Source organism: Rhododendron vialii, chromosome 4a (genome assembly GCF_030253575.1).
Source record: "Rhododendron vialii isolate Sample 1 chromosome 4a, ASM3025357v1".
Classification (NCBI taxonomy): Eukaryota; Viridiplantae; Streptophyta; class Magnoliopsida; order Ericales; family Ericaceae; genus Rhododendron; species Rhododendron vialii.
In genome coordinates this window covers 3,875,998-3,936,945 of record NC_080560.1, presented here as the reverse complement: position 1 = coordinate 3,936,945, position 60,948 = coordinate 3,875,998, and the positions used below count along the sequence as shown (strand labels likewise).

The window sequence follows — 60,948 nt, the reverse complement described above, 5'->3', positions numbered from 1 at the left end:
GCGGGAAACGAAGCGTCGTGCATTGAGCCGTTAGATCATCGACATGTGTTATCATCGAACGGCTAGTATCAAGGACTCTGCACCGAGGACAGGCGCCGGATATTCGGACCTTAGGCATGTTGACGCGTGTCACCGAAGCGACGTTTCGTACCAATCAACTGGCATGGCACGTGCCGAGGCAGCTTTTTGATTCTGAGATCTCGGCAACAGTTGACACGTGGCTTTTCTCTGGCGCGGGTTGAACGAAATCTACCGAAGCAACTTCACCCTTCGGTTATTCTCTAAAAAGAAAGATCAAGGCCTGATGTCTCATACGATAGGATCAAGACCCTGAAGCAGAGGTGCAACGCTCCAGGGACTTGAGGGGCTATTGTGGAGGCTTCGGTAATCGTCTCGGTAATATAAACCGGACCACCATCAACCGAGGCCTCATATTGACATGGGCCTGTGTATATCTTTCTATTTACTCGCTCGGAGTCAAGTCTCCTGTTTACACTTCGGCTAGTTACCGAGGTGTACATTCCGCTTGGGACTTTTGGCAGAATGCAGCATAGCAGGAGGGGACCATGAGCGATACGTGGCGAAAAGGATCATCTGCCCATGTGCTTCGTAACCGTCTTATCCCGTGGCGTCATCTATGATGTCACCAAGGGCGGTTACCTAAGCGTGACCTCCACGCACTGGCTTGGAGCCCAAGTTAACCTAGGTCTATAAATACAAAGGGATATTCATCTTTGAGAGGTATGCCATCTTTCCTAACCCTAGACCTAAAAGCAACTCTCCTTACATTTAACTTGATCGTCGGAGGGTCACTAGGCTATTCCAGCCTTAGTGACTTGTTGCAGGTTCAGCGGCGGAGGAACAGAGCAGCGGAAGAGAAGTACTAGTTCAGGCCAAGGTCCCTCCTCCTAAATCGAACCCCTACAGGAAGCGTGCGTAAGCAGGCCCAGGACACCATGCTTTACCAAAAAGACGAACATGTGAATAGTAAGTATGTACTCTAACATCATTTAGTCATATGATATGGTTGATGTAGAGAGCATCCACCAGGGTAACTTTGGTCCTACCCTTCCGAAGTCTTAATTACCGCATGCATTATACTCGATATTTTGCGCCAACAGCAACAGAAAGGGATAGGCCTTGTTCTGGGGAAGCACGCAAGGACATCCTCAACATGGGCACTTTCTATTGTGAAATAACATCGATCACTGAGCATTTTCTACAAAAACGCAGGAGAGAGAGAGAGAGAGAGAGAGAGAGAGAGGAATATCACATGGCCTGATTAGAGAGCTCCTGTACACTTTCTGAGCCTTTCCATTGGAACCCACCACCAGCTTTGAACTGCTGAAAACCCAGAATCCAGATTTTCATCAGCTAAACCCGAAGGGAAAAAAGAAAAAGAAATCTGGTGACGGTCATTATCAACGGTATAGAGTTTAGCCTGCAAGAAAGTAGGAGATTTTGACCCTAAAACAGCAATCTGTACGTACACTGTTCCATAAATTGTACATAAAACGTCTGATGATTAGTTCGGACTGTGGAAATAAGTAAAATGCTGATCGAAGTTTCATTTCGGCTATAAACTTTAAAGCTAAATAGTAATGCAAATTGAAATCCGAATGGTAAGAGAACCTTTTCTCTCGCACGCCTGCCAAATTTCAACACATTCATTTCTCCTACGTTCTTTTTCTTGTGGTATGTATTTTGTTTTTTCACACAGTAACTTGGAACTCTCTTTTCAAGTTTCGATTCTCCTTGCCAGCAACTCTTGGAGCCTCATCACCCAACGCATAAGCTCGTGAACTTCCTTTTGAAGATCGAGGTGCGCGGAAGCTGGTCAAGACACCTGCATTACTAACAAAAAAAGAAAAGAACAAGACAGCAAAATCCTGCTGCTATGCAGTAATCCTGGATATCTAGAGACAGGTATTTTCCAAAATATGATATCATTTTGTACTATCTTGTAACACGTGGGCTTTCTCCGATTGTTCAATAGAAGAAAGTATTCTCTCATCGGACATAACCATAGATTCTATATTACAAACCATTTCAAGTGGGTGTCCCTCTACCGTTGAAGCTGGCTCTTCACATGACAAATTCAAAAAACGCTTTTGCAAAATGCCCTCGTGTTCATGCTCTACTTGCTTGTTAATGCAATCAGAAAGTCCGATTCCTGTTGGTGAACTTCCGTCCAATTGTTTTCGAGATTCAACAATGGGCTCGCCCTCAGAGCAAACAGCTGTTCCATTTGGCTCCTCTGCAGTGAAGGGTGAAGCATGACCTGAATGTATATTGAACAAGAAAAATCCGAATTCGGTTAAGGGGAATTGAAAAAGGAAAACTGCCATACATTAAGACCATGTTCGGATTTTGGATTTATGGTGGGCATGATAGTGTTTAAAGGAAAATGATACGAAACCAAAGAACTAGTTTTGCTTCTTCACTTTAGTATCGTCTTAACTTTTCCCTTTGTTCTTGGTAGATCACTCCACCAATCCTTAATCCAAACACAGCCTAAGAACATAACATGTTGTGGGCACCACCTTGTTGATTTGTTTCTTGATTTCTGTAAATGGTCTTCTTCAACCATACTGTTCCGGGAAACACCATCAAGTTGATATCACTCAGGCTGTTTCTCTCCTTGTCTTCCATGGGTTCGAAGCCAAAACAAGCTGTCCATGTCTCGACTAGATTAGGAAGGGCTGATATCACAAGCTTTTCAACCTTGAAAGTTCTCAGCATCTACCACCACAATTGATAGAAAATTTTAAGTGTAAAATAACCTTGTATAAATGAAAGAAAAATCTACTTATAATATCAAAAATATATCTGAAACACCATTGCTAATAACCTGCTTATCCTTTTGGACACTGGACTTTGCACAATTACTTAAAATATGTAAGGATTAATAACTCGCTGTTCATTCAACTAAAATATCTCCAGATGCGCACAAGAAATCCAAACATTTAAAGGACTATGTTGCTACCACAATTTTTCTTCAAAGTTCCGTGTTTCATAAGATAAGTTATCATGGAAGAGACGAAGTAGAAGGACTGCAGCACAAGAAACGAGCGTTTCTTTGTACTAAGAACTCATGCATGTTTTATCAAGGGTACAAAGTACCTCTTCAATGGAATTCATGAGTCGCCGACACATTCCCTGGCGACGATACTTACTGCAAGTTGCAATTAGGGGCATCTCCGCCACTTGAACTCCATGGATCCTGCAGGAAAATTGAGGATTGAATAACTTGGATTATTCCGCAAATTAAAAGGCCAAGACGAGCAAGAAATTTAGTGAAGAGAAGCTACAATGAGAAAGAAAAACTACTAGTAAATTAAAGCATGAGTCATGAGTAAGAGCATAACCATATAGTATGAAACCTGCACACATAGGGGGAAGAAAAATCCCAGAGAGAGAGAGAGAGAGAGAGATCTACTACATGATGGCTGATGCACTAAAATACATGTCTTTAACAGAACATGGAACAAACAAATTTCAAACTCAAAATAGTGGATAATTAACCGTAAATAGGATGAAGTCTACTTGATGTAGCTAAATAGCATAATTGAGGATACAAAAGCTATAGGAGTTTTCCATGTCACTAATACTACTTTTTACGGCACTCTCATCATATCGAATGGGCTGCCATTTTAGCAGCCATTTGGAAGAATATCTAAGTACTGACATATGTTCCAAAACAGAAGCATTGTCAGCAACAGACGGGCAATGTTTAAAGATAGCTTCACCACTCTCTCTCAAATGTGAAAGCATCCAATTATCATGAGACAGCATTAGGTTGCCTACTGATATAATAGGGGAGATGGCTGACCAAAGCTACCTGACTGATGCAACAGACATAAGCACATCATCTTTCTCCAAAAGCACTGTGTAAAATCCATTGTAGTTTAAACGAGGAAACTGTGATCTGCTCAAAAAGAAAAGTTAGTTAACAAGAAAATCCAACTGCAGCCACAATAAAATAGTTTTCAAAGTAAAGAAAGGAGAAAAAAAATTCCAAGGTCCAGGCCTCGATCAGTTAAGATCAAACTTCAAAATTTGTAAGGCAAATGCAAAGGTCTTTCATTAGAATGAAAATAAGCAAATAGCAAGGAATTAAGTTACATATCTTTCAACAAACTTTCACTGCTGGAGATGCAAATTAGGAATATGGCTAATATATTTGCTAAGCTTATCTTCCAAATGACAACTTCAAAGTCTACGTCTATACAGGTGCAGATTAGCAAAGGACTTGGAGCAATTGCAAGGTTATCCTTTTTACTCTAGTGACAACCAGTAGCTTCTCAAGTCATTCAAGAATCACAAGGAAAGTACACTGGTTAGCACAGTTCCAAAACAAGAATTCACAAATATGGGAAGATCAAAATGCTTCCCGAGATTGTGATTTGAGAGCATCTACATGCTTCCTTCAAAGGATTCAATGAAAGGCTATATTGAAGAAGTATCAACACAAACAAGAGATCCAGCAGACAGTGCAACCTAAAGTTGGAATTATGTGCATGAACACAAAATAAAAACTCCATTAAACATGACACTGTACGAAGTTTCAGACAACAAGTATAATAGTACGGTATCACCATGCAAAACAACACACACAGAGATGCAAAATAACCCAATAGACAGAAGGATAAGGAACTTACCCCCAGTTGTAAACTATATGTGGAATCATGTCTATGCCAGTTCTAGGATCCACCATGGAGAGAAAGCATTCCTCCATAATGGTAAGAGCAACAGCTAGCTTTGAGTTGCATTCTGCCTTTAAAGCAACAAAACGTTGAGCAGAATGTACCCTTTGGTCACCATGAATGCACCTCAGAAGTGTCCAAGAGAAGCCATCAGAGAGAACATCCAAAATCCCAATCCGAGCATGTAAGCCCCAGTAAACCTGCAGGCAACAGTGAACTCATTACATTTTTTCGAAAACCAGAGTCAAAAAGAAAAATGCAGAACGGATGCTAATTAGGATCTCTCTCTCTCTCTCTTTCTTTTCTTTTCTTTTCTTTTTTTTTTTTTTTGGGTGGGGGGGGGTTGGGCTGTTAACTAATTGGTATCTTTTTGACAACTGAAAACATCAAAACTAAAACATCTAATCAATGAAATTCTCCACAATCACCACATAAATCTAAGCAACCACTAACCATAGACTGCCTTCCCTGTGAACCTCCTTACTCTTTCAGAAGCACAATGCCGATGTTATAAAAAAAATTAGAGTCTCTGAAACATGGACCAGAAAGGGGGAGCATGCATCGAAGATGTCTTGTAAATAAGTATCTCTACTCATGTCAAATAAGTATCTCTACTCATGTCCACAATCTTGGAGACTTTGGAGTAACCCAACAAATGACCAGATAGTGCAATCGTCATACTATTATTATCAATAGTGTAATTGCAGGATACATGCTAATGTGCTCTCATACTGCATAATTCTCTTATTTTTCCTGCAAAATCAGGAGTCCCCTATATGATTTCCATTTTCAAAGATAAACTAAAGGTCCCCTGGTAATGGATTCTACACATGAGACTGGTCACATACCAAATCATCTGCAGCATGTGAAGAGAGGATTTTTGTGAAACTGCCTGCTGATATTCAAACTGAAACATCTTTTCTCGTTTTCAAGCAAATCAATAAATAAATAAATAACCTATCTTCTACTCATATGGCTGTAGATATTATCTATAAGACAATACTCATAATGCCGAACCAACATTTGAGTATGGCGACAGTATTTTTTCTTTTTCTTTTTCTGTGGCTTCCTGTTCTGATTCTGCTCTATAAAAGGAAGTGTCAGTTGCTCCTGAAACCATTCCTATTTTATGCTTACAGGAGCGGAAGATTGAGCAGCCAACAGTCAGCACACCAAAGAGTAGAAGATTTCTAGGTGAAACTGAACATTATAATCAACCATTGAATGTACAGGTTGAATAGATAGTCCTACAAACATAATGAGGTTATCATCCATTTGATATATCAGCAAAACTGAGGTGATCAATCTCTGAGAAACAACTAGGCTAATAATTTTGAAAAGCACTTTTACAACGTGCAAGATTATTGGAAAATAGATCGAAAAATCGTAGCAGTATGGAAGCATGCACACTACACGAAATGAGAAAAACAAATATATATATGCATGTCAGACCTGAAATTTTTTTTCTTTCCTTTTCTCTTGGTAAATGACAACACAAAAAATTTATATGAGACTTCCCATTCAACACTCATGAACCACAGGTTCAATCAGAGATGCCCTAAACCATTTCAACAAACGTACATACATTTTCCGGACACCACCACCAGACATAAACTAAAATAAGAAAGACTATTAAGGACTACATAATTTAAACTCTAAGGGGCTGTTAAGACATTTGCTCATCAAAAAGATGATTTTCAAAACCTGTAATTTACCTCTTGACAGCTATCACTACAAAACCAGGGATCAGAAGCCAGTTCTCCACATGTACCCTTCTCTTTCAGGCATGCCTCGTGGTCTGTTCCAAGCCAACAAAAACCAGAAGTAAGAATATGTACTTCCAAATCTTGAACTGCACATTCAAACTCCCTAAATTCACAAGATTTTCATAAGCATTTTAACAGTATTTGAAGAAACAACTAGCATCAGAGATTGCCAGGGGAATTAATAATCATTGCTAAATGCTAAGCGATAAGGAAAAGAAAAGGAAAGAAGAGTTGCATTTACCGAAATTGAGAAGTAGAAAGTACACAAATCACATTAGGAATATTGGAGAAAGATTTACCAACTCATATTACACCAAAATATTACAGTAAACCAAGAGAATATTGCGATCACTTGTTGCCCTTTCACTATATATTCGAAAAAAAGTTCTTCCCAACAAGGTCGGAGAAATACAAACACAAAAGTTTTACTGACGATGGTTCTATTGAATCAGACCAAAAAAATCAACTAGGATTTAAGAGGAGAAAATTACATTTGTGCTCACACTGTGAACACTTTATTGTGCCAGGTGATTTTAAGGGCTCTTTATCATATGCACCACCATTACCACAAATCCGACAAGCACAGTATGGGCAATACCAACTGCCTTCGGGGAGCTCCTGAAAGAAAGGAACAAGATCAGATTAAGTAGAGTTCGATATCCAAGGCAACCTTAAACTCCACAAGATGAAAGTTCAACTGGACCTAAAACATGTATTATAAATTGGAATAAACTCTCACCTATAAGGAGATAAAACTTTAGGGATACCATGCCAACTCTTATTAAGAGTACGTAATGAATATGTATGCAATACAAGGTAGCAATGGGGAGGGAGGGAAGTACAGTCTTATCAGAACAAGCCGATAAATCAATGGGGAACCCATAGAAAAAATGATAACTTTGTTCAGGCATATCTCAGTCATAAACAGATAAAAATCCGAAACAAGTAAAAGAAATATCAGCTTTATTCAGTAAGAGACTATTCAACACGTACACTCACAGAGCATAAAAACTCTAACAGAGAGTCACATTACCAAAACATTAACGCACTAGAAAAGACATCATCAAACCATATTCCCGTAAACAACTGATCTGATTCCGGAAGAGATAAACATCTTAATCATCTTGGTCATCCTCTACAACCAATTCGTCCATCAAAACCATACGATGTCTGGTGGGGCATGTACAGTAAGCATTATATATAGGTCTTTTAGAGCTACACATTAGGCATGACCTATTCTAGTGATAATTACAGCATTGCCCTCTTTTTCTCCCTTCCATTCTTTCTTCATTTCCTATCTTGGGGCAAAATTTTATCAACATATTTTGGCAAGTCGTCCTAAAATTTTAGAGAATCCAGATGTATTCCCATTAAGTTCTTGGGTGCAAATCTAATGCTGGCAAGCATAATAGAAAAATGAGAGGATAGACGTGGTAAATGCTCATAAGGAGATTATAAGGGAATGTAAGTCTGCACTTTCCCCTATTGCGGGATTAACACAAACTAGCTTATCCACGTTGGGATTTTGCATGGGTGACCTTGGGTGCATAAGTTGGAGGGGTGATGCTCACCCTTGCCAAGCCTTTTTAGGTGGGTTCCAGTGGTTGCTACTTATTACCAGAGGGCAAAGCCATGAGCAAGAATCTGTGACCTCCAGGGCTCTGTATGCGGAATCCAGAGAACACACTCCTATGAGCAGTGAGGCATGTGCAAGCCAAAACCCAATTGACGTCTCTTTGGGTAAGCCCTTTTGAGTCAATTCCTTAATTGCTATTATGATTGCCACAAACTAAAAATGTGGACCCAAGCCTTTGGGTGAACAAGATAATTAAATCCACCGTCAGCAGTCTGATTAGAGAAGGAAATACGAATTTCTCAAGTGATGGCTTGAAATGACATTTAGGTAAATACACATAATCTTATGCTCTCTAGAACTTTGTCAAATCCAAGTAACTGAAACCTCGAAATTGATTACCTAAAGGATTTTCTTGACAATTATCCATAATATTTAGGAAGCAATAATTCTCTATTTTAAAGTTTTTAAGGTATGCATCGAATGGTAGAATCGGGATGATTTGGTTACTACCATATCATGTTTGCGGTAGTTATGAGTCTGCAATAATTAACAAGTGTCACACAGCTAGATATACATTCTTTTCCTAACTGCTTACACTTTTGGGGCAATTGGTGATCTCGTATGGTTTCTGAGCTCTAATACTTGGAGGTCCCAAATTCCCTCTAACTTTTGTTTGTTCACCCAAAATCTAAGTTATTGAGCGTTTGGTCAACCTGTTTAGTTTGATCTGTTTGCCTCTCCATGGGCAAAGAACCTACATGAATGGAAGAAACATAGATTTCTGGTGGTTTGCCAAGAGCTGAAACTGAAACTCAAAATCTCAAGGCAATGAACTAGAAAATTGCGAAGAGTACAAGGCATGCTTCTGAAACAAGATTTATAGAAGATATGAAACATGTAGTACAGTACTGATACAATTAAAGCAGGGAAAAGACAAACCTGTGCATTTAAACATTCCTGGTGAAAAGTAGATGGACAATCATCACAGCATATTAATTCACCACCATCGCCACACAGGCCACACCTGTCATCATTCTCATCCGATGCATAAACTTGAACAGTTCGAGTGGCACTTTTCCTAGCCTTGTATTCAGCTGACCAAGCCTCGAGCTGGCATAAGGTGAAAGGCTTACCCGACTCCATAACAAGATTCAAACAAGGACGTTTCAGCCTGAAACCAGCATGAATCTTGAACTCGGAGACAGAAAGCACCTGATTGCAACACTTGCATATGATCCCATCTCGAGTAACCAAGCCATCTTTTACAACAGAATCATCCCTTAAAGACCGGTACTGTATCGCTTCATTAAGAGAAATAACCCCCGAGTCAATCAACCAGGACAATACTGTTCTCACACCAGAGAGGGACCACTTCCCGTCAATGTGTTTTGCACCCTTACCCAAGCTTCTTGGAAGCAACCTGCAACTTCCCTTTTGGCTCTTGCGTTTCCTCAGAGCTTCTGATTTGTGGGACTTCATTTTCTGAGAATGCTGTTTGGTAGAGGATCCAAAGGTTTTGTTTTTTATAACAGCTGAAATCAAAAGATCATCATCCTTAAGACGGCATCTAATTGATCTCTTCCCTCCAGGGACTTTTCTACATTGAGATGGTTTCTCCCCATTCCAGTACTGAGAAGAGCAATTAAACGACTTTTGGCAATTTGTGTCAATCCTTCCATTTGTAGCTATAAAATACTCCTTGTGTCCTACTGAATCTAACCAAACGTTATTCATATTAAAGTCAAATGGTTCAGTACTATTAGAAGTAGATGGACCTAACCTATCATAAGGATACAAGGTCATCTGTTTGATTTCAGATGTCCTTTTTGGTTTGTTGGTTGCCTTCTTTTTCCGCATAGCACCATTCATCCTATATTTTGAACCTTCAATGCACTTCTCACTTTTAATATGCTCAGAAGGTTGCATGACCCTAGCTACATTTTGACTCTCAAAATGTTGAGAGAAAGTGTTCCCTTGAAAAGATCCCATTGATACGTCTATTTTGACCTCCAAAGCCATTTCCTCACTATGGGCTGCTCGGTGACTATCAAACGAATTTGAATTGACATCATAATGAGGAGAGACAGGGTCAGACCCACCATGCATGATATTTGCACTTCCATAGGTGATGGGAACGTCAAATAGGCAACTATTGGACAGGTCACCTGTGGCATCTGACCCATAAGCTCGTGAAGAAATCAGATCATATCTGGCTCTTTCGCTCCCAGAGAAACTCCGACATTGAGTCCCAACAGTATTAGTGGAGTTTGTACACTTGTCTTCGGACACATAACTTGATACCACCTTCGAGGCTTTTACAGCCCCTCTCTGCAACTTTCTGAAATAAGCAGAACTTCCAGTACCACATTTCTTACTACGAACACGAATAATCGACCCAGAACTTCGCAATGCCCTTTCTCTAGCATCACATTTTTCAGATGTATCAACCACCAAACTTCTCTTTGTTTTGATCGCTTTTCCTGCTCTTAGAGTGCCAAGCTTTTTGTCAATAAACACCATAATTGCAAAGGGATCCAGAAGATACCACAAATGTGCCAGTATAGAACTAGTTTCTGTCTTATCCAATTCTTCCTCAATTTTAGCAAGTGTACTAGATAGATCACCCCAGAAATGAGTCGCATTGGTCCACTGGTTACCATCTTCCTGCACAATAATGTTTCTGTCCGGAAACAAACTCTGACCACACAATTTCCAAACTCTACGAAACTCGCGAATAGGTCTTCCACGAGGAGGAAAGTAAAGATATTCCCCTCTGATATTATCCGTTCTATTACGCCTCCCAATTTCCCATCCTGCCGCTCTAAGCAGGTTTTGGATGTGGGGGCGTAGAAGAGGACGAGGATCCTTCATGGAATCTCTATCCGACGACGTTTTAACTAATACCAATTCATCAAAGTTGCATTTCTTTCTCCTTTTTTTCTCAGCACATCGGCGAGATAGAGACTTATTTGCAACAGTGATGGATGGGGATGTAACCAACAGTTGGGTTTCAGAGCTCTCCTGAGGCACATGCAGAGCAATAGCTCTGCATAGATTCACTTCCTTCTCATCACTTCCATCCAAGCTCCGCCGCATAGACTTAGAAACATCCATGTAACCCGTTTCACCACTCGAGTTGGTCACAGCTCGATTTAGCAGATAGGAACTAGAAGTGACAACCTGACTGGATGATTCAACTAAACGACACGTAACAGTGTGACAGACAGATCGGGAAGCTGCTTGGTAAGCTGATTGAGACCTACCAGACACAAGTTTTTTAGAAGGAGCTGATGAATTCAGAACCCCTCTGGAATAAGGTCTAGAATAAGAAAGCTCATCAACTGAGAACTTCATTCGCTTACCATTTGAAAAACATCTCTCTGCAAAATTATCCCTTGAATCCTCCGTTACATTACCAGAATCTAGCAGACTTGTTACGGATGAGTTTTCACTGTTTGACCATAACGACCTATCCATGCAATTACTGCGATCAAAATTAATAGCTCCAGTAACAATACACCTCTTACTACTGGTATCACTGTCATTTCGAAAGAACACCTCTTTAAAAGTGCGACTTTCATTCATTGAACCCTCAAAACCATCATCGTGCAAACTCTCAATGGCTTCGCCGAACAACATCTTTACCAACTACATACCCAACAAACCAAAAAACTCTTTACCTACCTATTGCAGCATTCCTTCATTAAATGTTTTCCTTTGTTTTCTCTGTTCACCAACACCAGCTCAAAAGCCCAAGTATACCTCAGTAGCAAACTAAATTTCCTGTTTCTCACGAAATCTGCGAAGACATAACAGAGAAGGCAAAATGTAATATCCCGAGATGAGACTAATCCTCTGGGAATTGCACAGGCGGTAGAGATATATCTAGTATTCTAAGCGTATATGTTTTTCACCACAAACAGTTCCAGCCTTCCAGGTGCAGTTATGAGATATAGAGAGAGAATAAAATAACCCCGGTTGCACAATAACCTTAAAACATAGAAGAGAAGCATAATAAATGCCCAAAAAATCGCAAAACCTGCATAATGACTGCTAATAACACTGCATAGATGTATCTATTACTATTGTAAAAGGCGGTTATGAAGCTGACTCACATTTTTAATTTCCTAAACTACCCCTTTAACTGTCAAGAAGAGGAAAAAAAACTGCCACCCTAATTTTCTTCTCTCCTCTTTTCAACTTCACCGTCTCAAATTTCATCACCATTAAGCTCAATTGAAGATTTTTCACTTTTTCCTCTTCTACCTAATACGACTTGCACACGCATTGTGTGTGCCTGGGCATCTAAACATGAAACCATGGAAATTCGAATACCGCGGAACAAGGATAACAAACAAGATATATAAACAGAGATGGCATTTGAAAATGAAAGATAGCAAAAATGGCCGTCAAGTAAAATCAATCCGCGGAACAGAAATGTGAAGAAGAAATGCATTCTACGCGACCATGTGAGTGGACGAGCGTGTGTAAGTAGCCAACGAAAGGGAAAGCCTCAAAAAAGTCCCAACATTTTGCAGATCCAGACGAACAAAACGATCAAATACGCCAATTATATTCAGATAAAGAATCAAGCTTTGGAACTAAGCGCCAAAATGGTTATAATTAGACAAACGACTCACCGTCGGACGGTTGCAATTTGAAATTAGGGCTTGAAAAGCTCGGAGTTTGAAGCTGAGGGTGCAGAATCTAGAGAGAGAGAGAGAGAGAGGGAGGGAGAGAGTAGGAAAAGCGGGCCACCTCTGGCTGGCTTCATCAACCTCGTAACTGAAACCTAAATCAGCAAAAGATAGGAAAGGCCTTTCGAGATCCCGGAGTACACGCCCAAGTAAACATTAGTTTGATAGCACGCATCTAGCCGCTCTCTCTCTCTCTCCACGCCATCTCTCTCTCTCTCTCTCTCTCTCTCTCTCTCCTCTCTCTCTCTCTCTGTAGCTCTCTGTGATGTGAGGAGTACATACTACGTAATTATATACGTACACTGTGACACCGATTTGTCTCCTTGTTAGACTTTAACCGCGTACTTCATTTCACTGTGTCAATTAGTATAGTACTATGTAGAATGCTTATTAAACTATGCCTACTGGTTCTACCCTGGTAATTTGATTTGAATGTTTTGCCTCTCTTTGCTACCTCCCCGTCCCGATTTGTTTATTCTTCATTCTCCTTGCTACCTTTCCTTCCCGATTTGTTACTTATCCATATCATAAAATGTTTGTTCATTTTAAGTTGACTCTTGAAAGTTTTTATTTATGTTTTTCGCTTTTTACGGCACGAACGAATAAATCTAGAGTACAATACTATGCATTGAAAAGAGTATTGCTTAATGCTAAAAAGATAAGGGTATTTTTAGAAACTCAATGTTATGTTTCCTTAATACTGTAAGTTGAAATTCCAAAATTAAACAAACAAATTGGGAAGTATTATTTAATGAGCAAAAGGTTTCAACATATTGAGCACTCTCATGAAGATAGAAAATGCAGGCTAATTAAGAAAGCAATGATAAATCCAAACCCATTCCAATGTAAAATTTTCCTAAACTTGTCAATCCTGTGACTAAACTTGTCAATCCTGTGACGAATGATGACGATTCTACTCATGCTAGTTGTTATTTGGGTAACTATGGAACTAATCCCAAGTTTCAATAGATGGCTTTGGTTATTTGGATCTCTCCCAGCTTCTTCTATTGGTGATTTTGGCGATGCTGTTTTTGCGCGCCCTCATATACATGTATGACATAATGGCATGCTACATTTAGTCATTTAAGCTATGACACTGTGCTTTTTATACGTTGCCTTTTTGTTGGTTTGTATCAGAATCAACTCTTCATATTTCTTTTCTTATTCACGAAATGATGTTCTTCTTCTGCCGAAGAAAAAAATTAGTGGGTTGCGAATGAAAACGGACTGAAGCGATGACTGATAATGGCTTCGTATCCTCTGTCTGGAATGCCTATCCTCAATTCCCTATCATTTGAATCCTCAAAGGCTTAACAGAGTTACGAGTGACTGTTCATGAGAGATACGCGTCGAACAGGAGATTGAGACAGACATTCCAGACAAATACTAATCCGAAGCCACAGACAATGGCTAATGGCTAACATTGGAGCCATATACAACTATAGATATTGTAGAGATGCTAAAGAAACATACTTAACTCGATCACCTCAGGAGTATTTTCTATTATTTTTCCCCATTACCCAAACGCCAGTTTTTGACCCAACCCCAATGCTTGTTAGCAAAATCAAGGGGTCACCAATATTGGACTCTTACCAAAATAGCTGAGCAAATACACCCGACGGACAGAGATGAAATCCACCTCCAAAATGTTTCAGCGTTTCAAATCGTATGTGTGACGGAGATTACATACTATTCACCGTCGTAAACAAATTTAAAGAAATAAAACAACCGAGACGGTCACGGATGGAGGGATCATCAAGTAGTACATGAATAGACAATTATTCGGCACGAAGAAGAAAAAGGTGTGCAGGAGAAGCAACCGAACCAAGCTCATTCCCTTCTCTTCCTCCTCAGGGCCGGGACATTCCCTCCATCCGCAGCTGGCTCACCCGCATCTCCTTGAGTTCGCTCCACGACACTTTTTGCCACTCGGGAGGGGAACGGGAGGGGCAGGGGACCTTGCCTCTAGTTGTTTGTAACTTGTCCAAGCAAAGAATAAGGTAAAACTATGAAGGCAAAAACCATCGATTTTATTTTCTGCTTCTGCTGCATCTGTACCACAAAATCAGAAAACAGAACACCCTGTAACCCAAGATGAACCCCATCATCACAGCCAAATTGCTCCACTTCTGCGATTCCTTCACCCCTTGTTGCCTCAGGAACCCATCACCATACAATTCACACACCCCCATTTCACTTTCCACACACCTTCTTCTCCCTGCTTCCCCTCCATACTCGTTCACCATGAAGCACTCAAATGGGTACTTGAACAGGCTCAAATAATGCATGAAAATCCAGTAACTGGGTATGTTCTCCCTTGATATGAAATACCCAGAAAACAGGAAGAAAGACCCCATTAAACCCGAGATGACCGACGTCCCCATGATGAAGTTCGGCACCAGAGCACTGAAACAAGCTGTGAAGGAATTCGACATCAGAACCACCATCCAGACAACCAAGGAGAAGTAGAGGAAACCGTCGATTTCGCGCCTTAGACCGATTAACCAGTACACAGAGGAGGAGTAGAGAAGGCCGACTAGTAATAGAAATGGAAAGAAAACAAGGGTGTTTGATATGATATAAGAAGAAACCCTGTAAGCTCCTCTGGAAGTCTCTCTCTCTAGAATTCCTCTCTCCTGCAGGAAAATGGGCAGGCCTTCGGTTGTGGAAGAGAGCAAGAAGGTGAGGGTGAATGCGAAAAACCCGAGCCGGGTTTGTAAGGAAACAGGGTCCTGGTTGTTGCCAACGTTCAGGAAAATTGAGCCGAGGACTAATCCAGCAACGAGGGCTTGTATAACTCTTGTGGCGAAGAGCTGCTTAGTCCTGAACACGTTTTTGCAGAATCTCTCACCGAGTATAGCCACTTCTTCGAAGTGCGAATTCGGGTACGAAAATGGCTTCTCTTCGATGCGGTTTGCGTGTGGTCTGTGCTTGTTTTCTTCTTCTTCTTCATCAAAGAACTGGTTGTTGAAAATCTCTGAACTCTGAATAACCAACCTTGAGGTGACATCAATGGCGAATTCGAGCACATTGACGTGGCGAGGAATGCAATATCCAGCAAACTTTAGCCTCTCTTCGAGAAACTTTAGTGAACCGTTGTGGATTGCAACCCCATTGGAAAGCAAAACAATCCGGTCGAAGAGCTCGAGGATCCGGAAACCCGGTTGGTGGATGGTTAGGACAATGGTTTTACCTGTAAAACTAAATTTTTAGTCATTCCAACGGCTCGCGACCGGTATATTTGTCACGTTGTATTTATAATTAGGATAAACGAGATTATAACCAGTGTTTTTAAATTGGGACATGTAAGGTGTATTAGTTTGTTCATTTATGTCTAAGCTTTTATTTATATGCTGCACATAGAGAAAGTGATTTTCTAAAGAAATTTTCTTATGATGGATAACTATTGTTTCCGTCTGTTCCATGATGTTTTTATAAAAGTCATTTTTTGCATATTTTTTTCCCCTGAAAATGACATTTTTTTATATTTGGTTGTGACAAAAACATATATTTGCAAATAATAATACCTGTTGGTTGGTTCACCAAAAATCGCTAATATTGAATTATTTTTTCCAATATTTGTTAAAAAAAAATTCTTCCCTTAAAAAGTGAAAATTTTTTTTTTTTCAAAATCAATTGATTCACTTTGACTTCATTAAATTTTTTCGTTGAATATTTCTTTTGTCACGTCAAATACCAAAAAATATTTTCAAGTTTTCATCCGAAATAATTCCAGTCTAACTACTAACAATATTGACTTTCACCGATAAGAAGTTTATATATGTAGAAGGTAAAGGGGTATATGGAAATCATTTTCAGTACTTTTGCATGCACAAAACCTTCTCAACACCGAAGGCTGCCTCCATCAATATTCCTTGAACGTATTTAGATCAACTATGGAAATCAGCATTGTTCTAAGAAAATGGAAATACAGAAGAAATAATTTACATTACCTTGATTAACCACCATTGATTTAAGAAGTGAAATCACTTGAAGAGCTGAAGCTGAATCCAACCCTGAAGTCGGTTCATCGATCAAGACAACAGCCGGGTCATGGACCAACTCAACCCCGATCGAAACTCTCCTCCTCTCCCCACCCGAAATCCCATGGTTCGACCCTTCCCCGATCCGCGAGCCCGAAACCCGCTCCAGCCCGAGCTCCTTCATCAGCACTCTCACTCTGCTTCTAGCCTCTTTCTTCCCACCTCTCAGCCTCAGGAGAGCACTGTACACCAGTGTTTCTTCGACGGTCAGCAGCGGGAACAGATTCTCCTCTTGCGTCACGTACCCCGACATCCGCCGGAAAATCTTCCCATCCATCGGGAAATTGTTGACAAGCACTTTACCGGAAGCGTTCCCCGGCGGTATCTTCCCGGCTAGAATTTCCAGGAGAGTTGTCTTGCCGGCCCCGCTCGGGCCGGCAATGGCAGTGATCTCCCCTGGCCTGGCTTCGCAATGCACATCATGCAGGATCAAAGTGGGAGGCCTCTTGGGAGCCTTGCAACGTAGAACCCATTTGGAACCACCAGTTGGGTATGACAAGTTCTTGGTTTCTAGCTTGTACGGAGGTCTCCTGACAGGCAATTCCATCGAGGGATAGAGAAAGAGAAAGTCTGTGCAAATGTGAGAGAGGGAGTAATATGAGGAGAGAGAGAGAGAGAGGTGGAAAAATGGGATGTTGTAAGGAGATGAGCTAACACTACCAAACCTGAGTTTTTCCTGTTACACAAGTTAAAAAAGCTGAATGGAGCCAATGGGTTTGTGGGGAGGGAATGGCTTTGACTTAGGCCTTGCTATTAAGGGAGGAGGGGAGAATGAAGGGGGTTTCTTGGTGTTTGGGCAACAGGAAAATGGTTCAATAAAAGGTAAGAAAATGAGGGTTTTTTTCCTTTTGAGGGTTTCTGGGTGAGCTGAATGTTGACCATGCTCTACAGGGTTGGTGCAGTTGCCTCTCTATCTTCCCCGCTAACTGACAGCACAACTGATTTGCATCTTTTAATGTATCATTTCTCAAGTGAATACACTGGCCAACATCCCATTATTAAATTCATTGACACTTGAAAAGGTTTCTTTATGCCAGAATAAAATATCTACATTTTTAGAAAGGGCTCATTTGTTAGTTTGAGCCCATGAAGCCATGAACCATCACTTTCCGAACCAACCCAAGCATTTGGGAGATGCTGCCAAGCGGGGCGTTTGGCAGCGGTGTCGAGCAGTTGATCCGATTGTTTATCTGAACCGTCTGTTACTTGGATTAAGATAATTCAAGCCGTCAATTGCCAGATGAATGGTCGAATCAGCCGCTCAGCATCGCTGCCAAACACCCCAACATCATACCCGAGTCACGATCGTTTCATCTCTTTTGACGATTCCGGCCACATGTGACTCCCCAAGTGAAAAAAATGGGACCCCTATGGCCTTGTTCGACGATTCGAGTCAATATACATCATCCGCAACAATATCAATTTAATCGGAGATTGTTAGCTATCTATTCAAACAAACCATATTTTTTAGAGAAATAGATGGTCAAACTATAATTGCCCATATCTCACAAATATGATTCGATCGAGTTGTTTTTTACGATGAACCTTTTACGCGTGTAGATAATGGAATGAACAGATCAAACCGTCACATGGGACCGTGAAGTATCTGATTTTGCGTCAAATGAGGAGTCACGTGATGGAGTTGTCAAGTGAGAAAAAGCTTACTATCATAGATTCTACTCTATCCAGCACAAGATTGTTTATCTACATCCTTTTCTTTACAAATCTAACATGTGTGGATTTCACCGTGGGGTTCATATACTGCATGTGGGATCTAATTTTTTTCTTAGAAGAGTGTGTTGTCTGAGTTTGTAAGGCTTTCCCCAAGCCGAATACCTACTGGCTACTGGGAATAAGAGAGCATATACTAACAAATATAAATATGTGCCCCCAAAAGTTTTATTGCAAATCACGTGTTACTACATAGACAGAGTCAGAATTGTTGAGTTGGAAGCGAATATAAACAATCAAAAAAAATTTTGATAATTTTTTATTCAATGTAAAAGTAGGGTTTTTTAAAATTGTCGGGGGGCGACAGTTTCTATTAGTTCCCATCTGGCTCCATCCTTGAGTGTTAGGTGTTTAAATTTGGCTAAAAAACAAAGTAATTTCCTTTGGGTGAAGAGGAACTAAAGAAGAAACTTCATCTTGTGATCAGGTGGGAGAAGATAGATATGAGCAGAGAAAGGGGTGGTCTGGGTATTAAAAAACTAAAGCTGATGAATGAGTTTTGGTGTAGAAAAGCAGGCTTTGTGGAGGCAAATAATCTGCAGCAAATACAAGAATATTGCTGATGGTGTTTGCTAAGATGGAATATTTTCGTGAAAGTCCCGAGAGTTAGTCCGGTTGATTGGTGGGTTTGCTTCCCTCATAATCGATTAAAGTTAAGAAAGTAATATCTTGTGAATCCCCTAGTCTCGGTGTGGATGACATACCTTTAATCGGACCAAAGAGGGGATATATTATCGAGGTGCGTGCAAGCTGATCTCGACATCTCTGGGAAAAAAAAAATGCTCATCAATAATGTTGTTTTAGTTGTGGGGGATGGGATGGGTTGGGAATATGCCTTTGAAGCTCTCTTTTCCAGGCCTCACCCATCATGTGTGTTCTCAGTTAACTCGACCTATAAGGTTAGGGAAGCTGAAATGGGAATAAAGAGGAAAGTCAGTTTACAAGATTCTATTTCGTGCACACTCCAATTCCCCTTGGGTGGGATCCGGGGGTCCCGTACTACACGTGTAGTACGGTCAATTTGACCGTTCATCTCGGTAATAGACGGTTCGAATTTTTATTAAAACAATGGACGGTTAAGATTTATAGAAGCTCGGATTAAATCCAAACCGTTCGCATTGAGATGAATAGTCAGATTGGCCGCACTACAGGCAGATGTACTACAGCTCCTCCGATTCCCGTTGGGTGAGGGCTTCTTTACCCACTTATAAGGCAGGTTCTGATTCCGTAATTATAACCACTCATGTAGTTATGTTGTATGAATTGATTTGTTGGGAGATCCAACAAAAATCAATTGTCTCCTAAAAAATAACATATTTATTGAAATAAAAAAGTATGCAATATGAATCTAATTTTATAGATCTCGATGAAATCTATCAAATTCTTAAAAAAAATTGAAAAATTATTTTTGTAAACCTTTTATTTTTAAATTTAAAAATAAATTCTTATTTTTTAAGTATTTAGTTTGAAATGTGGAACGGAAACGTTGGCAATTACTTAGAAAAGAAAAAGTTAATTTCTCCAAAACTTTGATAGAGCAAATTTGGGTTTTTGATATAGTACAGATGTCTAATCGATGTGAAGTTTTGCACGATTAACTACCAAATTAAATCCACTGATCTGGCTACTCCTACGGGCTGTCCGTTTTGTCTGAACAATTTCCTTTGCAATAACGTAGGCTGACTTAACAATAAAAGACCCTGTTGTTGTACCCCTCCAGATACATTTATCTACCAGCCCTGTCTTACTCAAAGAAATGCTCAATATCTGCTCCACATCTCTAGAATTAAACACCTCCTTAATGATTGACTCCTTCCAAGCCATCTGGTTGTGATTAATAAGCTCTTCAACATAGTTCCAGTTGCTACCTTGAGGTTTCGGGGAGAGGATTTTAGGATAATTCGAGTCTCCAAGCCATGGTTCCTCCCAAATCTTAGCTTTATTACATGTCCCAATTCTCCACTTCCAGCCCTTACTAATCACTTCTTTGCTTGTTAAAATACTCTACCATGCCCATGAAGAGGATATGTGAAAAAGGGTATGGCATATGAAGGCTCCCGCAAAAATTAAAATGTTTATGTGGCGGTGTTTGCATGGTATTATTCCTGTGAATAGTGCTCTGATACAACGACAAATACAAGTGGATCCTATTTGTAATCTATGTGGTTTGGCAGAGGAATCACCCTCCCATATGCCTCTTTAATTATGACAGAGCGTTTAAAGTTTGGGTGTTATCTCCATTTCGCTTGCGCCCGGAGATAACATGCAATGCACAGATTAGAGACATGTGGAAGAGTGTAGGGAATATGCCTAATGGGGAGGTGAAGAAGGAAGCTCTGGGTTTATTTGCTACAATTGGCTGGCATGTGTGGATAGCGCGAAACAATTAGGCTTTCAAGCAGAATTGGAAATCGGAAACAAAAATTATTCAAGATGCATTGGTGGAATTTGATTATTTTTTGCAGGCCACTAAGAAAGATCAAGCTTCTACTTGTGCCGAGAATTGTGGTAATGCTAAGCTATGGAGACCACCAGTTCATGGAAGGATTAAGATAAATGTTGATGGTGCTTTTGATCCGAGTTCTCGTAACGGGAGAGTGAGAGTGGTTTTGAGAAATGTTTCTGAAGATATTTTGAGTGCTATGGCTGTTCCTATTCTAGGAAGAGCATCAGCCGAAATAGTGGAAGCAGAAGGATTTCGCATTGCACTGGCCAGTCCCATTTGTTCATTTGGATGCTCATACTCTGTTGAAGGGGATGCGCAAAATGTGATCAACATGTTACAAGGGAAGAGACAGATTACAGCAAGCCTGGAAGTCATAATTAGCGATACGTTATCTTTTGGTAGTCGTTTTAATTCTTGCTCCTTTATGTTTGTCCCTCGTAATTGTAATAGGGTGGCTAATATTTTAGCCAAATATGCCCTATCTCAAGAGACCCCTATCACTTGGCTTTGGGATTTTTCAAGCTGGGTTAATAGGGAAGTCTCCCTCGATGTTTCTTTGATGCAGTAATAAGAATAATCACCTATTATCGATTGGGGAAAAAAAAAAACTACCAAATTAATGTTAGAAAGAATTTTATACTAATAAAAGTTATGGTTTTATGTAATGAATTAATATTTAATTATTATATATTAATCAATTTTATTCTTTTTTATGAACAATGTTTGCATAATATTATTCGATGTTATGTTTTTGTGTCTATTATTCTACATTGTATAAACTACGGCTTTCACACGAACGATTGGATTATCGGTTCTTATGAAGTACCCCACTTTACAGTCTTAGATGAAATTAGACACACCAAAGGTAGAACTGTAGAACAATATTTTAGTAGATCTGTCTTAAATATTGGGAATGGTACTAGCTAGTTTCAACTCATTGTAATAGTACACTTTGTGTGTGTATTGAACGGGACGCGTTTTGAGGTATTGTTTTTGTACTGACTTCATAAGACAATCTTGACCGGTTATTAATGAATGCTTATACTCTTATTACAGAGATAATTAATACTAGTTATGTATATCTAATATTATTGATTTTTATTTATTAGAGAGTGAGATCCTCTTTAGAGTCAATAGTCTCGGTGTGTTAGGTCACAACGTTATATGTATGATAGCTTTTAATTATTAATGGAATTCACGTTCCAGAATGGATTGATGATACCCCATTGAGTAAGCTTATAAGTTCCGATTGTGTCAAACCCTATAGGTGAATATTTGTGTCCGACATGTCGAATAAGTTAAGTGAAAAGTCTCAATGTATTTCATAAATATTGATTAAATATATTTGCCAGTAATTTAATCAATAGGCATCAATGATTTTAATGTGGAAAGATATTTAACTATTTAATAATGTGAAACTCTTAATATAAATTGAGATAGAAACGAGAATGCAATTATAATTCTGCAGTTATATGAATTCTAATTTGTGTAATAAGAAATGAAATTCTTGGAGGATAAGGATTTCTTAATTACTCAAAGAGCTCAATATGTATTTATATACATGTTATGCTCTTGAGATCACAAAGGAGCCCTAACTCAATTCGTGATCTAGCCGCGCGAGGAGTGAGGTAAAACTCCCGGACCTATCTCACCATATAGGTAAAATTACATTCTAAGGTGAACAAATATCATTGATGTGTGAATGAAACAAATTTTATACGTGGCTCTTTAAGATATACAGTAATTGTTGTTACGTATTAAGATTAGACCGTAAAAAAGTAATTTATTATAAATTATCTAGCCTTAACGTAGATGACTTATTTTTCACCCACCGAAAAGGAAATTATAATTCAGGTACGTGTAAGCCAACCCATAAACATCTCTCACCGTTTGGGAAAAGAAAAAAAAAAATCTACAAAGGACGGTGGATCAGAGATTCTCTAGGCTTTGAATTTGGTGGGCCCACTCTAAAGTCAAAGTCTAGATAGGATCGTGCAAATAATGAATAATTCGGGGATAATACTGTGAAAAGTTTAATAAAGTGTCTAAAACCCTGCCGTTATATATTGTTCCCCATAGCTCAAAACCTTTCCTAACATAGCACAAGCTGAACCAGTACGGCGACATCCACCGGCGGCTACGGTTGCCGGTAAATCCTCTTCCTTCTACAGCATCGTATTTTGTGGATTCTGTACTAGGGTTTTGTCCTTCAGTTTTCTTGAATTCTCTAAAACAGGTACTGAGCGTGGTAAAACCTAATCTGTCTTGATCACAGTTTTTCTTTTCCCTGAGAAAAAAACTGCTTTTGAGCTTAGAGTTTTTCTTTAATCAGGTTGAGCGATTATGTATGTTCACAAGCACACAAACATGTTTATGTGCCGTGAAGCTTATGTTGTATCGGTGTATGTATTGATCACCAGACATGCTGGATTAGGAAAGTGAAGGAAAAACATGGCGTACAGTGAGAATTATAAAGAAAAAATTGGAGTATTTTTATGCTAGTTCTACTTCTAACGTAGTTTTCCATGTAATGATTATATGGAAATTGTTTCATGAATTTCTTCTTTTTCTTTATATCATCTGGGAGTAAGAATTTGGAAATTGTTTCTGGTGGCCCCCCACCGTTGAATATCTTGGAAAATTTGCACTTTAACTCATTGATTATAATAATTGGAGTTATTTGTACCTTCTAAAATCCTATATGTGCCTCAATAACATCATTTTGAGCATATTGATGTCCTTGTTAATGAGTTGGGATTCGGGAAGGGGTTTGGGTCAGTATAAATTATTGTTTTTAATCAGTTATTTTAAGCCCCTAATGTTAAGGGAACTATCATGCAATCGATTGAGAAAGAGAATACTCATGAGGTCTGTTGAAGAATTTTATTGGGAACTTTATTACTAGTAGTGCATATTTCAGTTCTGCTGCTATTCTCTGCACAGAAAACAGTTAGTTATAGGAAATTTGTTTTTTTTATTAAGGAGATTGTTTTTTTGTAGTTGTATCTAGTAGTTGGCTCCGCTCGTGTAAATTCATGGCCCCGTCACTTCTCAGGGGAGTCCGGACCACATCGTTGATAGGTCTCCGTGATCGTGTTACTTGGTTTCCCTTGTCAGCCTATTTGAGGTTACATGTGGATTACGAAAACCTTGTCCTTGCATCTTTGCCCTTCCCTAATGGTATGCTCTTAATCGATCGACATGTTCCTTTCGGCATGGCCAAGCCTATTCTATGGAATCCACACAAGAACGTCCCCTCTTTTGCTTTACTTAACACCGCGAGTATCTTTCTTTAGCTTGGCAGCCTAGGCGTATCAGCTCTCCTCTAGAGCATTTCTAACCTACACGTCAGTCACTTGTCTCCTATAACACCTTGTTGCTGGCCTAGATCAGCCCCAGGGACACATCAAGGTTGGCGTTGTGGGCATTTCTCCAAACACAGCTCTGCGACAAACTTGTACATCTTAAAGCATACAGTTAGAGTTGAAGGTTCATCAAGGCTCCCGTGCCCCTCTGTCAAAGGAATAGGGCCTTGTTTGGTCTTTGTAGGGATCTCCACTAGAATTTAATTTCATATCTTAACTAAAGCACTTGGTGTGCTCCATACTTGCAGAACATGCCCTAATACCTCTGCAGCACTGAGCCCCTCAAACAACTAACGCACCACATGCTCACATTCCTAAGTAGCTCCATCGTCCATGCTCCTTGTGGCCTTGTCCTACACTTGTGCACGTGCCCTCTTCACCAGGGTGAGTTATCCTTTGTTGGTTGACCCTCTTTATATAGTTAACCTTCTCCATCTTTGTTTCCAAATTTCGAGCAAGTAAGTATCCTGCTTCAGGAGCTCTGTAAGTTCTAGTTTACTTAGTGATGGAAACAAGGTGGCACATGTGATTGGATTCTTGCCCCTGGCCTGGCTAAGCAGATCATTTCACTAGTTTGAGAAGTTGTGAACCCCACCACAATCCCAACTAGACACTACCACAGTGATTGAAAATTTATATTGACTTCAAGATTTGAAGCCATTCTTGTATTTTGTAGAGGCTTTCGAGCGTTGCAGTTACTTTTGATCAAAGTGTAGTGATTTGATTACCCTTGACTTTGTGTATAGGTGACACCGTGATAATGACACCCCTCGGTGCCTTTTTGGTTAATGATACCACTTATTTTCCAGACGCGGAGTTGTATGTTGATTTAACTCCGCTTGTGCCGTGCTTAGGTCTCATCTTTTTTACAGCCGGTCCCAAGCCCGGTTAATGAGGAGGGTTATGTACTTATGTGTTAGGTAGCTGAGAGCTAGCACGTAAAAGCCCTGTTAGATCTTTATGACATGAATCCTAATATCTCAATGGAAAAACTAGATTCATGTAGCCGACCCCAATTGATTGGGACACAAGGCTGGTTTGGTTTGGTTTGGTTTGGAGTTGTATGATCATTTGGTTCGTTAATGTGGAATATCGATTGCAGATGGGTTAAAGTGTGCCTTAGAAGTTCTATTGGCTAATTGGGTCGAGTTTTTTATGTCAGATTTTTGCGCTTGCAGCCTCTATTGATTCATTTTCCTTTGGGGGGGAAACACTTTTCCCCCGTCGTGACAGAACTCATCCGACTTTTTACAGGTGAATATTGCCGTTCGGGATTAGCTTTCGTGCATTGTTTCTCATTTGATTGAAGGAGGTCTCACCATGTATGTTTGAGCAGTATAACATATCTCAAAATGGATCTGAAATTCAAGGGGAAAAAATGGGTCGGGAACATTTACCAGAAATTTGAGGCTATATGCCATGAAGTTGATGATTTTGTGAGCCAGGTAGGATTTTCTTGTCTCTCACCTTTTTTTCCCCCCATCTATAATTGAACTTCATTTTGTGAGTTGTCAAATCAACTCGTCAGTGCTCCCGTTATAGGAGAGCCTGCTTTATTGTTACCCTGCTTTCATAGGAGAAGTATTGCAAGACATGTCTAGACGAGCTTATATCTATCCTTTCATTCATGATGTTTCTAGCCATCTAATACAAGCTATATGGTGATAACTGTGGGACTGTGATTTAAATATGTTTCCTGATCTCTTAAAGTGAGGAACCTACTAAATTGGAGTGTTCTTTCGTACAGGATACCGTTAAATATGTCGAGAACCAGGTGCATACAGTTGGGGACAGTGTGAAAAGATTTTATGCTGATGTTGTGCAAGATATAATTCCTTCTTCTATGGGGAAACCTGGAAAACATGAAGCTCAAGCAGTGTGTTCGGCACAAAATAATACCATTGAGACCCCGGTCAGGTCAATGATAGCTCTTGAAGAAAATCCTGTATATACCAATATCAACCAATCTTCTGTGGAGGAGTATCCAATTTATCCCTTAAAGAATACACATCAACATTTGATCCCTCCACCTTCTGCCAATCAGGTTAAATTAGCAGAGCTCGACTTATCATTGGGACCAGAATTCAATGCTTTGAATGATAAGAAGTTCCATACTGTTCTTGAAGAAAAAGATACGAAGGAGGAGTTGGTAGATAAGAAGTCTGACATTCTTGTTGAAGCAAATGACACAGAAAAGGCAGTGATCGATGAAAAGTCTCTTGAGGTTGTTGAAGAAAATGGTGCAAAGGAGGAACCATCTCAGCCTGAGGAGTTTGAGTTAATCTGTACTGAAAACAAGAACGTGAATGAAGCATTATTATTAAGCGAGTACATTACTGAAAAGAGTGGGATTCAGTCTGAAGTTCCAACAGCAACTTTGCTATGTAGTACCCAAAAGGAAAACGTTGATTGTATTAACTTTTTAGATGATGTTGAGTGCGTTTCTAATACTTCTAGCTTGTTGACACCTTCTGAGATGAGCTCATCAGTTGTTTCAAGTGAGAGTAGGATACCAGAGGTGGGACTTATTTCTACCAGTAGTTCCCTATCTATAGCCACTCATGGTATGTTAGACTTTTCGGATGAAAATGTCATTAGAGCTGTTTCTGATCTCTCGGATGCTCTATCATCTTCTCAGTCCTTCCCAGTTCTATTTTGTGACAACAAGGATACGGATATGGGGCTTACCAAGGTTGCGGATATGGGGCTTACTTTCTCCGGCAGTGCCCTGTCATTGGAATCAAAAGGTGGGTGCTTCAGATTTTGGAATAATGGATAGTACTTATTGGTCATTTTCTTTTAATTACTTTGTTTTGACATATATAGACATATCCACAGCTGAAGATGCTGCTTCTCTTGCTGGATCATCTGCAAATACGCATTGCTATGAGTGTGCTCAATTAGAGGTTCTAATGTCTTCCCTGGAAATTGGTATGGCAATGAAGAATTCACCTTGGAGACACGTTTATTGTCCTTGGTGTTTTTTTTGTGGATCTCCTTGTCCTTTGTTTATTACTGTTTTACTTTGGTGCCTGGGATACTATAAAGATACCAACAGTTTATGTACTAGTTTACTAGTATGAACAATAGTGATGAGAACTTGCTTCTTTTGGTTTTTTAAATGCTTAACTGAGAGTGTATTTTCAGTACTTCCATTGTGGCTGGCTCATTACTTTGACATGCTGCTATTCTAGTATAGGCGAGGCATGAGCTCGTCGTCCTAGTTCAAGTCCTAATCCATAAGATTTCAGTTATCAAACTTTTCTAATGCTGTGTGTACATCATTACTTTCACCACTAGCTTATTCTCTCAATGGAATGTCTTTTTTGATAACCAGGTGTCCAGCCAGCTTACGCATACTTCTACTAATCCTAGGAGACCATAACCCCACCGTCCACTAGTGGGGGCCCCACTTGAAGCCGGAGCAAATGCTCCGTATGAACTGGCCCCAAAGGACTTGATAGCACTTGAGAGGTTTCCTGAGACCTTGGGAGGGATCAGACCCCTAATTTCCAGGCCTTGACCAAGGCCATCCCCTTGGGGTTATCAATGGAGTGTCTTGTGGTTGTTCGTCTTATAATGTCTCTCGCATTAAGTGAAACAGAAGCACCCTCTCTGCCAATCATCAGCTTGTCTGCAGTCTTATTAAAGAAAAAAAAGCAACTTAGAAATTTGTAGGCTCGTGTGATTAGGAACATTATGGCTTGGAAACATTCAAAATTGTATTCTCAAAGTGCAATGAAAACTTTGGATGCATTTTCGATGTATAGTCCCCTTACTTTCATTACAGTCCTCTACTTCGTACCACACGAAGTTGCCAAGATTGCTTGCCTTTTTCCATCTTCTCTACCTACCTAACTTTCAGTTTAGTTTTTTATCCTGATACAACATAGAGCCTTGGCCGTGCTTTGCTGATGGTCATTTATCTAGTTGTGGACATGAATTTGATGCATTGTACTTATTTCATGCTCACATGATGCCAATGTAATACACGAATATGGTCACTAACATGAAGCATAGGACATCTTCACTTGGGTTGTCCACCTTTAGTTCTCATTATTACTGTTTTTTTTTTTGTTTGATACCAGTATGATAAGACCTTCATTCAACAAAAACTTTAGTTGGACGTGTCTCTACTGTTTTGATGGCATGTTCTGTGCTATTTGAATGTATCAACTGAGAGCTGATATTGAAATGCTTTTCAACAGGAGAGGCAGATAACTGCAGAGTAGATATCACAGATCCCAGTTTGGAAAGCATCGAGTTGTCTGAGATGGCAAAGCCTGATGAGGGTTGTGTAGTTCTGGGCCGTAGATTACTCTATGCTGACTCTTGTAGAGCACAAAGACACAGATCATACAAGGTAACTCCAATTCTTCTCCGACAAAAAAGGTGGGATAAAAAAAGAAGTTTAGAGAAACACGAACAGAAAATGTTAGTTAAGTAAATTGTATGATTCTTGATAAATTAAAAGTCATCTATGATTGCATTGTGTCTTGTTGATTTGGTTTCATATATCGTGCTACTATCCATAATGAATTTACCACCAGAATCCTATATGCGCATCCAATGACGTTGATTCGTTCTTCTTCTTCGTTTCCTACGAGAAGTTCATTCTTATACGGTTCAATGGCGAGCCTAAATGAATCTCCTTTTGTGGTGTTGTATTAGAAAATCCTACAAGATGCTTTTGCTTCAAAAAAGAGGATAAGTAAAGAGTACGAGCAGCTGGGAATTCAGTACGGAGACATTGATATCGGGTCAATCCAGCAACAACCTCTGAATCTTTTGCCCCCCTCTTCCACTTTGGACTCGAAGAAATCATCATCTCAGGAAACATGGGAACCTGAATGGGAGCTTCTGTAAATACAAGTACTCTCTGTAGATTTAGTGCAACGGAACTGGTTATGCAGTCTCTCAGATTGTTCAGATGGAAGTGATGAAGATGAAGCCGGTTCTTTCTATATGTATATTTTGTCGTATACATCTGTTTAATAATATACAGCGAGGTTGTTTACGCATCCCAAGTAGTAATAATTGCCTGTTTTATGATAGATTGGACAGTTCCTTTTGATAAATTTCAAGAAATCCTGCAACGTTTTGTAAGAAGGTTTTTTTTTTGTGTGCGTGTGTTTTCCGGAGGAGGAAGGGAAGAAGCCGAAGATATTCTTTCGATTTTGGTTACTTTCTATTTATGTCGCTTGCTCTTTTTTAAAAACTTTAATTCCTTTCAATTCACATTCGACTCGTTAAAAGTCTGTTCGAAATCAACTTTTTACATCAAAATATATCAAAAGCTAGAACGCATTATTATAGATGCTAAGAATTCGCTCCAAACTTGAACACTGTACTAGGTAATCTCATAAATCAGCTGCGCGAACTTGATTCGATTCAATTAAAGCTAAACAGACTAAACTCATACCACTTTTTTTTAAAATTGAGATGATGACTAAGGTTTTATTAATCCGCTTGACTCATCTCGTTTTCAACTATAAAAAAAAATGAGCATTCTAAAATTTTCACGCCCTGTTTGGACCTATGGTAGAGAAAAGAAAAGAGAATGAGAGTATTGAGGAAAATTTAGAGAAAAATTTATTGTTCATAAGCTTTTCTTTTGATTATTTTCTTCTCTTTTTCCTCTCAAATCAAACAAAGGATGAGGAAAATTTTGTATTTTTCTTTCCTTTCTTTTCCATAGCTATGAACAAACCCCAAATTTGGAATTTGTGAAAAAGAAGAGAAAAGACAAAAAAAATCTCTCTCTTGGTTTGGTTTAGAGAAAAAGATGAGAGAAAATAGAATAATCTTTCTCTTATTTTCTTTCTATTCGTTTTAACTCAACGATGACAACTAAATACAACTACACAAGGGTTGCGCTCATTGCGAAACTCAACCCAACACTTTACGGGCACGAGCTGACGACAGCCATGCCCCACTTGTGTCCGCGTTCCTGAAGGTGCCCCTCTCATGACAATATGAAATTTCGAAACTAATAAAGATGATGCAAGTGAGCTACGGGAAAAAAACCCTAAAAAATAAGAGGGGGCTTTGAAATTCACTACTTTAAAATTGCAACTTGTTGCCTTCTACTTTCCTCTGCTTCAACGACTCATCTCTCTCTCTCTCTCTCTCTCTAGATCAAAGGTAGGGAAAAAAATGAAGACTACAATGTTGAGATCGATCCAATCATCTCTCACCAGGGCCAACAATTCCGCGTCGTCACCATCGACTCACAGCCTCCTCCGCCGCGGCTACTCATCGGAATCGGCCCCCGAGCGTAAAGTCGCCGTCTTGGGCGCCGCCGGCGGCATCGGCCAGCCGCTCGCACTCCTCATGAAGCTCAACCCCCTCGTCTCCCACCTCTCCCTCTACGACATCGCCGGCACCCCTGGAGTCGCCGCCGACGTCAGCCACATCAACACCAGATCTGAGGTCCTCTCTAATGTTATATTAATTCAGTTTGTTTTTTTGATCGAGGATCATTTGGTCAATTGTGCCTCTTTTTTCCTTTCGGTTTTGATACGTGACCGGTTTTTTTTTTCTTTTCATTCTAAAGCCTGGTCTTAATTTGTTCTAAAACACGTATAATTGTCTCTCTATGTTTGGCTTAGATCTTTTATGAAGAGGTACGAAAAGGGGAACAGAAAACGATGCAATCACACAAGAACGAAAAAGATTCAAGCAATGTGACGCACACAACTTTAAAACACACTCTGGACACGATGTATCTGGAACTGTTTGATGCATGTGCTGTTCGATGCATGTGGACCCAAGTGCATCGAACTGTTTTGGACACAGTTGGGTGTGTGCGTAGATTTTACAAGAAGATTTAGGTGGTTTGGCTTGAGTCTGTGTCCGGGCACAAAGATCGGTTGTTGTTTTTTCCCACTTATGTTGTTCAATTGGAAATAAAAGCACTGAATCATTCGGATCAGATAGTTGTCTATGGCTGGTTATGTCTTTGGCAGTTCAAACTTGTTATGAAAGAGGAGAATTTTTTTTTCATAGCTGAGGTGTCTGGGGGCTTACACTCACCTGGGGACCCATCCTACCATCGACTAGTAGGGGCCCAATGAAAGAGGAGAATATGATGAGCTTGCAACAGGGATCGGATCCTTTCCAGTTCAAATTTGGGCTGGAGGAAACAGTTCAAATCTGAACCTTACCTTGGAAAAATCAATGATTTGTATTTGCTTAGAGACTCTTCGCGGGAAGAGTAGCAAATCCGAACCATTGATTGTAACAATGAACGGTCCAAAATTGGATTGTATCTTCAAGTCCAAGACTTGGACCAGAGAGGATCCAATTCCCTTGCAATATGAGTAACTCTTTCACATATGGTTCTACATCACAAACACCCCTTATATATGCAAAAGCCGACATAAAGAATCAGGTCAAATCATCATTTAATAACGAGGAAATAATACCGCTTTGTTCAATTTTTAGGAACGTATTCCCCGTGAAGGAAGATATATATGGTCTACTCCTATTTTCAGAACTTATTTCATCTGAAGTAAAAAAAATTGTATGGTGGTGTTTGTCGAGTGAGACAGACATTTCTCAGGTTTATACGATTATGATTTACGCCATGAAAGTGATAATTTCCACGTTTTAGGTGCATTAAGAACCTTTTTTGTTATATTTTTTTGTAATGGTCTTTCAAGATGCAAAATTTTATGGTGGTTGTGGGGATATAAGTTCTAAAAATAGGATTCTCCTAATAACGAATGTGTAGAAATCCTCCTTGCTATTTGTTCGCTTGTGGGTCATGCAGGTCGCAAATGGGTTGTAATTATAAGTTTATAACCATAATTCGGGTTGAATTTGAGACGCTACTCACAACAACTTCTAACTTCGTTTCTCAATTCAATCACATGGTTACATGTCTTTGTGTACGAGTCCAACGTGTGTTATTTGGGCATATCAACTTTATTAAAGCCTGAAATGATTCTCTCTCGTCTTCAACTTAGTAACATATCTATATTTTTGCTTCTCTGATGTAGGTTGTAGGGTTCATGGGTGAAGAACAGCTAGGGAAGGCTTTGGAGGGATCTGACATTGTCATAATTCCGGCTGGTGTGCCAAGAAAACCTGGCATGACTCGAGATGATCTCTTTAACATCAATGCAGGAATTGTCAAATCTCTGTGCACTGCAATTGCTAAGTATTGCCCAAATGTGAGTTCCTCCTTTGGCATAAACATTCTAGTTCCTGAATTTTTTTTGTTCTTTTCTCTGCCTAATTGCCATGTTGAGTGTATCATGTGAGTTTTGAGATTTGGATTTTGGATTCTTGTCATCAGGCACTTGTTAACATGATTAGCAACCCTGTTAATTCAACTGTCCCGATTGCTGCTGAAATCTTCAAGAAAGCAGGCACATATGATGAAAAGAAGCTTTTTGGTGTAACCACACTTGATGTGGTTAGGGCTAAGACTTTCTATGCTGGAAAGGCAAGAGTTCCAGTTGAGGGTATGCCTCACTACCTGCTTGTAGAATAGTAGTAATTGTCAGTCGTTGACTTAATGGAAAAGATACATTTTTCTCCACGTGGAGTCTACTTGTGGACTCAAATTTTCTGTTTATTTGTTCCAGGGGTTAATGTACCCGTCGTTGGTGGCCATGCTGGTATTACCATTCTCCCATTGTTTTCACAGGTACTGCATTTCTTTGCTCTTTATTAGCTGACTATCCTAAATTTGTGAAGCTATTATGACTGCCACGTTCTAGCTATGTAACATGGACTCAGGTTTGGGTGTTGGGTGTGGGTGTATGACTAGGATCAGTCATCGGACACATCAACTAGAGAAGTTTTACATGGTGTGGGTGTATGACTAGGATCAGTCATCAGACATGTGAACTAGAGAAGTTTTACATGACATTATTGGAAAAAACTATAAGGAAATAATAATTTTCATCAGAAACTTCAAAAAATTTGTAAAATAATCATTTGAAAAATTAATTAGTGGACAAATGTTTTACATAAGAGAGGAAATTAGTTTTTTTATTTTATTTTATCAGAGAGAGGAAATTAGTTGACAAGTATTAAAAATTGGTTGTGTGATACAATGTTTGATATCAAGGTATTTCCATTGGGCAATGCCAAGAGTAAGAATACATTGACTTTAAATAGATTTTAATGTGTTGAGTCTATTGATAGTGATGTCACTCCAAGCTTTATTTTTCTTTGAAAAAATAAAAGCAAAAAACTCAAGCATCAGTTTGAAAATCTATTGGCAACGATTTCAGTTCAAACTTTACTCATCTCATGTCTTGACCTGTTGTATTTTAGCAAAATTACAGATTAAGATAGCTATCCATTGCATCTGTTATGCTTATATACGCGTTTGATTGCTGATAGGCCACACCGAAAGCCAATAACCTGTCTGGTGAAGATCTTATGGCTCTAACAAAACGAACACAAGATGGAGGGACAGAAGTTGTGGAAGCAAAAGCTGGGAAGGGTTCAGCAACCCTCTCCATGGCGTAAGTTTGGGCTGATACTTGAACCTATTGTTTTTCTGAATTTCGAGGCACTTTCGAATGTTATAGGGTTGTGTTAGCGCTCGAAGTTAATATTTTGTCAGAAGAATGATGTGATTTTCATGGCTTTTCAACCTGAATTCAACCCTTTTGTTAAAGGTTGTGTGCTAATCTTCTTAGGGATGATTGTAAAGTGAAAAGTTTTGTTCTGTGCTCCTTTATAGGTTTTACTTGCTCTCATAAGTTTGAGCTTTCAAGAGACATAGACCTTCATCATGGATATATGCTGGGCTGTGGATGTTTTCTGGGATATTAGTTGCATATTTCGTTTTTGTTTATCTAATAAACATGCTATTCTTTTCTGGATTGACATACATTGTTGGAAGTTTATCAGCCTTGCTCTGGTTTAATTTGTAATTTGAATTTCTATCGCACGCTGTTTCTGGAATATATATGTGGATGTTAGATCCTGCATTCACTTGTCAAAAAAGAGAGGATATTTGGTTCCTGAATTATGTGGTGTGGCACATTGCATGTATTTATGCTGTTCATTTAGTTCCTTAGTTGAAGGGAGCTCCTAATGTGGCGCCGCTCCCCCCTTGGGGGCCCACTTTTGCGCTCCCAAGGAGCCTGCTCCCATTGAGATGGGAGATCGCTCCTTACGAAGATGGGAGCTTTTGTATGTCCTTTGTATAGAAAAACAGGGATTTATCACTGGACTTTATTAATTGGTCTTTGATGAAGTCATGTGTCTAGTTTCTAGCCCAGGTCATGACTAACACTAGCCAATTTCTTACACTTATGGAGGACTTGGCCATATCTTTACTTCCTAAAATGATTGTACTTTTAAAGTGCATACTCTAGAGTCTGCTAAATTATTTTCATAATATATGTACATGCTCCTCTCACGCTCCCAACCTTGGGAGCTTTTGTATTCCCCTGCTCCACCGCCCGCCCCCGCTCCCCCTTCATGCAACCTAGTTTTAGTTCTATTGTTTTTTTTTTGGCAAATATTATTGTAACTTATGTTGTTTTGTGATTCTGGTTAAAAGTTGTGTTGATTGTGTGGGTATCACTTTGCATGCTTGAAGGCAGATCTAGATCTGTTGGTTTTGCATTGCTGACTCTCGAGATATTTTCTGGTTTCGCATGTACAGTGTATTCAATCTACTATATATTTCCATGTGGTATGCTTGTGTATTCTTCTTTTTTCCTTTCTTTTTCTCTCGTTACTAACCCTCAGATTGCAACTGTAGTTATTGTTACTCATTAGAAGTTCTAGAATTGGGCTTGTGATTAATGATTATTGTGCTTGCAGGTATGCTGGAGCTATTTTTGCTGATGCTTGCTTGAAGGGTCTAAATGGCGTTCCAGATGTTGTAGAATGTTCATTCGTGCAGTCAAGCATCACAGAACTGCCTTTCTTTGCTTCTAAGGTGATAGACCTTAACTATACTATGGTGCTTTTAATTTAGGAGCAATTACTTCCTTATCTAGGTTTAAAATGATTGTTTTGCCTGTGTTGAATCAACTGTTTACGTATGTGATAATTTGTCTCCTCAAAATCCTCTAAGTTGTAATACACAGATATGGATACAGATACGGGGATATACATAAAAACCTAGTTTTATGATAGGACTATAGGGAAAAGCCTAGAAAACTAGGGTATTGTATTCGTGCAAAAAATAATTTCCGCCACTGTAGAATGGCGAGAAACCATTGTATTTTTCCAATGCGTCATAATACTGATCTTCAGGAAATAGGTATTAGTTTAGGTAGGAGATGTACTTCATCTCTTGAAGGCCCTTTGGAAGTTTCATTTTAATAAATCAAGTGTTAGCTGTTTATTGAAGTAATGTAGTCCAAGGGGCAGAGCAGTAGACTAATCCAACAGTCACCACTTCGTTTTCCAATTTGCACTATTCTTTGCAGAACAGAACTATGGCCTGATGAGTATGTCAAATAGGACAATTCAAAAAGACGATCCCACAGTAAACACCACCACCTTGATGTTAGATTTGCAATACTTTGCTTACCTCTTATTCCTTCACAATAGCCACTACCGCATTGCATTCTATATATCTTCTCTCCATCCTCCTTTTTTCATCTCAATCATCTGACGACCACCATCATCTTATTTTTTCTTCATATACCACCCACCACCATCACCAATAGCATAACCATTCACACCCCCACAACGAACCCCCATGCCATCTCTAAGATCTCACCACCTCCATAATTGCTATTGTCCGCCTGGACTGCCCCACAGACCACCCACCTGGCAGATTTAAGTAGGTGGTGCTAGATTGATTATCGAAAAGGAGTCATGCATATGATGGTGGTTTGTAAGTATCATAGATTGAGGTCGGGGGAAGGTAAGGATGGGTTGCAGGGTGTTAAGAAAGTTGGTGATAGGATGAATGGGTTTAGTTTATAGGTCACCCATTCTGGACAAAGAGAGGGGCTGGCGGAGGATGTTGCAAGTTGAACAGATATATGTTGCCAAATGCGGTTGTGTTTTTGTAGTTGTAGTTAAGATTTTAACCAAGGCACTTGGCGAAGTGATAATTGTCAAATCGTCGCTAATGAACCCATGGCCTTATGTTAGGAGTCACCTTACCCAAATGATCCCGTGAATGAATGGCCTTTATCGAGTTTGTCCTATTAATACACGAGTCTTCACTGTGAATGTGAACCTGGATTAAAGTGCTCTCTCGGCCTGACTTACTGACCTTGGCAAGCATCATTCGCTTGCAGTTTGTGCTCCTAGTGTGGAGAGTGTTGAGTGTATCTTGAGTGTTCATCATTTTTAAAAGGGGTTTCACCCATTCTTTTGCTTGAAAGAGCTTGTTCATGGTGTCATTATTTTCAGTATGTGATGCATTTTGTATCTAGGTTTTGTATTTGACTTTGGTTTTCTTTTTCCGTCGTGGAATAAGCATATACTAATGTTGCCTTGATTGTGTTCTAAAGTGGCTTGCTACATCCATGCCTGCAGGTGAGGCTTGGGAAGAATGGCGTCGAGGAAGTTCTAGGCTTGGGCCCTCTTTCAGACTTTGAAAAACAAGGATTGGAAAGCCTCATACCAGAGCTCAAATCCTCTATTGAGAAGGGGATCGCATTTGCCAACAAGAGTTAATGCTGAATTGCATTTGGGATGTACATCCCTGTGCTGCAAACCAAACAAATTTTGCACTTTTTGTTCACCTTAGTGTTGTATCCATCAGAGATTTTGTTGCTGCCAGAGGAATTGCTGTTCTGACTTCCGAGAAGAGTAGGCTGAATTTATACATTGGTTTTTTTTTTTTTTCTTTTCGTTCAAACGGAAATTCGAATTTAGACATTGTTATTTTCCCAATAATACCCATTGAGATGCAATGGAAAAATAACTCGAATTTAGACATTGTTATTTTCCCAATAATACCCATTGAGATGCAATGGAAAAATAACATTACACGCTGTTCTTCCATTTACAAGTTTCATCGCAGAAATCCCATTATTGGAAATCAAATTGTTTTTTTTTTTGGTCAAACTACACTTTCACATAGAAATACAATTACGCACTAAAATTCATTGTTGCAAATGTATTAGACAAGCATGCAATACAAACAAAATAGATCCTGATACATTATGGACAACGCATAACCACCTCCAATGAGCCAAACTGTTCTATTTCTGGTCCATTTTAAGTTAATGCAATGAGAATCTAGAGCAAATATTTCAACTGAAATTCCTAGCCGATCTTGGAAATTTACACAGGCTACACAAAATGTTTCCCACCGCCATCATATCCTATTTTGATCTGAACAGTGTTCTGGAAAACTGATACAGAAACAGAAGCCAAACAGGGCCTAAGGGTTCTAAGACTTCTAACGGATGGCACGTTTCTGCAGCCAGCTGGTGAGGCGGCTCCAACACACCTTAATCTGAGTAAGCATAATAAGCTCTCTCAAAATCTGGAAGATGGGCGCCAACAAATATCAACATCCGCCTAAGATATCCTGCCAAATTAACCAAAATATACATCAATAACATGTCTGGCAGAATGGGAAATTCACAAATCAGGGTAAATAAAACAACTCACAAGTCAACTTCAACACAGGAAGCAATATAACCCACAGAACACTTAAATGCCATCAGTTTTGCCAATGGTTCATATCCAACTATAGTTTTAGGCAACTATCCGCACAAGGGTTTTCCGCACAAGTGCAAATGATTTATTAATATCAGGTGACACAAGGGCTAGTAGAATCAAAAGAGTAGCTAATTTATGCTTAGAACACTAAAATGGAGTCAATATTAAGAATTTGTGGTACAGGCTAGGGTATTTATCAATCCACATATTGTCTCTCTGCCTTACCAATGCAGTAGAGGTGAATCTCCCTAAGACATTTCCATGCACGAAAAAACTGATTTTATATTCTTTCAAATTGTTACAAAGATTAAAGGACAATAATGAACATGTTAAGGAGAAGAAAACCCAAATTCTTGCATGAAGTCAAGAAACTGCAACTTTGTGACCAAGAAATCCTGTTAATTTTGACAAAGAAAGACAAAAATGCCCACCAATAGAAAGACTCCACTTTGGCTTTACGGCCAATTGGCCATGGTAATGTACTAGTGCTTGGCAGTTTTTTTTTTGATCCGCGTGCTTGGCAGTTCATCAAGCCAATTATTCTACTTCTAGCTCAAAGCTGTTTTACCAAAGTTTCTCACAAGCCAATGATCCCTGTGCTATTTGGTAGCAAATTATCTTCCATGAGAATGACACACAAACCGTTAATCATAATTAATAAACCAAAAAACAGGCGTTCAAATGGCAATATCAGCAAAACCATTCGAGAAATTAAGACAGAATCCACATCAGTTATATCTACCTTAACTGATCCAATCAAGTCCTAGACGAATGCCCTGCATCTGATCCATTTGCAGATGAACTATCGCTATCAGAATCTGCAAGTACAATATCAGCTTCAATCAATAAACGACTGTACAATCAACCAATAAACCCTTCAATGGCAGATTTACATGAACACTGAAGCAAAATAGTCTTTACTACAACATACAACAAAATAAGCTTATTCCAACAACTACAAAAAAATCCTTTACCACTTGAAGAAGAATCGGAGTCGCTACTAGAACTGCTTGAACTACTTGACCCACTACCAACATCCCCTGGCCTTTCTCCTTGAGCAGGAGAAGTAGCAGCATTCTTTTCATCTGCTAAAATTTCAGAGGAAAAAAAAAGACATTAGCACAAAACAAATAGAATTTAATTTAAGACCAGCATGAAGTAATCCTCCTGTTTCCCGCCCTCACCTTTTTTAGATTCTTTCTGTGCATCCACGCTGCCTGGAGCTGGATTCTGCAATCAATCAAGATGAATCTCTAATTAGTCAACTGCACTTTAACTAATATGGAGTAAAAAGTTACTCAACAAAATTACAATAAAAGACATTACCGTTGGTGGGACAGCAGGTGTAGCTTCTGCTCTTCGTTGAAGAGCAAGTTCAGCCTTCCTTTTGTTCTTGCTCAAACACTTCTTGTAATTGGTCACAAACCTATCAAGTTCCCAAAGTGTCTCCGCATCAACATTGTCAATATCCACTTCAATTTCATCATCACGTTGAGACAGTGCCGAACTCCTCTTCTTAATGATCTGGACAATGCTGTCCAGTTTCTCTGAGGGTAAACCCTGAAGGTGAGTGCTAAGCCGCTGCTTCTCCTCATAAGTCATGTCCCTTTTATGAGGATCATTTGCTTTAGGCTTTTTCGGGACCGGAATCCTGCCCGCCGAAGCCTTGGGTTTCCGTTTGGAATCAACAGTCATCGTCATTGATTCTGCCCTCTCCAAAGTCCTCGTATCAAAAGCAAGTGGATGTGGGGGAACAGGAGGAGGGTGGTGAGCCTTTCTTGAAGTAGGACTAAGCAAACTCAGATCATGAACCAGTTCAAACCTCCAATCAAGACTATACTCAGCCTCAATAGCCGCCCACTTGTCTTCGAAAATGTTTAACAACTCCTCTGCCATAACATGGACATCCTGTCCCTTCGGATTATAGGTCATGGCATTACGGAACGTAAGTCTCACATCCTCTGCAAACTCCCTTGGAGACTTGTACCAATTCTTTCCCAATTTAGTTTTAACTGTACCCAAATCCATTGGGTGCTTAATTATATCATGATAGTCATGGATCCCAAGTGCGCTGGCATTGACTGGCTCGTTAAACACCCAACCATGTTTGTGCTTCATTAACCTAGCGAGCAAATTGTTACAGCTCCTGAACGCGTGACTAATATACTTGTTTATACCAAACCCATGTCCCATTCTCCCACCGTGTTTCCTCCCGCCATTACCTTTTGACTTCTTGTTGCTATCTGCAGCCGGTAACCTATCCTTTCCCAGAAGGAACTCAGCGCTTCGGTAATATGGATTAGCCTTTGGAGTTCTCTTTTCTTTCTCAACAAATTCACCAAATCCATTATTGTTCTCCATCACCGACACACTTAGCTGTTGGAAAGGCCTCGAATCATGATGACCTATCGATCCCACCTCTGAATTCACTCTCACTAAAGCCCTCCTATCATTTTCTGAATAGCCCATCTCTGAATTCACTCTCAATAAAGCCCTCCCATTATTTGCCGAATAGACCACCTCTGAATTAGCCCTCGCTAGAGCCCTCCCATCACTTGGCAAATACTGAGTCTGACTATAACCACCGTCACCGCCACCAATAGAGTAGCGAGCAAGCTGAATAACCTCCTTGGCGGCTTCAAGCTTCTTAACTGAACTCCGCACCTGATCAAGCTCATCCACTAGCTTCCTCTTAAGCTGCCTAATCTCGCTCTTCGACCTCGCGGCTGTCAAATTAATCCTAACTCGGTCGTCCACTTGCCTAATAATCGGCTTAATAACCTCATCTCCACTGGGTGGTTCACCGCCGTTAGGCTCAGCAGCAATTTGGGGATCCCGATTCTCATTCGAAGAATCAATAGAAACCACATCTACTCGAGACAGAGTTTGCTCTTCGGTAGGCGGGGTCTGCAAAGACTGCTCAGGAATGGGGTCACCATTGCTCTCGTCGACATTCTTCTTCTTCTTGTTCTCTTTGTCAGAATTGGCAGCGGTAAAAGTGGTGGCGGTCGTGGTCTCGCCGTTGTTGGTATCATTGCTATCGGGGCCAAGACTATTGTCGCTGTTGATATTCTTGACGGGTTTCTTGTGAAACTTTTTTCTCGTATAAACCTTGTAATTCTCACCCCATACACGGGTCTCTCTCGGCTCATCCGCTGCGACTAATGTCTCTGACGCCATACATGAAACGACGCCCCTAAAAAACCCAACTTATCAATCTCGCCCAAAACCCTAGATTCTTCCCCGACCATGCGAATCGAATCTCTTAAAACCCAAAATCCACATGGAATCGACGAAAACACCCTTTCTTTAACAAAATCCCTAACCTAAAGGGTTGACAAGAAAAGAAAAAAAAAACGACGCCCCAAAACCCTAACACATCAATCTCGTTCAAAACCCTAGATTTAATCCCCGACCATAAAAATCGAATCCTTCAGAAGGAAAAAGCAACTTTAAATCAACGAAGTAAGCGTTTACAAGCACCCAAACTGTAGAAATGAAGAAAAAAGGAAAGGTACACGGAACTAGGGTTTAAGGATATAAAGGGGAAAACTCAGAGAGACGAGAAATTTGTACCTACTTGGGTCGATTTGAAGACGACGGGGGTGAGCCGAAAATGGAGAAGAATTAGGGTTTGTGATTTGGTCGAAGAGAAAACCCTAGGAGATGAATGTGTACAGTAGGCGTTCGATCCGAACTCTCCTCGTGATTTCTTTCTCTCTCTCTCTCCTCTTTTTTCTCTCTCTAGTTGTGTGCAGTGCAGAATCACGGGAGGGGTTGAATTCTAAACACACGCGCCTTGGGGACCAATGATTTAAAGGCGGTTGGTTGTCACGCCTCGTGGGGGCCCACTTTCCGTGTGAGGGATTTGTTGGTGATGATGGACCAGTTTAGTTCGGCCCAAGATGTGTGGGCTGGACCTGAGCCCGATGTGTGGGCTGGGCCTTAGCCGAAGGTAGATTTCGAGATGAGTGATAAGCCCCCGAAAGGAGCTCTGAGAGTTAGTTCGGTTGGTTGGTGGGATTGCGCCTTATATAATTGATCAGGATTCGATTTTTAGAGTCGGGCCATAAGAAAGTAAGGCCACGTTTTTACCAACAAAAAATACTAAAAACTTAATGCATTTCACCATCTCGTTTCCACTAACAAAAAAGTTTCATCATTTTACCATCTTGTTTCCACTAAAAAAAAAGTTTCAGCATTTTATCATCTCGTTTCCACTAACAAAAAAACTTGTGAAACAAAAACAATTTTTGCTAACTCTACTAACAAATCTATCAACAACTTATTCACTACCGAAAACAATTTAACATTTCTCAACTTATTCACTAGCGGAAACACCTAACTTTTTAACCACAAATAAAAATCTACAAATTTTTCACTATCGGAAACACTTCCTATTTTCTTGTGAATTTTTGTAGTTTTAGCATGAATGACCAGCCTTTGACCAGGCAGGAGATAAGATTAGCTGAGGTAATCATAAGCTTGCCCGAATACATGCACCTGACTGTCAAACCTTAAAAAAAGAAGAAGAAGAGAGATAGCACCTGAAAAGAGGAAGTCCCGGAACTCGATAATACAAACAACATTTACACAACATGCTAACGTGACAATGTTCCGTAGATACCTTCAGAAATCACTAGTAATTAATAATTGCTAGTAAGATGCTGCCACATAACCAAGTTGAGCACATTGTCGGGTTTGATAATGTTGGGAAGGTTGAGCACATTGGTTGGTTGGTTGGAATATATCCATTTGCGAATTGAATAAGGTGTCGGATCAACATAATTAAACACGACAATGAATAGAGATCGAGGATCCAAATCCCCAAACAAGAGCATCGTTGCTTTGGAAATTTTGCCTTTATTACTTCCCAATCGTACCACTCCCACAGTCCCGCCACATGAGATCAGAATATAAACATGAAATTGGGGGATTGCCATAAATAAGTAGAAGGAAAATTCTAAAATCAACCCAATGGGCTGAGAATAGTAGGTGTGTAAATGTATATTAAGGGGTGTAAAAAATAAACAGAAATACATATTTTCTTGCCTTCTAATGTGCTTATCGTCAACCCAATGAGCTGACAATAGCAAGACTGTAAATAGAAATAGTAGTGCATTTTTGCCGGTTCATTGATTCCATTCGGACGCATGCAGGAAACATGAAAACGAGTTTGATATATTGAAGAACTATCTGGATTGCCACTGTTGATTGATGGATCCAGTGTCTAATTCCATTCAGGTGTAGCAAAAACAAGGCTGCAGAATAAAATTACGATTGTTGGGAACACTCACGATGATCACAAAAAAGAGAGTAGAGAACACGAACACACAAACACGAACACTTGTACACACAAGTGCAAAACACGCTCACAAGGTGTGTATGGCCCCACACACCTTGGTGGGCACCGGCCATCTTTTGACCAGATCCCTCTAAACACCGTACGTGCATGCGGGTCTCCCCGCATATTGCGGCTCATGCCATTCGAGGTGGCCCAATCCAGCATTCATTCGATACGTTTCCTGCTTGTTTGAGTAATAGCAATGAGATTTGAGTGTGTTCGTAGATTTACGTGTGCAAATGTTTGTTGTTCAAGCATTTTGGAGTACTAGTAATTAAAATGCAGAATTCCGATGCCCTTTACATTGAACAGGGTAAAAGAAAACACAAGTTATTCCTAACCCAAGTTCAATTAGCCACAAAAACAGGAGTTATACACAAAATCAAAACTAAACTCAGAACATGCGGAGGCTTAACTGTTGGAAATATGCCTTGAATTTGGGATGGTAGAAAAGATATTTGACTTCCTAAAAGATTTGTTTCCAAGTGCAAGGAATTTTGTTTGGGTAAGTATTGGTTTTAGGAATGACTATGCAGCTATAAATATAGCCTTATTCTCTTCTTTTGGTTTTGGACTTCTTGAGTGAATCCCTTTGGAGAGGCCCCCAGGGGATCTCTCATGTTGAAGATTAGATATTAGGATTTTGGTTTATGCTCTATTGGGTTCCACCTAGGTTTTTAGTATCCCTATCGGGTTTCGCCAGAAATTTGTCCCTAGATATTTGTAATTGCATGCTTCAACGAAAGTTACGGGTATAGCCGGTTTTGTGTGTTATCTCCCCGTTTATAGTGGATCCTCTTGCTCTTCTCCCATGGACGTACCCAGTTTGGAAAACCACGTAAATCTTGTGTTCTTGATTTTCGCTTGTTGTTTTGTTTATATTCTCAATTTCGTTTTCGGCACAACATTAACCAATAGGTCGCTCAGCCTGCCGTCTAAGGCTCACCATAAAATACAAAAGTTAATTTCAATTTAGTAGGGCATCACGCAAAAGATTTCTCGGTCTTTTGAGCTAATTTGTTCCGCCGGGGACCTAAAACCGAAGATCCGATGGATATTCAGTACTCTGGGAGTAAGGACTTGTGGCAACCCAAGCCTAGCTTGTTGTCTCTACCAAGACGGAGGGGACACCGTATGTCTTCACGCTTGGGGCGCTGAATAATTTTTCTGTTCTATTGAGCCTTTGGATAGAAAAGATTTTCTTTGTTGTGCATTAGGGACGAGCTCAGTAGCCTAATGATTGAACCAACTCCGTCACCAAAAATCAAAACTTTGGACCGGTACTAGCTAGATCTAAGACAATGCTGGTGATGTGTTGAGACGATGTTGAGGATCGATCCGGCCCACAAGGGCGCGCGGCAGTCTTCTGGGTCCTCCTGCATTCAGCACCATTGCTCTTCTTCGGTACGTAGTACTCCAATTTCCGTGGATCAAACCCGATTTTACTCAAACTAAGGTGGCGATTATCCCTGTTTTTCATGGTTGGGATTTTGAGATCAGAAATACGAGCACCTAAAGTTGGTACAACTATTATGCAACAACAATATGGTAACAAAATAGGTGTACTTCGTGAACAGGCCATAGTAGGTACTAGTAATTAGAAGGGAGCAGAGTGGCTCAACTACAAATTAAGGCTATCAAAGCGATCCGGGGGCGCTGTAGTGGCGGCACACAGCCATCGATCTCATTAGCGAACGGTTCAGATTTAAAACAAACTCTTTAGAGGGAAGAATTTCTTTTAAATCTGAACCATTGAAAACACTTTTGGACAGCTACGATGCCGCACTACATGGAGTGCATATATTTTTTTATCGGAACGTATACTTGTTATTTCATAAGATTTTTACTTTCCAATTCATTATATTTGTACATTGGAATGATTCTTTAAGCTACATCAACTATCACATGCTTATTTTTTTATTTATGAAAGAAATTGAGAAATGAGAATGTAAAATAACCGATTTTTTATCAAATCGAACCAAAATTATTAAAATTATAAGTAGCTATACAAGAATAATTATCTATAATATTCAAAAACAGGTATATACAAAATAAAAAATTTGAAAGTCGGACGCTCGGGGAGCTGAGGCTAGGGGGGCAACATAGCTCCGCCACTGTGCACTACTTCCCATTCCAGCAAAGTGAAGCAAGTAACTCATGGCATGACAAAGGACTATACGTATAGATATGGATTAGAGGGAGCAAGTGGTAGGATTGGTGAGAGACAGCATTGTATTTTAAAGGATCTGAATTATGTGCAGTTCATATCTTAGAGTGCACCGTTATAGATCACAATAATGGACTCACCACTGGTTCTATCTCGATTATCGAAGTCGTAAACCTGTAGGCTAGGGTTATCGCCCATACAAAAAAATAAGATTGATCGAACAAGTGTAGCCGCGCAAATGTCTGCACATGTTGGATTACGGCCGGGCAGTTTGTGGTGGCAGTTTTGGTGGGTCATGGGTGGAGGTGTGGCTGCAGGTTTCGGTGGTGGTGTTGGGGTGGTTGAACTGGGTTAGGTCGTTGGTTTGATGGGTGGTGCAGTGTGGACGGTGGTGGTGGTGGTGTGGGCAGCGGCAACATGTCATGTTGTCTGATGGATTGATTTGTATTGGGCTTGGGTTTGTTTTGGCTCTTGATTTGGGCGAGGCCCATGTGGCTCTTTGGTCTTTATTTTTTAGGACTTGGCTCTCTGTGTATTGGTGGGTTTTGTACCATTTGTCAGATGTTCTTAATAAAACTTATGTTGCCTATCAAAAAAGAAAAAAAATTTGATGTCTACATTGAAACAACTTCATGGTACAGTACTCAAGATTTGAACCACCGATAATTTGCATATCCTATTTTGGCTTCGTTCTTATGAACTTAACTTAAATTTGAGAATTTTGTTTTTGTTTGAATTTTTTTCGTATTTGTAAGTTTTGCGCCAAACTTTTATCGGTTATTGATTCGTCTCGAAAAAAGGAATCAGAAAAGTAATTTTTTTTTTTACTTTTACCCAAGTATTTTGAGAAATAACCACTGTTCTTATAAACTTAACTTAAATCTGAGAATATTATCATTATTTAAATTTTTTCGCATTTGTTTGTTTTGCGTCAAACTTTTGTGGGTTATTAATTCGTCTCGACAAGAAGAATCGGAAAAGTAAAAAAAATTTACTCTTATCCAAATATTTTAATAAATAACCACTTTTTAGCAAACAAATGAGAAAAAAAATTCAATCAAGGACAAAATTTTCAAATTTAAGTTCAAGTTAACTTCATAAGAACGCAGCCTTCATAGTACTCCTACTTGTTAATGCAATTTAAAATTAAACATGTTGGAAAATCGTCTAAGCAGATAGACCAAGGCATGAGATGAGAGGACATCCCCTCTCTCTCTCTCTCTCTCTCTCTCTCTCTCACGTAGGATTGGATTATCTGCATGCTTTTCTTGAGTCATCTCCATTACCTTAATATATCCATAAGTTGATCTAAACTCATCCGCGTGACGTGCTTTATAGTACAAGTGCAATATAGTTGGTGGTTTAAAAGTTATCTTTCCCTAGCTAGCTAGCAAACGTACTGTCAACCGAGCCTCCACTTCTATTCTAGTCATCACCTAGTCATCATTTTTTGTTCCTTTTCGTGGAAATTAAATAAAAAGAGAAGAAGATTGCCCACAAAATATTAGATGGCATCATGTCATATCTATATATATGCTTTTTCCTTTTTTCCTTTTTTGTCAAATGTTGAGAGAAATTACATTAGTTTATATCTAAGGGGAAGGAGTTAAAGGAAAAGGAATGTGGGGATGATTCGAACCACCACAAACCGAAACACTAATTTGTGCTTGGCGTAAATATGCTCATTCAAACTTAAGACCCGAGATTGAGGACAGTAAAAAAATACGTTATCTGGGGTTCTAGGTCAGATGTCATATAATGTATACGCTTATTCAATCATGTTAGTTTAAGGATATATAATATATACGTATTGATCTATTTGTCTGTCTCAGTATAACTTTTTCAACGTACAAATTGCCAATCGGATTTTGCCGACAGATTTAGGACTTTGAAGAATTAGTTGTCCTTTTGCATGCCTCCAAATATGTAGTACATGGGATATACATGCATGATGTAATCAGTTAATTAGTGGGTTTCAGATATGGATTCATACAGGAAAATGACGGCCAATAACGTGTTTTGATAATTAATACCCGTTAAGGACATTTTCAGCATTAACAAATGTTCTTAGCTTGTCTTTGACAGGTATTAATTATCAAAACATGTCCTGAACTGTCATTTTCCCATTCATATTTGCTAATATGCGTTCTCTATCTAGCCCATGGGATGGGAAGATGGAGAAGTTATTTAATGCTTCTAGCCTAACATGTCCTACACTTTTTTTTTTTTAAACTCAGGTATCTAAATTAGCTTATGAGCACTCAAGCTCTAACAAACCATGGAGGACCAATCCTGTCGTCCCCCTAGCGTGAGTCCCATTAAAGCTAGTCCTATATAAACTGGTTCAAATAAGTTAATACCACCTGTGAAGTTTTTGAACTTGAGATCTTATCATAGAAATAATCATTTTCTTATGTCCCCGGCCTTAACCCAAAAATTTCTCAATTAATCACATATCGCAATCAAGGAACGGCTTTATAATTTTGAGTTAGCGGTGACAAAATTAATATACCGAGTTGCAATAACACAAAATCGTACGCGGAATACACTTGGTGCATGATAAACGTTATCTATTTCTTATAACTCGTCCATATGCATTAGGTTGTATATATATACAAGCTACGGTATAGTTGCTCAACAAATTTAATTGGAATTTCATTGTCATTGGCTTGTTAAGTGCGTGCGCGCGGCCCAGTGCCAACAATATTAAAGAGAAACTTATGTATAAAAATAAAAATAAAAATGAACTTTAGTACTTGAATGTAAATTTTAGACTCATGAGAGTTCACTTGAATCCCTTAATTATATACCAGTTTGCTCCTTTAGGAAGTCAGCATTTTGGATTTGGCTGCTCAGAAAAAATTTACCTAGTTGCACCTATCATATATGCTTATGGGGCACCGAGTGACTCCTTTTTCGTCCTGCATATAGTGTGAGACCCGAGATAAGTTTGTAGGCCCCACCTCAATGCGTGATGAAAAAGGAGCTTGTGGCACCACGTGACAGTGCCTTAGAAGCACCGAATAATATCAATAGTAATAAACTCTTCTTCTTCAAGTGTCCATGGTGTGCCCCAATTTTTTTGCTTCACCACATATTGATGTGAGATCTATACACTTCGCTTTAGGTATGATATCAATGTATCGTGTAGATGTATGAGGCCTAAAGTACTATGTGGTGGTATCTGGGAGCACTGATTAAGTTGTCTATGGTAATAGAAATTAATTCCTGGTGATGTGGTCCTTGTGGATGTAAGCACTAGCGTATTTAAGATAAACTTTATGGATCAGTCCCACTTAAGTGACAAATTTTTCAGTGCCGGGTGGGTGCCACGTCACCCGGCTGACGTGGTACCCGAGCGGCCCAAATTGAAATACTCTCTCATTTTTCTCTCTCCGAATCCGAGCCGTCCAAAACCGAAATAGACGGCCCAGATGCACTGAGCGGGCACCATGTGGTACCCGCTCGGCACTGAAAATTTCTCCACTTAAGGATCTCTCCACCATCTATAAACTGATAATAAACGGGGGATCAAGAACAAAACAAACATATCCTATCTTATTCTCCATTTACGTGCCTTCACGGAGCACCACTAACTAAATTACCAAAATTATGTGGTTTTTTTTTATAACCGTATGCCCGGGTCAGCTTCCGCGCACCTCGAATAATTTTGAGGCCCTAAAGTGAATTTCCGGAAAAACCCTCTGGTGGCCCGAAGATTTCGAATGCTTGACCTCCGTGAGATTCGAACATATATGCAAGCTCATGAAAGACAAGCATTTATTTGATTTCTCATACTATCACGTGACTAAGCTTTTTGGGGGTAACTAACAATATGTGATAGAGATAATCACATACAATATTTATTTATCCTGTAAAGAACCAGTTTGTGTATAATTCAAAGACGACAGTTTACAACTTTTATCGCACCCAAAATCCTTTTAAGAACCAGTATGTCATTTGTCTAGTGATGCTTCGGGTCGGGTCCTCCGGGGCTGAGCCGGGTCAACCCGTACTGATTCTCGCTAACATCTTCTGGCCAGCTTCTCGACTTGAACATTTCTTCCGCGCTTTCGATCAATCCCCGTTTAATTCTCTTTCTTCCCAACGGGACTGGTCCAGGTTCGGACCCTCCGCGGTGAAGCTCAAACGGATTAACCTCGTTCGGTGATCTCGAAAACGGGTCAGGAGATCGAGTTTCGGAGCAAAAAATTGGAAGGAAGAGCAGGACAAGGCAGAGCCAAGTTCTCAAGCTAGCCATTTCTCTAATTCCTCAAAATGCTACTATGACTTGAAGTGTGGAGGGGTTGGGTTTATATAGGGCTCCATTGTCAAAAAAACCCTAATTATTATTATTATTCTTATTTAAAATGCAATATGGGAGAGGGGGTGGTCAAATCAAAAACCTTCAACTCGAAGGATTCCCACTTGGCTTTTTCCATGAACCAAAAAAAAGAAAAGGATTCCCACTCTGGTGATCAATCTAGTGGGAGAAGTTTTTCAGTGCCGAGTGGCCACAGCCACAGCCACGTGGTGCCGAGCACCATCTTGGCCGTCCAAATGTATTTGGATAATTTTTTAGTGTGAAATTACCAAAACACCTCCTCAAACCCAAACACGTTTGGACGACCGAGACCCGGCAGTGAAAAATTTCTCATCTAGTGGGATTCATTTGTTAGTGCCTGTGATTCAGAGTCACCTTTTTACACATGTATAATTCAAAATTCATTTTTCCTCTTCATTTTTTCTTGTTTCACAAAAATGGTTAAAACCTATATGGCACGATTTTCTTATTTTTCTTGTTGCACAAAAGTGGTTGAACATGTGGTGTCGTTCTTAATTGGAATACATGTACCTAGAAATTTTATCTAAATTCGGAGTTGATATGATGTCGATCGCGCCCGAATAAATCCATTCATTTTCCGTACTTTGTATTCTAGGTATGCTTTCCACCCATTCTAAATGGGGTCGGTACTCAACGCCTCCATCAAAACGAATACAGTGTCATCAATTTCTGTTTTCTGCACTCTTTCAACAAAAAAGAATTTAAGAGTTGAAATAATAATATGGTACACGTCTAACAATCTCTTTTATGTGCAGCTCGATTATAACATGTAAAGTGAGACGTAAAATCGCCCAAAGATTTCACCCGTGTGGCTACTCTAGACCTAACACCGAATCTCGCATGCAGTGTTAATTAGGTAACAATTATCCACAACTTAAATAATTGCTAGGATATAGTAAAGCGAAGTAGTTAGCAGAATATTTTAACCGAAAGTTGAATATTAATTTTATGTATGTAGTTAAAGGGTCAAATCCAAGGTTTTATTTATGCAAATCGGTTGCATTAATAATTAATAATAGGTAATATTCGATTGCCGACGAGGATCACAAAGGGGGTACACTTTTCGTGATGCGTGGGCCGGTTTTCCGCCGCCTTTTTGTCGGAAGGGGATGCTGCCAAGCTCTCCGGCAAAACCGGTACAGAGCGGTTGATCCGGCCGTTCATTTTGACGATCGATGGCTTGCATCTTTATCGAGTAATTGACGGCTCAAATTTGTGTTAGATTCAATCCGAGCTATTCATGTCGAGATGTACGGCCAAATCGTCTGCTTTGCAAGGATGCCGCTTGGCAGTATCCCCTATCCCCTTTTGTAAGTTATAAGTATCTAGACAAAAAATTCTGTTTGTCCCTCAAAATGTAATCCAAGGGAGGTGGTAGCATAATCACCTTTTCATAACTAGTCGGTTAGTCGGATCGGAACCTTTCGGGTGCTATGAATTCCTAGGTAGTCAATTCATATGAAAATTTATCACTTAATTAACCGGAATTTCATTGGTAGAGGCTGTGGTTTGGTATCCAAGAATTAATCGAGTTGTGTGTACGAGAGGGCCCGGCAATTTCAAGAATGCCTTGGCGAGAAAAGAAATTTTCTTCGTCCCTTGGCATTAAGCAGTGTTGGAAAAACATTAGGACAATGCCCTTGCTTTTTACCAGTTCTTAATTGCACTAGTTTTTCTTTTAAAAAACGGTTCCGCTATACTCCGCCTGATGGGCATAGCTTAAATTTTCGTGCGAATAATACTCTATTGTTTCTCTCTCTTGGGAGAAAGCCACCAGCTAGAAACGCACTGTCCTTTCAGCACCATAATTGATGGAATTCAAGTCTCTTTTATTATATGATGACAAGTCTACCCTTGTAACCTTCCACAGTTCAGTCAAATAAATTACTCCATTTCCTTAGGCCAGGTCTCTACCAAGGCCGAGTTCTTCTCCACTTGGGGGATGTTTTCACCAAAAAAATACAAAAAAGTTTAACGCATTTTACCATCTCATTTCTATTAATAATTTTTTTTAGCATTGTACCATCCATGCTACAGTAACTCCACTCACAAATACATCAACAACTTATTCATAACTGGAAACAACTTGAGACAACCACCTATTCACTACCGAAAACACCTAACAACGAACGTGATTTTTTTTTTCAAAAAGGACAAAACCTCCACACACACAAAAAAGGTGCTAAAAGTTAAATGGAAGGGGCCTAAATGGGGTGTTTTCACTAACCACTACAATTTTTTGAATTTGTCTTTATTCCAAAAAAAATTGCGTTTGTTAGTTTTGCGACAAATTTTTATATATTATTTGTTTGTCTTGACGAGAGAAATCGAAAAAATGAAAAAATAGAAATATCAAAGTATTTTTGAAAATATCCAAGAACACTGAAAAACGTAAGCTTTTGGACTTTTCTTGGATATTTTCAAAAAAAACTTGTGTAAAAGTCATAATTTTCTTACTTTTTCGATTCTTCTCGTTGAATTCGCAATCTATCGTAAGACTCAAACCCAATAAATAAATCATTGAGGAGGGCGGAGGTAACAACGGGCCGGGGTGGCACATGGCACCTCAAAGAAAATTCATGTTGCAAAAACAACATTATTCAACGGAACGAGGGTATTATTTGCAGGTATTAGGCCCCGTTCCAGAACGCGAAATAAGTATTTATTTTTTAAGAAGCCAATTTTACACTCAAAAATGATGGGCTTATTGAAATCTAAAAATATGCATTATGGATCTTGTTTGAAAGATCTCATTGAAATCTTTAATACTGTGCAAAAAAAAAATTAAAAAATTATTTTTCATTTACATTATTTTTGAGTTTGAAAAGGTGAAATAAGTACTTATTTTTTAAGAAGGTGTTCTGGAACAGGCTCTTAAGCATGTTGATGTCTAATGAGTAATTAATCGATGAAAATGTGCAAGTTTTTTTTTTGGGTATTATGAATTGTAGTTCTAGAATAAGTGTGTTTTTCTAGTACTCTAATTATGTTGATAGATGATTACAAATGAAAATATGGAGTATATCTTTGTGGGTGGTATGAATATTTAACGTTAAGAATACTTGTGTCTTTGCCACTTTTCTTTTTTTTCTTTTTTAATAATTCAGGTGTCCGGGCCAGATTATGCGCACCTCGATTAATTTTTGGAGACCAATCTCACCGCCCACTTGAGGAGATCCCAATTAAAGTTAGGGCAATACTCTATATAAAAAAAATTGATAGCACTTGAAATGTTTCGAACTTAAAAACTTGGGAGGGAACAAATCCCTTAAAATATAACATTTATAAATAATATGGTAATGGCTTTGTACATTTGTGAAAAGTAAAAGGACAGATTGGGGGGAAATTTGCCGCCAAATGTGAAAATTTGGTGCTAGTGTTGGATTTGTTATTAGTAGAAAAAGTGAGGGTTAAACATGTCAAGTTAAGTTAGTATCTTTTTGCCCGAGTAGTCAAAGAACTGATTGTTGTAAAGGCATCCGGACTCACTAATCCTCCGCCCATGTTGGGGAGATTAGCATTTGCTTTTTAACAAATTAGGTGTTCGAAGTAACTTCCGCGCATATCAATTAAACTTAGGAAACCAATCTGTGTATAAATTACTAGCTTCCAAAGGGGATGATAGCAGACAAGTAACTCTCAAGCCTTGACCGACACCAAATTTCTCAAGTAGTTCTTCGATTTTTAACCTATTGGTCAATCTTCGATCTCAAAAAAAAAAGAAGGTAAAATTACTCCGAAAACCTTTTGAAATTAGGTATTTGTCCACATATTTCTCCCGTCATTTTTTACATTCGTCTTTCCCTACTACCCCTTATTCTAGCTCTGCCTCAGGTCATTTTTTACATTTGTGGTAGATTCAATTCAAGCTATTCGTGTTGAGATGTACGGCCAGATCGTCTGTTTTGCAAGAATGCCACTTGGCAGTATCCCCTGTCCCTTTTGTAAGTTATATGTAAACAAAAATCCTAAACAAAAAATTCTGTTTGTCCCTCAAAATGTAATCCGAGGGAGGTAGTAGCATAATCACCTTTTCATAATTAGTCGGTTAGTCGGATCGGAACCTCTTGAGTGTTATGAATTCCTAGGTAGTCAATTCATATGAAAATTTACCACTTAATTAACCGGAATTTCACTGGTAGAGGCTATGATTTGGTATCTAGGAATTAATCGAGTTGTGTGTACGAGATGGCTTGTCAATTTCAAGAATGCCTTGGCGAGAAAAGAAATTTTCTTGGTCCCTTGGCATTAAGCAGTGTTAGAAAAGCATTAGGACAATGCCCTTGCTCTTTACTACTGTAGTTCTTAATCGAGTTGTGCGGAATAGTGTATTTTTGTAATGCTTGAATTATTTGGACGGAATGAAATGAGAAGGTTGAAGTTGCATATTCTCTACAATCTTACTTCCATATTTTCCATGTCCCTTTTTCTTAATCGCGACTTATATATAGTCGCACTACAATATTGTCGCCGAGAGTTTTTTTTTTTTTTTTCTTCTGTTAAGCGTGAAACGCGCTGGATAGGCGATGATGAATTTGGCTGGTGACCCAATAAATGGTATATCTTCATCTTTCTTGGAGAGTCATGCAATGGACTTTGACATGCGGGGAACAAATTAGAATTTGCAATTTAGCTCAAGTAGATACACGGTTGTCGAACTGCCATGCTAGCTTAAATGGTAAGTTCACCCCCTCCTTCAGTAGAGGCAAGGGTTCGAGCCCCGCGAGGGGCGTGTGCGGGGTTTAAGGCTATGGACAGTTTCTGGACCCCCCCTGTAAACTAACATACTAAACTTACCAACTTTTCCAATCTCGTTGATGAATAAAATATGACCCAAAAAAAAAGAAAAAGAAAAGAAAAGAGATACATGGTCGTCCGAAGTTCATGTAGTCGTAGATTCAACTTTTATCGCTCTTTTCTTTTGTCTTACATTATTCTACTATATTACATGGGGTTGGAGATAAAAGAGTTATTGTGCCAATCTCGAATCGACGCATAATCATCATAAAACTAAAAAAAAAAGTGACTGACTTTTGCTCTTTTTGTAATTTGGGCACCCACCCACAGAATTATTTAGAAATTGACCAAATGCAATGCTCAATTAATAAAATGCTTTTGACTTTATCAAATTGGGTCGGTTATGCAGATGAGTAGTGCTTTTAAGAAAAAAGGGGTTGCCGCCAGCAGAAGAAAAGCACAACATTCGTTAGAAGTACCAAGAGCCAAAAATAAAAATAAAAAATCTACATCGTTTTACTTTTTCTTAAAATAATTTAGAAGCCATTAATCTCATTAATCGCAATCTTGGCTCGCTTAACTGCATCCTCAATCGGGCCTCCTGTTGCAAGCTTTCGTTTGCGGAGAGGGTAACTCAAAGAATTTGTGCTCGTAATAGAATGTAACTAAAGACTTGTACTTGTAAGGCGCTTATCCCCGTCTCTCTTTATCAGACTTGTATCTATTATCAACACACTAGGAAAAGTGCTTAGAACTATTTGTATCCAAATCCAATTTGTTTTGATTAAGTGGATTTGGGTCAGTGGATATTGTTTTTTGGGTCAGTGGATATTGTTTTCTGGGTCGGCACTCCATAATCTGTCAGTCAAAGTGCACGTGTTAACATATAACTGTCCAGGCATTCACACAAACTTTTATCAAAGAAACGAAATGGAATCCGTACCCGCATGCACAAATTCGTTTTGGACCCGTTTTGGATCCCAAAAAATGATCTAGACAACGCGCGGATCACATTTTTTGACCCAGGATGGGTCCCATATAGAGAACACAACAGGTCTTTGCTTTGCCTCGAGGCACGACAGGCCCCCTCATCCCTCGAGCTCGGCATATCCTTTTATGTTTTCCGTACGTTTTGGCGGACAATGGCGGCAGTTTGGGGTTTTGTGGGCGGCAGCATCAAGGTACCAGCGGCGGTGGTGGATGAGGCACATGGTGTTTATGGGACAGCAACAGGGGCATTTTCCCTGGGTTCCGGAGGCGGCTTTGGTGCGGTCAGCAATGGTGAGGCGTCTGTGCCGCTCTGGGGCAGCAACTCCCCGATTTCCGGTGGTGGCATTGATGCGCTTTCCGAGGAGGCGGTAGATTGGGTGTCAGGGATCGTTTTGACTGTTGTTAGGGTTTTTGTTGGTCTCTTGCCAACGCTTGGGTCTCAGGTAGCCTTTGGTTACCCTTATCCTTCTAATCTTTGTATCCTTTCGGAGATTAATAAAATTTCTTTAGCCTATTAAAAAAATCAATACTATGCAAATATAAAAAAAACGTCAACGATAAATGGAAAATCAAATTGACGACCATCAAGTGAACGGATCTTTCCCATTAGCAGCTAAAAGTTTGTAGCAGCAACTTTCCTATACAGTTTTGTACAGATTTGAGATGCTTGTTATGATACACAGCTGAAAATACAAGTTGTGTATAGAACTAGTGGTCTTCATACTATTACACAGTTCCTAATCAGGCAGAAGAGGCAATCTATTGACAATGTAGGGTGAACCATTCAAATCGGAATTGAGACTGGAAAATTCATTGAACTCCCCATCAGCGTCGTCTCCTCCACTGGAGTCCCCGTCTTCGTCCCCTGCATTTTGAAACGGAAAGATACGAAGATGCTCGTCAGGTTCTGTACCGATTTTCTTTGAGTGTAACTTGTATTGGCGAACAAGGTCCTTTTGAAGCAATATGATGTTGGGTGGCCGAGGGAGTAGCTCCACAGGTTGCCCTTTTGGGATTACCACTCGCTCAATAGCTACCCTAGCTTCCTGTAATATGGAGAAAAAGATTATTGAGAAGTTCCAAGCAACAAACAAGCTCAAACAAAGATAGATGGAAAGTTTAGGCTACAAGAAACCAAAATCCAGTCTCCTATTTCATTCCAGTATGACAGAGTTTAGTTAAAAGAAAAATTTGCTGTAACGAGCTAATATGCATGTCCTTTGCAGTCATCCGCTTCCTAGCAGATATCATCAGTGTCCATAAAATGCTCTAGGACCACCTTGGATTGGACATATGGTAATGTGCTATCATTAATTATCAAGAAGATACTCATCCATCTTTCCGTCATCAAATATAATAAAAATCTCCGAAATGGCCACAATGCGCTAAATCGGAGTAATTGATCTGCACCATTCATTATCATGATTCTGCTCATCTACTTAAATTTGCATTCTACCTTCCAACTTGTTCAAACTTAAAAATTTTGATGTAGCAGGAAACTTCCAATTGCAAATAAACAACTGGAGTATAAAGAATTTCGGCAAGAGAGAATTCATTTTTCACCTCCAAGGCATCAACCTTCTGAGACGGATTTATGCAGTCTTCCGAATCAAAATCCTTAAAACCATCTGCACGATGAGCAATTAATGCTCTTATGGCTTTGGTCAATTGAGGTGATGCAATCGTCTGAAAAAAAAAAAAAAAAAAACTGTACAATGTAAGAAACATTGAAGAAAGAAGAAGCCAAACAAGGAAAATTTTCGATACAAGAAGTACTAACAAGGAAACGGATTCATAAGACCAAACAAAATTTGTCAGCAAATACCTTTATGACATAAATTGGTATCGCATGAGATTTAGCAGCATCTTGGATTCCGGGATTCTTCTTGAGCTTGGACTGCAATGCAAGCAGTGCATCTGCTTCGCTGATATTGTCAGTAAGTTTAACCTCATCATGCATCTTTACTTGTTTGAACCCTTGCATCACACTTTCTTCCGGTATCTATAATTTTTGCTTGCCACATGAGTTCCATACACATTGCATACATGCTACATAAAACTCATTGAAATTGAACTGACCAACCAAGTCAGGATGTGGCTTAAAGGAAGACCAACAGGATGTGAATCAATAAGTAACGGCCCAAAATTTGAATTCATGTTAAAATTAGCATTTAACATGAACTAGTGGCAGCCTAATAAGCAATGCCCAAGAACATGATATTTAAGGACAACTGTCCTAGTTATTGAAAGAAAAGTTTGGACATTCATCTTTTTAGTCAGGCAATAAAAATTCCATCCCGCGTGTTCATTCTCGCGAGCTTCCGCATCCATCTACCGAAAAAGGCATTTAACAAGGACATAGATTTGTTGGGAAGGGGAAGAGTGAAGCTTATAATCATATATGTTCAATCTAGAAATTATTCTTTCCTCCTTCCTCTTTGCCTGATGGAATTCACTGCATAGGCTGCATGATAACATTCTACTCAACTCAACAGACCTTTGTCGCAATTATATTTGGTTCCAAATTTCAGCAGTGTCGTTTGACACCACTACACTTGGCTCCGCACTTGAGAAAGGACAAGATTACCTAAAGTTTAATTGAGGACATAAGATCTCAAATGTAGTCAAACAGGAGAAAACACACCATAGTAATGGCATCAAAGATTGGATATTATTTCTCTAGATGCCACTGGAAATAATATGGTATCACATTGATGTTTTGAAAGTTGATATTGATAGGTCTTGTAGAACTAAAAACCAGCATTAATCATGACTTCTTGAATAAGCCTATTGAATGAAACCTTTGCCTGTGACAATGTCCTTCCTTATCGCCCCAATCAATGTTCTCATAAGCCTTCCAACTATTTCTTTGCCACTGTCTTACATTAGTCCCACATCTCAATTCATCCTGATAGATTTATTTCTAATTTTATATTTTCTTGTAATGCCAACATCCATTTCAATATTCTCGTCCAGCTACAGTAATTGTGCAAATATATTCTCCCTAACCACCTAACATGGTGCATACAGCATAGCAGATCTTATATCAGGCTTATCAAATGTATCCTTTCAACTTCATTGCTAACTTCCGTTCAAAAAAAACTTCATTGCTATCCCGTGATCACACAACATTTCTGATGCACATCTCTTTCATCCATCCCTCCCTAATTCCAACATTCACATCCTCCAAAAGTTGTCCACCTTTCTGAGTAAATGACCAAGATATCGAAAGTCTCCACTCTTAAGTATCAGCTGCCTATAAAGTTCAACTTAATCTAGCTCTGCTATAATTACACTCCATCTCTCAGTTCTCCTTACACAGTTCAAATTCCAGTGTATTTTATGACAAGTCTAGCTCATAGTTTACTTTTCTGTTTTCCCTAGCTAAAACTATATCAGTTGGCCTCTGCAAACAAAATACACTAAGGACCATCCTCTTGAATACTCCCATTAAGTCCATCCACAAGGACCGCTACTAAGGTCAGCGAATTCAGAAACTTTGAGACACTCATTTCAACCTAGCTTACGAAACAGAAAACTCAGTAGAGGGCATCTATGTAGACAATAGACACTATCAAATGAACATGATGGCTTACCCCATAAACAAACAAACAAATAGGTGCCCCGCCAGCATAAGAAGTTTCTCCCTTGCTTTGAGGCATTTCAGGAATGATTTCATACTGGGTAGGTGTCTCATCATTCTTCCCAAGAGTAAATTCAACCACACTGTCATTTTCCCTGCCTAAAGAATCGCGAATCAAAGCTTTTCCTTCTACAGTTTTAGCTTCTGATCCTTGGTTCATCCTGCGAACTTCATAGTATGGGCAGCGACCTTCCTCAACACAACAGTAACAGAATGTCAAACAACTAGGCAAATAGGAATGGGCACTTGTTAAGGACAATAAACAAAGAAATGGAAAATGGGAGAAGTAAATGCCGGGATTTTATCTTGAACAAGGAAGAAAAGATACCAGAAAGAATAGCATCGACTGTTGCTTCTAAATTGCGATGAACTCTTAGCTCAGTCTTCGAAATTATCTCTACACCACTACTAAAGGTTGGGGGACCTTTCCTCTCTAGTATTGTTTTCTGAACACCCCTCCGACTTGCTTCTTCATCCCCTAGAGTCACACTCTGAAAAATAGATAAGTAACGTGACAAGCCATCACAAAGTAAGCCGTTCTTCTCCTAGAGAATTAACATTACAGACCCAAATAGTCATAAAATCCCAGAGAGTCACAGAATGAGTTTTGGTACATGATCCATGCATGTCATTGGTACCAACAAAAAACAATTAACAGAAATGGTATAGCTGTATCAGAATTACTGAAAGTAAAACCCGCTAAGTTGAAGTAACACTTATTCTAAGTATGTATTAGAAATTGCATATCAAATAGAAAGCACACATCAAAACCAAATTCTATCTCACCTGTATTCCTCCAACAAGCATCTCCAGCGAAGGATTCATAGTTAAATTTTCTATTGTCACCCCATGAGCAGTGGCAACTAACTGAATGCCACGCTGTGCAATTGTGCTCGCAGCAATTGCTTCTAGTTTTGTACCAATTTCATCAATTACAATAACTTGTGGCATATGGTTTTCAACTGCTTCAATCAGTACCTAGTTGATATAAAACTCACAATCAGAAGAACCGTGCATAAATGCACTCTGAATGGACAGAGGAAAAAAAAAAAAGGAATAAGATGGACCTTTTATTCAGCAAGGGATTGACGTGTATATGTCCTCGTGCCATGTAGACATAAGGAAATATAAGTCAACTATTTTTCTGAAGTCAATGATTTACTTTTGGGCTTTTTTCCCCCTTTCTAATAGCTGATTAAGTTTAGTTTATGTTCCAGCTCATACCTTGTGTTGCATATCAGAGCTAGCTACTTGCATCCGTCTAGCATTACCTATTCCAGCATGAGGTATGTCACCATCCCCTCCTATTTCATTTGATGTATCAACAATCATCACGCGTTTCATGTAATCATTTGCAAGCATTCGAGCAATGTCCCTACAACATTTGGTAACTTAGTGCCTTCAAATGCTAAAAACCCCATTTTTCATTACACTAAGCCTAGAACTATCATGTTGAGCCTATGTTATTAGACTGAAGCTATAGAACTGTTCGAACTTTTAACGTTTACCTACATAGTGTCAAACACACACAAGTCGTAGACTACGAGAATAGCTCCTACTCACTATAACCAGAGAAAAGAACAATTGCAAAGCGAGAAGTGGAAGATGACAATAGTCCCCAAAAGAATACAGGGTCAAAATGACCATGACCAAAAGAATCTTTTCTGGAACATGTTTAATGGCTTCCAAAAGAGAAGGAAAAGTAAAAGTAAAACTTTCTAAATGTAAGCATATGTAAATGACTACCTGATAATTGTAGTTTTGCCTACTCCAGG

General features: G+C 39.4%; 7 protein-coding genes across 21 annotated transcripts in view; 2 read left to right on the top strand and 5 right to left on the bottom strand.

Annotated features, from left to right (window-relative positions):
* Nucleotides 1-1,929: 1,929 nt before the first annotated feature.
* LOC131323391 (increased DNA methylation 1-like) lies at nucleotides 1,930-13,000 on the bottom strand. Of its 2 annotated transcripts, XM_058355160.1 has the most exons (9): nucleotides 12,689-13,000; nucleotides 8,988-11,847; nucleotides 6,964-7,090; nucleotides 6,422-6,504; nucleotides 4,662-4,906; nucleotides 3,842-3,928; nucleotides 3,124-3,223; nucleotides 2,544-2,742; nucleotides 1,930-2,281 (listed from the first exon to the last, which is right to left on the bottom strand). In XM_058355160.1, the coding sequence occupies exons 2-9, from the start codon at nucleotides 11,685-11,687 to the stop codon at nucleotides 1,947-1,949; spliced, it is 3,876 nt and encodes a 1,291-aa protein (XP_058211143.1). In that variant the 5' UTR covers nucleotides 11,688-11,847; nucleotides 12,689-13,000; the 3' UTR covers nucleotides 1,930-1,946. The 2 variants fall into 2 exon arrangements, 1 of the variants encoding a protein (XP_058211143.1); XR_009199167.1 differs by lacking the exon at nucleotides 1,930-2,281 and having other exon boundaries at nucleotides 2,726-2,742; nucleotides 3,833-3,928; nucleotides 12,689-12,975.
* A 1,218-nt stretch (nucleotides 13,001-14,218) lies between these two features.
* Nucleotides 14,219-17,372, bottom strand: LOC131323390 (ABC transporter G family member 10). Its single transcript, XM_058355159.1, has 2 exons — nucleotides 16,699-17,372; nucleotides 14,219-15,938 (listed from the first exon to the last, which is right to left on the bottom strand). Exons 1-2 carry the CDS (start codon nucleotides 17,333-17,335, stop codon nucleotides 14,776-14,778), a joined length of 1,800 nt encoding a protein of 599 aa, XP_058211142.1. The 5' UTR covers nucleotides 17,336-17,372; the 3' UTR covers nucleotides 14,219-14,775.
* A 5,605-nt stretch (nucleotides 17,373-22,977) lies between these two features.
* Nucleotides 22,978-29,436, top strand: LOC131323388 (uncharacterized). 12 transcript variants are annotated; one of them, XM_058355158.1, is made up of 7 exons: nucleotides 22,978-23,114; nucleotides 25,585-25,775; nucleotides 26,078-26,848; nucleotides 26,969-27,077; nucleotides 27,169-27,261; nucleotides 28,539-28,693; nucleotides 29,002-29,436. In XM_058355158.1, exons 2-7 carry the CDS (start codon nucleotides 25,683-25,685, stop codon nucleotides 29,194-29,196), a joined length of 1,416 nt encoding a protein of 471 aa, XP_058211141.1. In that variant the 5' UTR covers nucleotides 22,978-23,114; nucleotides 25,585-25,682; the 3' UTR covers nucleotides 29,197-29,436. The 12 variants fall into 12 exon arrangements, with proteins under 12 accessions (XP_058211141.1, XP_058211140.1, XP_058211139.1 ...); XM_058355157.1 differs by having other exon boundaries at nucleotides 27,157-27,261; XM_058355156.1 differs by having other exon boundaries at nucleotides 26,078-26,894; nucleotides 26,979-27,077.
* Nucleotides 29,437-30,320: 884 nt separating this feature from the next.
* Nucleotides 30,321-37,268, top strand: LOC131323386 (malate dehydrogenase, mitochondrial). The gene is made up of 7 exons (XM_058355146.1): nucleotides 30,321-30,762; nucleotides 32,334-32,507; nucleotides 32,633-32,801; nucleotides 32,925-32,986; nucleotides 33,691-33,815; nucleotides 35,131-35,248; nucleotides 36,811-37,268. The coding sequence occupies exons 1-7, from the start codon at nucleotides 30,487-30,489 to the stop codon at nucleotides 36,949-36,951; spliced, it is 1,065 nt and encodes a 354-aa protein (XP_058211129.1). The 5' UTR covers nucleotides 30,321-30,486; the 3' UTR covers nucleotides 36,952-37,268.
* Nucleotides 37,269-37,368: 100 nt separating this feature from the next.
* On the bottom strand, nucleotides 37,369-41,737 carry LOC131323385 (transcription factor GTE4-like). Of its 3 annotated transcripts, none has more exons than XM_058355145.1 (5): nucleotides 39,274-41,737; nucleotides 39,132-39,177; nucleotides 38,922-39,032; nucleotides 38,690-38,765; nucleotides 37,369-37,813 (listed from the first exon to the last, which is right to left on the bottom strand). In XM_058355145.1, the coding sequence occupies exons 1-4, from the start codon at nucleotides 41,125-41,127 to the stop codon at nucleotides 38,704-38,706; spliced, it is 2,073 nt and encodes a 690-aa protein (XP_058211128.1). In that variant the 5' UTR covers nucleotides 41,128-41,737; the 3' UTR covers nucleotides 37,369-37,813; nucleotides 38,690-38,703. The 3 variants fall into 3 exon arrangements, with proteins under 3 accessions (XP_058211128.1, XP_058211126.1, XP_058211127.1); XM_058355143.1 differs by having other exon boundaries at nucleotides 38,922-39,035; nucleotides 39,274-41,727; XM_058355144.1 differs by lacking the exon at nucleotides 37,369-37,813 and adding an exon at nucleotides 38,520-38,541 and having other exon boundaries at nucleotides 38,922-39,035; nucleotides 39,274-41,727.
* Nucleotides 41,738-49,422: 7,685 nt separating this feature from the next.
* LOC131322686 (CLAVATA3/ESR (CLE)-related protein 4-like) lies at nucleotides 49,423-49,719 on the bottom strand. The gene has a single exon (XM_058354102.1). The coding sequence runs from the start codon at nucleotides 49,717-49,719 to the stop codon at nucleotides 49,423-49,425; it is 297 nt and encodes a 98-aa protein (XP_058210085.1).
* A 6,385-nt stretch (nucleotides 49,720-56,104) lies between these two features.
* LOC131323384 (protein SEEDLING PLASTID DEVELOPMENT 1) overlaps nucleotides 56,105-60,948 on the bottom strand; it is a 6,610-nt gene continuing 1,766 nt past the window's right edge. Inside the window, exons 2-9 of the mRNA XM_058355142.1 lie at nucleotides 60,920-60,948; nucleotides 60,398-60,548; nucleotides 59,960-60,151; nucleotides 59,502-59,664; nucleotides 59,127-59,362; nucleotides 57,356-57,532; nucleotides 57,094-57,216; nucleotides 56,105-56,576 (exon numbers count right to left, since the gene is read on the bottom strand). The exon at nucleotides 60,920-60,948 is cut by the window's right edge and continues 186 nt beyond it. Of these exons, the coding sequence (XP_058211125.1) occupies nucleotides 56,268-56,576; nucleotides 57,094-57,216; nucleotides 57,356-57,532; nucleotides 59,127-59,362; nucleotides 59,502-59,664; nucleotides 59,960-60,151; nucleotides 60,398-60,548; nucleotides 60,920-60,948 (1,380 nt within the window). The 3' untranslated portion in view covers nucleotides 56,105-56,267. The remainder of the gene's footprint in view (nucleotides 56,577-57,093; nucleotides 57,217-57,355; nucleotides 57,533-59,126; nucleotides 59,363-59,501; nucleotides 59,665-59,959; nucleotides 60,152-60,397; nucleotides 60,549-60,919) is intronic.

Excerpts from the sequence above, each read along its gene's own strand:
- LOC131323391 (XM_058355160.1), bottom strand. The coding sequence starts at position 11,687 with ATGTTGTTCGGCGAAGCCATTGAGAGTTTGCACGATGATGGTTTTGAG. Across the intron at positions 7,091-8,987 it reads AGGAATGTTTAAATGCACAG|GAGCTCCCCGAAGGCAGTTG; the intron begins GTTTGTCTTTTC and ends CCTTTCTTTCAG. Across the intron at positions 3,929-4,661 it reads CATATAGTTTACAACTGGGG|ATCACAGTTTCCTCGTTTAA; the intron begins GTAAGTTCCTTA and ends CTTTTTGAGCAG.
- LOC131323390 (XM_058355159.1), bottom strand. The coding sequence starts at position 17,335 with ATGGAATTGCCTGTCAGGAGACCTCCGTACAAGCTAGAAACCAAGAAC. Across the intron at positions 15,939-16,698 it reads ATCAATGGTGGTTAATCAAG|GTAAAACCATTGTCCTAACC; the intron begins GTAATGTAAATT and ends TTAGTTTTACAG.
- LOC131323388 (XM_058355147.1), top strand. The coding sequence starts at position 25,683 with ATGGATCTGAAATTCAAGGGGAAAAAATGGGTCGGGAACATTTACCAG. Across the intron at positions 27,078-27,156 it reads CCTGTCATTGGAATCAAAAG|ACATATCCACAGCTGAAGAT; the intron begins GTGGGTGCTTCA and ends TGACATATATAG. Across the intron at positions 27,262-28,538 it reads AATGTCTTCCCTGGAAATTG|GAGAGGCAGATAACTGCAGA; the intron begins GTATGGCAATGA and ends GCTTTTCAACAG.
- LOC131323386 (XM_058355146.1), top strand. The coding sequence starts at position 30,487 with ATGAAGACTACAATGTTGAGATCGATCCAATCATCTCTCACCAGGGCC. Across the intron at positions 30,763-32,333 it reads ACATCAACACCAGATCTGAG|GTTGTAGGGTTCATGGGTGA; the intron begins GTCCTCTCTAAT and ends TCTCTGATGTAG. Across the intron at positions 32,987-33,690 it reads TTCTCCCATTGTTTTCACAG|GCCACACCGAAAGCCAATAA; the intron begins GTACTGCATTTC and ends GATTGCTGATAG.
- LOC131323385 (XM_058355143.1), bottom strand. The coding sequence starts at position 41,127 with ATGGCGTCAGAGACATTAGTCGCAGCGGATGAGCCGAGAGAGACCCGT. Across the intron at positions 39,178-39,273 it reads CACCTGCTGTCCCACCAACG|AATCCAGCTCCAGGCAGCGT; the intron begins GTAATGTCTTTT and ends GATTGATTGCAG. Across the intron at positions 38,766-38,921 it reads CTCCGATTCTTCTTCAAGTG|ATTCTGATAGCGATAGTTCA; the intron begins GTAAAGGATTTT and ends TTGTACTTGCAG.
- LOC131322686 (XM_058354102.1), bottom strand. The coding sequence starts at position 49,719 with ATGGCTAGCTTGAGAACTTGGCTCTGCCTTGTCCTGCTCTTCCTTCCA.